Source organism: Triticum urartu, chromosome 2A, assembly GCF_056163025.1.
Source record: "Triticum urartu cultivar PI428250 chromosome 2A, HENAU_Tu73, whole genome shotgun sequence".
Lineage (NCBI taxonomy): Eukaryota > Viridiplantae > Streptophyta > Magnoliopsida > Poales > Poaceae > Triticum > Triticum urartu.
Genome location: NC_141874.1, coordinates 592462959 through 592535047, shown reverse-complemented (window position 1 = coordinate 592535047; position 72089 = coordinate 592462959). Strand labels below are relative to the sequence as shown.

Genomic DNA, 72089 nt, shown 5'->3' with positions numbered 1-72089 from the left:
CTTCGTCACCCAGGAGTATGCCGAAAAGAATGCTATCAAGAGTCCATGGGGGGATATCTTATACAAGAACCTTGTACCCAGGACCAGAGATGAAGCCATTGCTCAAGGCTTCTACCCATGCATGGTCCGAGGGCCACAGCCTGATGATGCACATCCGTCGTCACTTCTTTGGTGTCGTGACGACAATCTCTTCAAACGCAACTTTCAGTTTACTCAACAGTCAGCGAAGCTAAACAAGAAGAAATTTGGGCTTGACTTCAACCCTGGTCCCTCCTCACCAAGGGCAGATGGCACACGCGACACGGAACCCAATATCATCGGTCCATTTGCCAATCTTGAGGGCCTGATCACCCACATCTTAGTCCAAGGGACTGCTGTGAATGACCCTCCAGCTGATTCTGAGTCTGATGAAGCTCCTGTTGTGCCGAAGCCAAAGCAGACAAAGAAACCAAAAGCTTCGAAGCCGGCCCCTGCCTCAAAAATCTCAAGGGCGAAGCCATTGAAAACTGCACCTCCTGAAGTCAGTGTGCAGTCTGAAGACGTATCCCGCGTCTCCAAGCCCCGGAAAGAAAAGGAGCCTCAGCAACAAACCGGCAAAGAGCTCACTACTGCTGCCATTCTGCGCAGCGAAGCCATTGATCTATCAAGCGATGAAGATCTGGGAGATGACGCTCTAGAGCAGCTTATCAAAAGCAAAGAAGAAGCTGAAATCTTTAACAATCTGCCTCTCTTTGATGTCGCCATCATCCACAGCTTCATCGATGAATGGTTTGACTCACCAGACATAAGCTTCAATGATCTGCAGCTGCCTGTTGGACTCAGCGTCGCCTTCCAAGGCGCAATTGCTTCAGAACTGGCCATTGCTCAGCGCATTGTTGAGCTGAAGCAGAAAATTGATCACGAAAAGGCTCAGTTTAAGAAGCACATGGCCAGCCTCAGCGTGCAGGAAGTGAGGAGCTTCAAAATCATGCTGCATGAACTCAAAGAAAACTTTCTGAAAAAGCATGCTGAAGCTCAGGGCTCGCGTGAAAGGATGAAGTCTTTGGCAGATAAATGTGTTCAAGCCTACAACGAGGCTGAAAAGCGCAAGGCACTTGGGTGTCCTGGCATCGACCCCAAGATGGCCGCAAAGAAGAAGAAGCAGTCTGCTGTGAGTGAACCAGAGGCATCAAAACAAGCAGCTACTCGGATTGTCTTCCCAACCGCCACGACCGGCTCGAAGCCAAAGAGCCGGTCAATAGCTTCAGAGCTAAAGAAGACAAGAGCTGCAGAAGCTGAAGCCAGAAAAAGGAAGAGCTCTGAAGCCTCTCCTACTGCCCCCAACAAAAAGAAGCGCAAGACCAAGAAATCTAGGGCTGCTCCCACAGAGCCCTTGATGGTTGAACCCCTTTCTGTCATTCACCCCAATGCAGAAAGAAGACTGACAGTTCATGAGCCTGCTCCCACAGAGGCACCTGACGCTGAAGATATTCCAGCAGCCGATCCAATAGCTGCTGAAGACATTGGTCATCAGGACAATGTGCAAGGTGATGCATCCCTTCCTCAGCTTGAAACAAGCGAACTCATCAGCATTGGACGTCCTCTGACGCCAATGGCCCAAGATGAGTCATGGGCAGATCGCCCTCAGGAGGAAGAAGAAGACATTGAGGCCTAGCCCACTCCAACACCACAAGCGTCGTCTGCGTTCCGTAGGCTTCGCAAAGGTCCACGGCCTCAAGTCCAGTCTGCAGAAATTCCGGCTGCATCAGCCGAAGACAATGAAGAAGCACCTCCAGAACCCACTCCCTTGCTCCATCAAGATGCAGTTCCCCAGGAGAACGTGCCTGAAGTTGTCCCTCAAACTACTAACACTGAAGCCAATGTGGAGCCCGCCCCACCAAATGCTTCAGCGGACAGCGAAGCCACTGAGCCAGACACTTCAGTTCCTGAGTCTGCTGCAGGTCCACAATTTGATTATCACATAGAGCACAGGCCTCATGTCCAGAAGCCAGTCCCAAGGCTTCCAAGGTTCCCAGGTCCTGCATCAGCACCTGGCTCCTTTGATATAAACAGCTTCAAGGCAGACAACACATTTTTCAATAGCTCCAAGAACCCCTATTCAAGGGAAAGGATTGTATCAGACAGGTTCTGGAGCTATTCATAGCGCAGCTATTATTCTTGCATCTTATACAACCAAGGTCGCATCTTCCCTCACAAGCGCCTTGAGGTTGAAGCTATTGCTGGTCTGCCATGTCTTGAGGAAGCTTTGGACTGCTTCAGGCAAGTGGGTCTGCTGCCGTTCATGACTGATGAAGAGCACTGGAACAAAGAGCTTCTGCTTCAGTTTTATGCCACTCTCCATATCAAAGGATACAACAGAGATCCGAAGACTTGGATCCTAGAGTGGATGACCAGAAATGTCCATCATGAAGCCAATGCATTTGATATCACTGAGCTCACCGGCCTGCCCACTCCAGGCGAATTCTTTGAGGAAGGCTGCCAACCACATTCTGAAGCTATTGAGAGTATTTTCCAGAGACCTGAAACAAATATGAGTCAGATGCTCTCAATGATGAAGCCATTGCCTCAGGATGCACCCTATCCAATTGAGTTCTTCGTTGAAGACCTAGAGTACCTGCCCAGGACCATATATCATATTATCCGGCGGACTCTCTGGCCCATTAAGGGACACTCTCCACATGCCAAAATTGAGGGTGCAATGAAGACTCTCATATTCTATATCATGCATGGCAAATGCTTCAACGCACAGGATCTTTTCATACGACAACTTGCTGCATCAGGCTCGGACTTATTTGGTCTAAAGTTCTATGCCCCTTGGGTGATGAGGCTGATCAAACTGCACTCTACAATTTCGTATCAACCCTCAGCCCGAAACCATCGCATCTTCCTGCCAGATGTGGATATCTCTGCTGAAGCAATATACCCTGAGCCTGCCAAGCAACCAATAAGTCTTCAGAATGCCGAACACCAGAGCTTCACGCAGAATGTTGAAGGTGTTGAAGCCATGTCTAGGGTCTATCCGATGGCTGGCACTACACGTGCACCAGCATCAACTGAAGCCACAGATAGCACAAATGCTCCAAGACCCAAGAAGCGTGCTCGTGTCCTCACTGACCGAGAGCTTCTTGTGGCCCTTCACCAAAAGCAAGATAGGCATCACGACTGGCTGAAACGTCAGATGAAGAGCCTCTTGGTGGATGTCAATCATCTTCGAAACCTGGCCACCAAGAATGCCTTCGTTACACATGAGACTTGCCGTCGTACGTGGAAAGGGCTCTCAATGATCTGCACTGAAGCTGAACTTGCAGAGGATGGCTTCACAGAGCGATTCAAATTTGACACCACACCTCCTAGGAGGGCTGTGATGCGCAACACACCGTCACTTGAAGACTCTGAGTATTCCTCATCTGCTGCCACCGTCACTGCGAGGATCATTGATGAAGATGATGATGCTACTTCACCACCACCCGCTTCAGCACCTCAAAGCTCAGCACCGCCAAACAACTCCACCGACCCTGCTGCGCCTGGGAAAGCATAGAAAACTCTATGTCTTCAAACCTTTTTGGTCATTCCTGACAAAAGGGGGAGACGCATATGATGTTTATAGTCTTCAAGCGGGTCAACATGGGCGGGTGCCTTGTTTTGTTATACTTTGCTTCGTGTTTACAACTCTTGTTTTTGCTTCATTTGGTTCTTTTGAGTTGTAAACACTAAAACTCGATGGTCGTCTGCTACTTGTTTACCACTCGGTTTGCGAAGATAAATTCTGCACTCATCTCATTCTGCAGACGTCCATTTTCCATTATGCATGTCATTATCTTCATATACTTTCACATGCATAGTGGATTGTCATCATAAGCTGAAGCTGATCTCCACAAGTACAACCTGCCATGTGCATTTGCATTCCAAAAGCAAATTAACTTATATGCACATCTTCAGGGGGAGCTCTTGCAACTTATGAAGACAATTCCTTTACAAACTTCACACTTTATATTCCCCGTTGAAAACTTCAACTAGTTTGTCATCAATCACCAAAAAGGGGGAGATTGTAAGTGCATCTAGTGCCACCCCTAGTTGGTTTTGGAGTATTGACGACAAACCTAGTTGAGGGACTAATGTGTTTGTGAGAATTGCAGGAAAACACAGGTAGAAGTCCCTCATTGATTCGGTTTTACTACCAGAGATGACCCCTAAAAATGTATGAAGACATTGAAGACAAAGGTGGTATATGAAGATATTCACATTGAAGACTATGACAAAACAAGACACGTTATGAAGCCTATGGAACTCGAAGACTTAGATCTTTCATAGTTCTTTTTATTTTGTGTTGAGTCATAGGAACCACCGTACTGTTAAGTGGGGTCCAGGAGAACCAGTCAGAATGACTGAAGTGATGCCTAAATCAAAAACCTATGTCCTCGAGTGAAGACAATGAGAGCGAATCTTGTCCAGAGCCGGACAAGTCAGCTTTGCTTGTAGCCCAAGTAAAGTCGCCACGAGAGTTCAAAATCTGACCGTTGAGACACGTGTCAGTTCCTTAGTGACCCAGGGTCATTTCGGACAAATCAGGTCGGGTTGCCAAGTGGCTATAAATAGCCCACCCCCACAACCATAAACGGTTGGTGGCTCAGATTTCAGTGCACGGCTTTTGTCGTTTGAGAGCAACCCACCTCGAAGCCTTTGAGAGAAAATTCCTAGTGAGGAGAAAAGCCCTAACCACCCAGAGCCAGAGTAAATTGGGCATCACTTAAGTCTTCTTGTCTATGTGATCTGAAGACTTATTACACTTGAGGACTGTGAATCCTCCAGACGGTTAGGCGTCGCGTTCAGAGCATCCAAGAGACGTTGTGGATTGACAGTGAACGAAGTCTGTGAAGGTTTGGGAGTCTACCTTGAAGACTTACCAGAGTGATTGGGCGAGGACTAAGTGACCTTAGCTCAAGGAGAATACGGTGAGGACTTGGTGTCCTGAACTGTGTGTTCAGGACTGGGTGTCCGGGACTGTGTGTCCTAAGGTTTAAATACCTAGCCGCTCCAACCAGACGTACAGTTGTCACAGCAACTGGAACTGGTCCAACATATCATTGTCTTCAACGAGTCACTGGTTTCATCTTCACTTCCTTCTCTTGCTGTTACTCATTGTGAAGTCATTGCATGTTTGCTTTATCATTTGTCTTCACAACGTGAATGCATGATCTGTTTGGCTTCATAACTTCTTCCTACTTGATCCTTATTACACTGAAGCTGTTTGTCACTGTGCTCTCACTCTATTGAGTACATGACCATGGCTGGCCTAGTGTAATCTAACTTCCGCTGCATAGTAATAGGCATAATCTTCACTGTTTGTCTTCATAACTCCCAAGTTTTGAAGACTTCCATAAAAATCGCCTATTCACCCCCCTCTAGTCGATATAACGCACTTTCAGTCTCCAAGGTACATGTTGGGTTGGCGTATTTCGAGATTAGGATTTGTCACTCCGATTGTCGGAGAGGTATCTCTGGGCCCTCTCGGTAATGCACATCACATAAGCCTTGCAAGCATTGCAACTAGTGAGTTAGTTGTGAGATGATGTATTACGGAACGAGTAAAGAGACTTGCCGGTAACGAGATTGAACTAGGTATTGAGATACCGACGATCGAATCTCGGGCAAGTAACATACCGATGACAAAGGGAACAACGTATGTTGTTATGCGGTCCGACCGATAAAAGATCTTCGTAGAATATGTAGGAGCCAATATGAGCATCCAGGTTCCGCTATTGGTTATTGACCAGAGACATATCTCGGTCATGTCTACATTGTTCTCGAACCCGTAGGGTCCGCACGCTTAAGGTTTCGATGACAGTTATATTATGAGTTTATGCATTTTGATGTACCGAAGTTTGTTCGGAGTCCCGGATGTGATCATGGACATGACGAGGAGTCTTGAAATGGTCGAGACATAAAGATTGATATATTGGAAGCCTATATTTGGATATCGGAAGTGTTCCGGGTGAAATCGGGATTTTACCGGAGTACCGGGAGGTTACCGGAACCCCCCGGGAGGTATATGGGCCTTAGTGGGCTTTAGTGGAAGAGAGGAGAGGTGGCCAGGGCTGGGTCGCGCGCCCCTCCCCCTTAGTCCGAATAGGACAAGGAGAGGGGGCCGGCGCCCCCCTTCCTTCTCTCTCTCCTCTTTCCCCTCTTCCCGAATCCTATTCCAACTAGGAAAGGGGGGGAATCCTACTCCCAGAGGGAGTAGGACTCCTCCTGGTGCCCTCCTCCTGGCCGGCCGCACCCCCCCTTGATCCTTTATATACGGAGGCAGAGGGCACCCCTAGACACACAAGTTGATCCACGTGATCATATTCTTAGCCGTGTGCGGTGCCCCCTTCCACCATAGTCCTCAATAATATTGTAGCGGTGCTTAGGCGAAGCCCTGCGACGGTAGTACATCAAGATCGTCACCATGCCGTCGTGCTGACGGAACTCTTCCCCGACACTTTGCTGGATCGGAGTCCGGGGATCGTCATCGAGCTGAATGTGTGCTAGAACTCGAAGGTGCCGTAGTTTCGGTGCTTGATCGGTCGGGCCGTGAAGACGTACGACTACATCAACCACATTGCGCTAACGCTTCCGTTGTCGATCTACAAGGGTACGTAGATCACACTCTCCCCTCCCGTTGCTATGCGTCACCATAATCTTGCGTGTGCGTAGGAATTTTTTTGAAATTACTACGATACCCAACACAGGGTGCATAGTGCAACAAATTTAATTAAACGTGTGAAAAGAAACAACAAGTGGCAACAAGTAGCATGGGACCTAATCATACACATAGTTACAACACTACAGATTTGTATATATGAATAGATTGTAGAAATAAGAGACTTAGAACAAACATAAAAAGATTAATTACATGTCAAAAATTCTTAAATCTTGCAATGCCTATAAAAGAGAATAACGATGTACTATAAAACAAGAATAAACATTGGGTTGCTTAAAATTAATCCAAAGGAATGTGTGTGAACTGAAATGTAATCAAGTTGACCTATAAGTGACAAAGCAACAAAATACACATCACGGAACTCCCAAGTACTGCAGCAGTAGAGGACATAAATCAGCCAAAAAAAATGGCATGACTATGAAACAATATCCACCACGCAGACACATGAAACTGAGTGTTTATAGTTCATCTCAAAGCACTGACAATAGTAAACAACACTTGCTTGCAGATGATACGCTTATTTTGTATTTTAGTGTTTGATACACTTATTTTATATTTTTCTAGTCGATCATACGAAAAAAAGAAATCAATGGAATAAAAGTCCTATGTTTTTTGTTTCCATAAAAAAAGCTTAGAACCACCATGATTTGCTATTGGGACAGTGGGAGCCAGTCATGTGGCCTTCATAACTCCTCTTTGGCGAATTTTAAGGTACAAATTGTACTATCATGTGTATTTTATTTTGTTCTCCAGTTCTGACTTCTATTTTTGACATAAATATTGCTGTGTAGACTGTCAAGTACCATATCAAGTTACCCATATCTTTCCTGGTTCTTGTAGCAGACAATAAGTACGTTAGTTACAGTAAAATCTTATCAGTCAATGTTCTTGACAGGATTTCTGTAGTCCTGAAAACGGTACAATACAATATTTGTAGAGGAAAAAGTGTTACTCCCACCGATCTAAATTAATTCTTGCACTCGAACTATATAACAGTCCACATTGAAACTAATCCTTAAAGAACTATGTCACCCCAAGCATCTTAATTTACTAACTGAATTTAAAAGAAAATGATCCAAATGCATACAAACAGAACTCAGAAGGAACAAGGTACAGTGGGTGGTGGCGCATTACCTTCCTTTCCTTCATGATGGACTTGACAGGATGGACCTTAAGCAAATTTCACAAACTTCACGCTCAGCTAAAATGAAAAAAGAATCACATATGCACAACACTCACATTCACTTTAAATTCATGACCCATTGATATATGCATAACACAAGTACTATTCAACATATAATTATAAACACAATATTTTCTTAGTAAGAGAAAGAGAAAATATGCTCTGAGCTTATCATTTTGAGTATGAATTGAATTATAGCCAAAGACAGCGCAACAACAAAAAAACAATCATACACAACTGAACATAGAACTCTCAAACGTGTTCGTTGTTTCTAGAGCAAAATGATTTGTTCACTAATGATGTCGATGAACATGTATGGCATATATAATTAACAAAGCCCATGTATGATAGATTGCAAGAACAAAAGTCTGTACGAAAAATCACATATTTGTACAAAATAACAGAGAAGGGGTGGCTTGCATGATGACCAACCACCATCAGTTGACAATAAATCAAAGACACCTCTATCATGTAATTTTTGGCATAATCAAGTAAAATCACCAGTACACCACAGCTAGTTGACATTAACATGCAAACATGAGAAGCTTCTGTATATGCAGATATATCCGGCAACTTAAGTTTGTGGTCTAGATCATTACTCAAACACAGATCTATCACGTACGGACACTCAACCAACCACCAGTACATCAACTGAATGCATGTTACCAGAGAAACATCAAAAAGTGTTGTGTTAAGCTAGCAGTAACCATGCGTGCAAAAAATCAAGGAATATAAAAGTAGCAGGTTCTAAATTTAGAGCCAGCGTCTGCATAGACACATCGGCCATGAAAGAACAAAATCACAAGTTGGTGTGGAAGGGGATAAGCTCACCATGCATATCTGCCGATGTGCACACTCACCGCAGCTGCCCTGGTACTTACCTTGTTGACAGTATTGCTCTGCCTCCAGTCGAACGCGTTGAGCCGGTGACAAGTGGCCAGTGGCGACTAGAGTTCACTGCCGCCTCCAGCGAGTCGTCGCGGTAGACCGGCCATCGCACAGCTGCTCTGCTCCGACAAGGCTACTGTCGGTGTTGAGATCGATGCCGGATCCAGCGCACCCAAGACGCTGTTGTCATCGCTCCTTGTTTCCGCCATCGAACTCGCTTAATCTACAGCACAAGCTGCGGATCAGAGGATGGGGCAGAGTAAGGGTCATCGGGAATGGTAGAGCATAGGGTGGAGCCGTGGAGGACGCAGAGGTGCCACTGGGAATGGGAATGGAGGAGGTACGAGAGAGGCCGGGGAAGAGAAAGGGCTCAGCAGGGAGGTGGGGGAAGGGGTGGTGAAAGGAGCGACCACCAGATGGAGAGGGTGCGGAGGAGGGAGAGGAGATTGGGGATGGGGGCGGCGGCAGAGGGAGAAAGACGGAGCTTAGGGTTAGGTCTTATACTGTGAATGGCTCACATGGGCTTTAGTGGGCTTGAAATTTTTACCACCGCGCGCGCTAATGGAATTCTAGGCGCACTCCCTCCTTTCCTCGCGCGCGCCTTCCTCGCGCCACCCAAATTCAAGCGCGCCCTTCCTTTCCTTGCTTTCCTTTTATTTTTTATATACAAATCATCCAACTAACATGTGAGCCAAATAAAGAACATGTATGACACATCAACAAGAGCCACCCGTGACCGAGTGGATTGTGTATAAACAAAGAAAAAACGAGGCCGAGCTAGTCGATCAATGACAGTTTTCGTGACGGCTCCTTGATGTCCGTCATGAAGGGGTTACCGCTTTGGCGGCTGTTCGCCTCTTGCTGATCCATGACGGTTTTCGTGATGGTTTTAAGGAACGTCATCAGAAATCCGTCATGGATTAATAGATTTCTTGTAGTGGGATTTAGACGGTGCCCTATTTAAAGTGAATGTGGTTGTCTCTAAAGCGTATCCCCATAATGATAGCGGCAAATCGGTAAGAGACATCATAGATCGCACCATATCCAATAGAGTGCGATTACGACGTTCGGACACACCATTACACTAAGGTGTTCCAGGCGGAGAGAGTTGTGAAACAATTCCACATTTCCTTAAGTGCGGACCAAATTTGTGACTCAAATATTCTCCCCCATGATCTGATCGTAAGAACTTTATTTTTCTGTCATGTTGATTCTCTACCTCACTCTGAAATTCCTTGAACTTTTCAAAGGTCTCATACTTGTGTTTGATCAAGTAGACATATCCATATCTACTTAAGTCATCAGTGAGGGTGAGAACATAACGATAGCCACCGCGAGCCTCAACGCTCATTGGACCGCACACATCAGTATGTATGATTTCCAATAAGTTGGTTGCTCGCTCCATTGTTCCGGAGAACGAAGTCTTGGTCATTTTTCCCATGAGGCATGGTTCACACGTGTCAAATGATTCGTAATCAAGAGACTCCAAAAGTCCATCTGCATGGAGCTTCTTCATGCGTTTGACACCAATGTGACCAAGGCGGCAGTGCCACAAGTATGTGGGACTATCATTATTAACCTTACATCTTTTGGTATTGACACTATGAATATGTGTAACATCACGTTCGAGATTCATTAAGAATAAACCATTGACCAGCGGGGCATGACCATAAAACATATCTCTCATATAAATAGAACAACCATTATTCTCGGATTTACATGAGTAGCCATCTCGCATTAAACGAGATCCAGATACAATGTTCGTGCTCAAAGCTGGCACTAAATAACAATTATTGAGGTTTAAAACTAATCCCCTAGGTAAATGTAGAGGTAGCGTGCCGACGGCGATCACATCGACCTTGGAACCATTCCCGACGTGCATTGCCACCTCGTCCTTCGCCAGTCTCCGCTTATTCCGCAGCTCCTGTTTTGAGTTACAAATATGAGCAACCGCACCGGTATCAAATACCCAAGAGCTACTACGAGTACTGGTAAGGTACACATCAATAACATGTATATCACATATACCTTTGGTGTTGCTGGCCTTCTTGTCCGCTAAGTACTTGGGACAGTTCCGCTTCCAGTGACCGTTTCCCTTGCAATAAAAGCACTCAGTCTCAGGTTTGGGTCCGTGCTTTGGCTTCTTCCCGGCAACTGGCTTACCGGGCGCGGCAACTCCCTTGCCGTCCTTCTTGAAGTTCTTCTTACCCTTGCCTTTCTTGAAACTAGTGGTTTTATTGACCATCAACACTTGATGTTCCTTTTTGATCTCCACCTCCGTTGATTTCAGCATTGAATATACCTCAGGAATGGTTTTCGCCATCCCCTGCATATTGAAATTCATCACAAAGCTCTTGTAGCTAGGTGGAAGCGACTGGAGGATTCTGTCAACGACCCCATCATCCGGGAGATTAACTCCCAGCTGAGATAAGCGGTTGTGCAACCCAGACATTTTGAGTATGTTCTCGCTGACAGAACCATTCTCCTCCATCTTACAACTGTAGAACTTGTCGAAGACTTCACATCTCTCGACCCAGGCATGAGCTTGGAAAACCATTTTCAGCTCTTGGAACATCTCATATGCTCCATGCTGCTCAAAACACTTTTGGAGCCCCGGTTCTAAGCTGTAAAGCATGCCGCACTAAACCAGGGAGTAATCATCACTACGCGACTGCCAAATGTTCATAACGTCTTGAGTTGCTAGGAAAACGGGTGCTTCACCTAGCGGTGCTTCTAGAACATACGCTTTCTTGGCAGCTATGAGGATGATCCTCAAGTTCTGGACCCAGTCCGTATAGTTGCTACCATCGTCTTTCATCTTGGTTTTCTCTAGGAACGCGTTGAAGTTGAGGGCAACATTAGCATGGGCCATTTGATCTACAAGACATATTGCAAAGATTTTAGACTAAGTTCATGATAATTAAGTTCATCTAATCAAATTATTTAATGAACTCCCACTCAGATAGACATCCCTCTAGTCATCTAAGTGATACATGTTCTGAGTCAACTAGGCCGTGTCCGATCATCACGTGAGACGGACTAGTCATCATCGGTGAACATCTTCATGTTGATCGTATCTACTATACGACTCATGTTTGACCTTTCGGTCTCTTGTGTCCCGAGGCCATGTTTGTACATGCTAGGCTCGTCGAGTCAACCTAAGTGTTTTGCATGTGTAAATCTGGCTTACACCCATTGTATGCGAACTTTAGAATCTATCACACCCGATCATCACGTGGTGCTTCAAAACAACGAACTTTCGCAACGGTGCACAGTTAGGGGGAACACTTTCTTGAAATTTTATGAGGGATCATCTTATTTATGCTATCGTCGTTCTAAGCAAATAAGATGTAAAACATGATAAACATCACATGCAATCAAATAGTGACATGATATGGCCAATATCATTTTGCTCCTTTTGATCTCCATCTTCGGGGCGCCATGATCATCATCGTCACCGGCATGACAGCATGATCTCCATCATCGTGTCTTCATTAAGTTGTCTCGCCAACTATTACTTCTACTACTATGGCTAACGGTTTAGCAATAAAGTAAAGTAATTACATGGCATTATTCAATGACACGCAGGTCATACAATAAATTAAGACAACTCCTATGGCTCCTGCCGGTTGTCATACTCATCGACATGCAAGTCATGATTCCTATTACAAGAACATGATCAATCTCATACATCACATATATATCATTCATCACATCCTTTTGGCCATATCACATCACACGGCATATGCTGCAAGAACAAGTTAGACGCCCTCTAATTGTTGTTGCAAGTTTTTTACGTGGCTGCTATAGGTTTCTAGCAAGAACGTTTCTTACTTACGCCAAAACCACAACGTGATATGCCAATTGCTATTTACCCTTCATAAGGACCCTTTTCATAGAATCTCATCCGATTAAAGTGAGAGAGACAGACACCCGCTAGCCACCTTATGCAACTAGTGCATGTCAGTCGGTGGAACCTGTCTCACGTAAGTGTACGTGTAAGGTCGGTCCGGGCCGCTTCATCCCACGATGCCGCCGAATCAAGATAAGACTAGTAATGGCAAGTAAATTGACAAAATCGATGCCCACAACAACTTGTGTTCTACTCGTGCATAGAAACTACGCATAGACCTAGCTCATGATGCCACTGTTGGGGATCGTTGTAGAAATTAAATTTTCTACGCATCACCAAGATCAATCTATGGACAGACTAGCAACGAGAGAGAGAGAGAGGGGGGGGAGTGCATCTTCATACCCTTGAAGATCGCGAAACGGAAGCGTTGCAAGAACACGGATGAAGGAGTCGTACTCGAAGCGATTCAGATCGCGGTTGATTCTGATCTAAGCGTCGAACAACGGCACCTCCGCGTTCAACACACGTGCAGCCCGGTGACGTCTCCCGCGCCTTGATCTAGCAAGGAGGAGGGAGAGCTTGAGGAAGACAACTCCAGCAGCAGCACGACAACGTGGTGGTGGTGGAGCAGCGGTTCTCCGGCAGGGCTTCGCCAAGCTCAAACGGAGGAGGGGTGTTGGAGAGGGGGAGGGCTGCTCCTTGGATGTGGTGCGGCTGCCCTCCCTCCTCCCCTCTATTTATAGGGTGAAGGGGGAAGGGGCCGACCCCTCTAGATGAGATCTAGAGGGGGGCGGCGGCCAAGGGGAGGGGGCTTGCCCCCCAAGCCAAGGGGGTGCCCCCTTTAGGGTTCCCCCCCAACCCTAGGCGCATGGGCCCTAGGGGGGTGGCGCCCAGCCCACTTAGGGGCTGGTTCCCTTCCACATACAGCCCATAGGCCCTCTGGGGTAGGTGGACCCCCGGAACCCCTTCGGTGGTTCCGTTACAATACCGGCAAACCCCCGAATACTTCCAGTGACTGTATGATGACTTCCCATATATAAATCTTCACCTCCGGACCATTCCGGAACTCATCGTGATGTCCGGGATCTCATTCGGGACTCCGAACAACATTCAGTAACCACATACAAACCTTCCCTATAACCCTAGCGTCATCGAACCTTAAGTGTGTAGACCCTACGGGTTCGAGAATCATGCATACATGACCGAGACAACTCTGTGGCCAATAACCAACAGCGGGATCTGGATACCCATGTTGGCTCCCACATGTTCCACGATGATCTCATCGGATGAACCACGATGTCGAGGATTCAAGCAATCCTATATACAATTCCCTTTGTCAATCGGTACATTACTTGCCCGAGATTCGATCGTCGGTATCCCAATACCTCGTTCAATCTCATTACCGGCAAGTCACTTTACTCGTTCCGTAATGCATGATCCCGTGACCAACTACTTAGTCACATTGAGCTCATTATGATGATCCATTAGCGAGTGGGCCCAGAGATACCTCTCCGTCATACGGAATGACAAATACCAGTCTCGATTCGTGCCAACCCAATAGACACTTTCGGAGATACCTGTAGTGCACCTTTATAGCCACCCAGTTACGTTGTGACGTTTGGTACACCCAAAGCATTCTTGCAGTATCCGGGAGTTACACAATCTCATGGTATAAGGAAATGATACTTGGCATTAGAAAAGCTTTAGCAAACAAACTACACGATCTTGTGCTATGCTTAGGATTGGGTCTTGTCCATCACATCATTCTTCTAATGATGTGATCCCGTTATCAATGACATCCAATGTCCATAGTCAGGAAACCATGACCATCTGTTGATCAACGAGCTAGTCAACTAGAGGCTCACTAGGGACATGTTGTGGTCTATGTATTCACACATGTATTACGGTTTCCGGTCAATAAAATTATAGCATGAACAATAGACAATTATCATGAACAAGGAAATATAATAACAACTATTTTATTATTGCCTCTAGGGCATATTTCCAACAAACTACACATGTCAGGAAAGATAGAAATTGAGTTAACAAAAATGGCTTGATAACAAAAATGCCCTTGGTTAACTACACTGACACAAATTCAATCAAATTAAGTTACAAATAAGAGGAAACGAGATACAAATCCAGGAGGAGGTTCATGTTCATTTGACAGACAATACACATTCTAGGAAAGATACAAAGTCATTTTTTACAATGACACAAATTGAATCAAATTCATTAAGTATGCCCTTCAACTTCCTTATCTTCTGCTTGGTGGCCTCTTTGTGTTTGAATAGGTCACCAATCATGTACTCAAGCTTCCTTTTCTCATGCTTCAAATCATCCCTCTCTTGAATCACTTGGTCCCTCTCCTGCACTGCTTGGTCCCTCTCTTTCTCTGCTTTACCCGTGAAGACCTGATGAATGTTGGTTACTGACTTGTTTGTCATCTTCTTCTTCTCAAGTTCGTCCTTTAGATCGGTCAGAGCAAGTTGTGTGTTGCCTAATTGGCTCATTGCCTGCTCCTTCTCAGCCACCATCTTAGCAAAATCGAGCTTGAAATGCCTCAACTCATTCTCCATCTTCTTCTTCTCTTCAAGAACCTTCAAGTTTTCTTCTACACTCACAACATTTTCTCCGAGCCTCTGTTTTTTCTCCTCTTCATACATGGTCCATATACTATCTAGGCTCATCTTCAGAGCATCAGGCCACTCAGGGTCAACCCACTCAACATATCTGCATTTAGGTACTTCCTAACAATTTAGACCAAACGAAAAATTCAGTTAACTGCCAGTATTCAGTTCTGTGCATGATGATGAAACTTAAAACATACTTCAAATGACTTCATGTTTAACAATGCCAAATGCAAAAAATTTACTGACCTTCTATGCACAAGCTAGAAACCTTCTGCCACTATCAACAGATTCAAATGCCACATGCTTCTCACACAAAGATCCATGCCCACATCTAAAGCTAGGCAGATCTGTAGCCAAGCCACTCCATTCCTCATAGGAAATTATGGCAGGTGGCTAAACAAAAGAGATACATTTGGAATCAATTGACAGAGAAACCCTAGCTGAGAAACCCTAGACTGGGTGGGGAGCACACTAACCTTGCTGGTCACATAGTCATCTTGAGAAGAACTGGGAAGATCATCCCATGACACCATGGTTACTGCTGGATGAAGATGAGAAGGGGATCTGGTGGTGCTATTGGACAGAGGAGAGAAGGGATCTGGTGGTGCACAAAATTGAAGATGAAAGATGAGGAAGAAGGAGGGGATCTGGTGGTGGTGGTGGTTGTGATGGTGGATCAAAGCTACATGTAGAGTGCAAGTTGCTGGGTGGGTGTTTGCAGCAGGTGCAAGTACATGCTTGCTTTGGAGTTCAGTTGTGTTGAGAAAGGGGACCGCGCTGACATGAGTTACAGTTATGACAACAATTAGTTAACATAAGTTAGTTCAATTATGACAGGTTAAGTGCATTTCTATCAGCAATTAGTTATGACAACAGTTCTATCAGTAATTTCAAAGCAATGAGGATAAGTACAATTCTGACAGAATTAGGAGAAAATACACTTCTGTCAGAATTAGTTTAACTACACTTCTGACATCAAATACAGTTCAAACATTAGGACAAAGTCTTCAGATTACTGATATATTATCCATTACAACAAGCATTACAACCAAGACTTCATACTGAGCAAACAACCGTGCCACTACAATGGCTTTTAGTATGCTCAATTTATAACTAGAGATCTCTTAGAACACCTACACCTACTCATTTAACAACACTTCACTTCTTCATAATTAAGGTGCAACACATCACACAAAGCACTATAACAACAGCCATCAGCAACTTTAACATCAGCAAAATCTCTCTACCTAATCCTAACAGCATAGCAACTTGCTGCTTGGTAGCATACTTATTCTCACTAGAGCTGGCATAATTAGTTTTGCCTACAGTGCCTCTTCTAGCCATGCCTCTTCCAGCCATGCCCCTTCCAACTATGCTTCTGCCTGTCATTGATTCAGTCCTCTGCCTCTCAAGCTCTTCCCTCCTGTCCTCAGCTGCACCAGTTGCATCTACAGTAGCATCACCAACCAGATGCACCACATATTCAAGCTCCCAGCACCAGAAATCACAAGTGACCTGAGAATTTTTTTACAGAGTGACAGTAAAGTTCAGAGTGCATGAATCAATGGCAGACTAGTTAACCAACAAGTTCTGTGAGTAATTTTGCAACCAAGGACAGTCTAAACTACTGTATTAATCAGAGTAATGACTAGTTAACCAACTAATGTGCCTAATTTAATCAGTGCTCTGCTTCAATACTACTGTTGCTAAGAATTGACACGACATGAATCAACAAGTAGCTAGGAACTGGCACTTACAGCGTGGTTGACGCACTTGTAGAAGATCCATCCATCATGCTCATCGGTGCTAGACCGGTAGAACCTCACCTGCTCGCCGCAATCCGGGCACCCGATCAATGATACAACAACGGAGCGGCAACGTAATGCATTGCAGACGGAGCTGGAAGACGACATGACGATGGGGACGGAGGCGGTGGAGGAGGGCGTCGGCAATGGCTGCGGCGGCGGGGACGGGAGTTGAGCTAGGGTTGGGAGGAGAAGAAGAGGATACGCGAGCGGCTGACCAGGTGCACGGTCGGTCCGACCAAGTGCGACCAGGTCATGGCGTTTTTGCAACCCCCCCCCCCCCCCCCGATCGACTAGTATTCACCCTAGGATCGACCAGGTGGCGGTCAAAGCGAGCTGGAGGCCACTGACTCGGCCAAGTCAACAAAAACGTACGCGAAATCGTACAAATGGATCAAAGTGAACCCCTTGCGCAAGTACTTGGACCATAGTTAGAGTATTTTGAAGTAGTGGTACAAAACTGTCACCCGGCTCAAGTTTAGTGACATACATTGAATTTTTCTCTTACATGATTTCTTTTTTTGTCCTTTTAGCTTGCAAAAGGGTTAGATAGAGTTTACAGGTAGTTCACGAAGTTCAGTTCTGTGATTAGAGGTGGATAAACTTGGAGGAATCCCTGCATTCAGTTAGTTAGACCCGGTTAGCAGCTAATAATCATCACAAGGCGGCGGCATTTTAGATATGTTCTTCCCCGGCAGTTCATGTAAATAGGAGGCCGCAATAACTGATGCAACATGTGAAGCTGGATACCAGAAGTTGAGAGCTCGTATCTTAGTATATTATGTGCATGGATTTGATTGTTACTCACTCCGTCCCATAATATAAGAGCGTTTTTGACACTACAGTAGCTCGTTAAATACACAACAGGAGAATCTCGTTAAGGAACAAATGAAGATCATCATTGGCTTGCACCATGGCTGAATTTTTTTTTCAGTGTACCAATCAGGACTTGTGAAAGAGAGGGTGGGGTAGACCGAATTTGACATGGGAGGAGTCCGTTAAGAAAGACCTGAAGGATTGGAGTATCACCAAAGAGCTAGCTATGGACAGGGGTGCGTGGAAGCTTGCTATCCATGTGCCAGAGCCATGAGTTGGTTGCGAGATCTTATGGGTTTCACCTCTAGCCTACCCCAACTTGTTTGGGACTAAAGGCTTTGTTGTTGTTGTTGTTGTTGTTGTTGTTGTACCAATCAGGACTTGTCCACAAGATATGCTAAAGTCCCAGACAGCCAGAAGGGGGAAACCTTTTCATCACTTGTTCCCCTTCTCTTTTCAGTTTTAGATCTTATTGCCATCTTTCATATAGATGTTTTTTAGCTCATAAAAAATTCCGGAAAATGTCTGCCTTGGAGTACATCATGTAAATATTATGTTTATAGCAGCACAGATCGCTGTAGGGTCAACGTATTTAAAAGAGCCATAGAGTTCAAAATATGCAGTGTATTCTGCACAGACAGCATACACCAATCTGTTTCGAAGCAGCATATATAACAAGTTAACTGGTAAAGACGACACAAGAGAATCAAACAAGACACCATAAAGTGGTTTTGCTAGATGAACATCAGCCATTTATAGTAGTGTTTCCAGAGTACACATAATAAAGGAAGAGAAAAACAAAACATGGACTTGAAGCATCCATTGATTCATCACACACAGAGACTTCCGATTATTCGACTTCCACCTGATACAACTGAATGGAGAGAAAAGGATAAAAGGGGGGTGGACTCCTGCCGGAGTTCACCATTGCCGTTTTGTGACTTGCCGATTCTTGCGTACCTCAGGCGACCACCTGGGAGGTCAGGAGAGGCACCGCAAAGCTGAAGCGCTCAGCTTTGCGGTTCATCCCGACCCTGCTTCCGCTCTCAAGAGCCATGTAGATGCTCGAGCCATGCGCCTTCCATAGTCGGTAGGGGCTGTGGACAAGAGGAGAGGGAAGGGTTGCCTTATATGCTCGTGAGGATGCTGATGTCTGCAGGTGCTTTGCCAGGTAAATCATAGTGCAAGGACCTAGAATCTGCAAGGTGGCATTTTAAATTGGCCAGCGTACAATGCATTATTGGAGAAAGGACAATGAGAGTAAACTAAACTTTACTGTGTCGAGTGCTCAATTGCTGGGATTCACAATGATGTCGTTGTTGCCTCGCTACATGTCAATTTCATCTACATTCTCTCTCTAGAGAAACTCCCATTCCACTCCCAGGCCCACTGTTATCAAAAGCAGTTATTTACTCACGAGAACAATGTTAAAACCTACATTGTAAAAAGGAGGGCATTTACAAAAGGCACTGCAGAAGCTATGATCAACATCCAATTCCAGGGCATCTATACTCGTAAACTTCATATCTCTTTTCACTAGATGCAGATTCTACCTCATTATCTCTTTGATTTGTCATTCGATTTTCACTAGCTGTCCCATAATTCCATTGACATTAGACCTTTCAGTTTTATCCAATAGCGCGTATAATAGGTCCTTCCTCGCCGAGCAGTGCTTTCAGCAAGAGATATTTACCAACAAATATAAAACTCAGGAACTGATCATGTGGGCTGAATCTACCATAAAATATAAAGGTAGCCTAAGCCTTTACAAAAAGCTGAAGAAGCACACTCCACCTCTAAAGCTATGCCTTTAAGAATATGGAGCTAGAGCAATGTGGCCTTCCTATTCAGCCACTACTTCATGCTTATCCGAAGTGTTGCATTTCCCAACCCTGGAGTGTAGATTAGAAAGTCCTCTATCTAATTAAATCATCTCCCATCTCGATGCTATTAAAGTTGACATGATCACCAGATCTCAGTTCCAACTTCCAAGTAGGATTACTAGATTAGCACTCTCGAGTCCTAGCTGGACCATCCCTGGATATACATTAAAATCTTCCAAAAAATCAACTAGTACGTATAATCAGTGGACAGGTGCTCCCAGTACGACAGCAAGGAAATCACTACCACCAATCGTGGGGCTCCACTGCTCCACCAAAGTGGGATTTAATCGTTGGCCGCAATCAAGTGGAGCAATCCAACGAACTTTCTGAATGTTAGCTCTTTTAATAGATGGCTGAGGGATGCACATAGTGAGTGCCCTCACAGAAATGCACCAATCAGTGACGTCAGAGACAAGAACCAAGGTTTGTGGTTCCCACCATAGTGATTGATTGGTTACCACTGGCGATGGCCATGGAACATGCTGTGCCTGGTTGATTCTATCAAATCCAGGCAGGCAGGCAGGCAGGCAGGCAGACAGGGAATAGATACTAGATTTATGTTTTAAACCAAGTTAGTTACTTCTTACCAATGGTTATGTGAGTAATTCATATAGCTGCTGTAGAGCTGACTAATTGGGGAATGGCTATTATGCCACCAAATATACAGCATCTTCTCGTGGATGTGGAAATCCAAATGCTCAGCCGAACTCAAAGCTTTTGCCTGTTTGCTCTTTAATGACACAGACTAAATACTCAAGACATGCTTGAAAGACGACCCCATCAACATGGCCATTCCCTTCTCCTGGTAGCAAAAACCCATTAGAGGTTTGATTCTCAAAAGAAAATAGACCAGAAACTCGAAACTGTTCCTATTCGCCAGGTAGCTTTATCAAATTGAGTTTAATAACTTTCATACGAATGGCGGTTCCAGCTACGATTTGCGTACCTCGAGGACCCTTGAAACTCGTGATCATATTTTCTGGAACTGCTCCTTCAGCAGGGGCTGCTGGGCCTCAATTAATCTTTACCTTGCTCCTTCCTCTCAGCAAACCTCTCTCCAGAGAAGCCTTTCTTGTAGCAGCTTGGAACATTTGGAAACAAAGAAATGCTAGAATTTTTTCATAATATTCCTCCTAGTTTAGCCTCCTGGCCTTTTCTCATTAAAAGAGACCCTTTCCTTCTCTCTTACAGAATGAAGGATGAGCAGGCTTACCAGATTAGCAGTTCTTCTCCCCCTCCCCCTGTACAGCCCTCTCTTGTAAATATTACTACTCCCTCCGATCCATATTACTTGTCTCTGGTTTAGTACAAAGTTGGGTACTTGTTTTACTAAATTTGTACTGTCGAGCCTCCCCTATAATTTTCCGTTCAAAAAATATATATCATGTTCAGGGTTGGAAATTAGGTTTGTCGTGCTTAAGGAGAGTAAAACAGATGTATAACGTCCCGTGTTTACTTAGAAAGATAAACTCTGGAACATAGATACAATATTCTTACCAGACTAATCCATAAATTAGGTTTAGCCATGTAGGGGTGACCCCCTTCACGTCAAAGAATCCCCTGAGTAGCCATTCATGATGAAACCAAAGGAGGTCATGACATCAGCAGATAAGGTCTGGAAAGTCAACTATATTGTCAATTCAATACAACAGAGCTGAAAGATGAGTAGGATCAAATTAGAGATTTTATGTCAGACAGTAAATCAGATTCTCTACAATGAAAATTCAAGCAATAAATTGTCACATACTAGCCTCTTAGGTCTTGGGTCTAGATGCTTCGTGCAAATCAGTGGGATGAATCCAATACAACACTATAAGGCTCAGCTAAAGGGTAGATTAACATACCTACTGCATGTCAGCCATCAGGGGAAGGCCTAAGAGCACAACTAAACCAGCTAGTGTAAGCCATTCTAGCATAATAAAATTCAAGTCCCCTCGGTAGCTAACCTAAACAAACAGTTGATATTGAATCCTTTTTAAGGAAAAAGGTCAGAAAACATCAAAGGTTACTTAGCTACATATAAGACTAAATACATCACTATCTTTATTGTTCATGTTCGGAATACAGCTATTCTTGGTGACCTGATGTAGAAACAGATAATTCTGATTAGTGCACAGTTAGTACTTAGTGGTGTCAGATAGAAGGATGCAGGAAGGGAAACCTTAGAGCTTTTTTCGCTTATCATCCCAAGCAAACCATATTATTCTCATTATTCTATTTCTCTGACATGCCAACCAGCATTCCCGCTTATTCAAAGTGACACAGATCTCATCTTGTCCATTATTACCAAGGTATCTCATTCTACTGTAGATGATTTGCCTCTAATGAATTCAGAACAAGTCACAAACAAATTGAAGCATCCTTTGAGGTTATCTTCAAATATTACCCATAGTTATTTATACCACAGTCAAGTACATGTCAAAATTGATTCATGTCTTCATTATTTTCACCGATAGGAGCAGAACAGTTCTGTAAACTGGACCAGTTGATCTGTTCTGCGTTCTGCCTTCTGAGCCATGTGTGATTAGCACAAAGACAAGACTCAGAACTTTCTGGGAAAATGCAAACGATAAAGAATAAAGTAGCTCTACTGAAGTGTGGTATGAGTATTGCTTCATGAGTCACTAGTAACTTAGTAAGATCCACTAGACCGCAATATATTTTTAACTTATCAAAAAAGCAACTAACAAAACTTATCAGAAAAGTAACTAAGAACTTTTTTGCCCTTGTTTTGGCCCGCTGAGGCTGTGGCAACTACCCAACACCTCAAATTTCATCCAAGAAAAACAATGATCCAACACTTTTAAGAATCGTGATTAGCATGTTGACCATACTGCGCAGTAGGTTAATATAAGCAACAGTGCATGCACTGGAAAAGTAAAATCGGTAACCATTCCAGCCGTTATCAGAATGTGATGAAAAAGAAAAATAAGAAAGCACTGCGTACAGCATACTGTAAGTTTTCAGACAGAATTATTAGTTTATGACCAGCGAAAAGCTCAGTCAGAGGCTCTTCCAGGTAGATGTCTAGATTGGTGCTGAATCATCACTTCTATGCACCAGTCACCAGATGAACTTCAAAACAGTTTGTGCTCAAATAACATGAACAGATAGCTTCAAAGTTTTGTGGAAGCTTACAACGAATACTGATTACTGTGAATGCCTAGCTATAAATTAGACATCATACTACTATAAGCTCATCATTTGAAATAAAATTAACATAAATTCACAGAGCTACCTGAATGAAATCAATTTGGTTCATTCAGGGAATAGGTTGGTCCATGCCATATTGATACTTCAACTGGGCATAATGATGTTTTACGCCTTAGAGGTTGGGTGGTTGACTAGGTTCTCTGGTTGCCACACACGGAGAAGGCGGTCATAAAATGAACAAGTAGCGATAACTGAAGAATTCGTGTTATATTCCGCTGCTTCACTTGTCTGCCAATCTGCACCATATGCTAAGGACTCATGCTTGCAATATGTTTCCATTATGGTAGCACTCCAGCCCCTGCTTTAACAATGGCAAAACCGTTGTGCATGCATGCAGCCAATACGACATCTGCAATATTAGGATGATATTTCAACCTCCATACACCACCTCCTAAATTCAGGGACTTCTCGTTCACAGGTTTCATCATTGATCTCATGCAGTGGCGGAGCTAGCTCCCGGCGACCTGGGGCAGCTGCCCGGGCTGCTCCGGCCATTTTTCACTAAACAATGCAAAGAAACCATGATTTGCAGTACTAATTACTTGGGCAAATGCCGGGCAACATCGCCGTGTAAAGACTTTGCCCCGGCTCCTTCAGCTGGCTGGCTCCGCCACTGATCTCATGTCCCAAACTCTGAGAAATTCGTCATAGCTTCCAGTGAGTAGCATATTCCCCTCCAATGGGTTCTAAGCAATGCAACACACACCCATAGTATGAGTCTTCTTATTCCGAAACACAGCATTCGATGGGCTTTCCCGCAAATCCCAGCAACCGAAAGAGCAGTCGTCCGATCCACTGTACAACAAGTGTGGTCTTGCACGATCGAAATAACATGTCCAAACTTCATACTGATGAGCAGTCCATTGTTCTGATACCTCCAGGCGGTCCTCTCTCATGGGAACCACAGACAGTGAACCATCTGATAATGCAACGGCCAGGGAATCGGCATTTTGGTTCCAGTCCACATACAAGCACATTGATGAAGAAATGTTTCCAGCAACCACATCTGTTAGAACAACACCTGTGTAATTTGGTCATACAAAGCACCTGTATCAGCCCTCAGGATGTACATGTACTTTTAGACATGATCAAGATATTACATATATGAAGTGTTTATTATACTTTACAGCTACATCAGTTCCCGGCATCAGTATGGAATTCACTAGGCTAACTCTTTAATCGAACAACGATATTATGAAAAATATGAGCAATGCATTTCGAGAAGACTAGCAGACGAACCCAACTTTACTTTGATCATCAATCAGCAGCAATTTACCCTAGTTGTCAACAAGGTAATGGCAATCTTCCCAGAATATCGCAGCCTACAAACAGCTTGTTCTGAATCCAGAGTAAACTATGCCTTCCGTATGGACATTGGCAACCAAAAATGGTCATGCTAGTTCTAATGAAACGTAGCCTGCCAGCAGATGCTACCAGTTACACTTAACAGTTAACACATGGCCCTGTTTTAACATAACAACAGTTTTGTACCAAAATTTACTTGTGAGATAGTAACAGCAGTAGCAAGCAGCACCTTCGTCCGAGCCGTCTTCATGCTGGAGGCGCCGGAGCACGAGGCGTCCGTGGGCGTCGGCCTGCGCGAGCAGCGGCGCCGTGGGGCTCCACTTCATGTCGAAGACGCCGGCGGTCTCCACCGTGTTGAGCAGCCGGAGCCGTCGGGACTTGTCCTCCGCGCCGGCGTCCACGGAGAAGAGCGATACGGTGCCCGCGCGGTCCTGCTGCTGCTGCTCCTCTCCCGCCTGCTCCTGCAGCGTGTACGTGGCTGCCGCCAGGATGTGGCGGAAGGGGCGGTGCGGGCAGAACTCCACCGCGTCGGCGTTGCCGCCGAGGTGGCAGGACCCCACGTCCATTCCCAGACCCTCGCTTTCCCCCGGGATGCAGGCGGCGGGGCGGCGGCGAGGGTGGAGGGCTCCCAAATCGTTGAGCTTCAGAGGCAGGGGCAAAAGAGTCAATGGTTACCAGTCAAACCTAGTCATACTAACCTATCCTAATCATGTGGCGGGGGCGAGCAAACGGACACCGATGGGTACCTTAGCCGCGGCGATTCCCGTGACCGCCGGGGCGACGGCGCCGTCCAGGCACGCCGGCGGAAGACGACACCGCCCCCGCGGCTCCGTCGCCGTGCGCTGCTCGTCCGCGGCCGACGAGCGGCAGGCCCTCTTCAACCGCATCGCCCCCGTCTACGACCATGTCCGTGCCTCCCACTCCCCTCCCCCTTTCCGCTGCATTGGCAAATACGTACTGTACTGACGACAGCGCTGCGGTGCCGCGTTCCTTGTAGCTCAACGACGTGCTCAGCCTGGGGCAGCACTGGACGTGGAAGCGCATCTGCGTCTCTTGGTCAATGTACATCCCCAGTGCTAGTCGCAGTAATGTGAATTCAGAAGACAACTGGTTGATGGGAAAATTTTGTTTTCTGAACATCAGGGCGAAGAGAGGGGATCGGGTTCTTGATCTCTGCTGCGGGAGCGGGGATTTGGCGTTCCTTCTGTCTCAGAAGGTCGGCCTAGACGGAGAGGTTGGTACTCTACTGAAATGTCGGATTGGCTTCAGGGTTCAGAACTTCAGAATATCCAAGCGATTTTTGGCTCTCAAATGTCACAGGTGATGGGTGTGGATTTCTCATGGCAGCAACTGCAAACTGCTGCTAGCCGTCAGGACCAACGCTGGAAGGCTTGCTACAAGAACATCAAGTGAGCACCCCCAATGTGAGAGCTTGGGAATTCTGAAGTTCCTGTCATGCGCAGTTTTTTGGAGCTTTTCTGAGGATATGCAGACGTGTTTTTTTTTCGGGTCTAGATGTGCAATACTTAGGGCACATCTAGATGTGCTTTAGCAAAACTGTTTTCTTTTGATCAGCTTAACAACCTAGCTAAGACATGCTTTTTCGCAGATGGATCGAGGGCGATGCACTTGATTTACCTTTCACGGACCGTTACTTTGATGCTGTTACGGTTGGTTATGGATTGCGCAATGTGGTGGACAAACCCAAAGCAATGCGAGAGATCCTTAGAGTCCTAAAACCAGGTTGGGTGCACGGTTCAAGTTTCGTTCCAGTTCAGCGTGAATTCTCATGATTTGGTTTTCCTGGGCTGCAGGATCACGAGCATCTGTTCTAGATTTCAACAAGAGTTCGTCATTTTTCACGGCATCGTTACAGGTAAAATTTCAGCCCATCTTGGACGCATGATACAGATGAATTGGTTTGTTCAACTTCCCTAACAAAGACCAATCATCTACTCTTGTACCATGACATTCTAGCAAAGTCACATGTAGTCACATGTTTGGAACTGATCCTACAATCCTGACTAACTAAAGTGATATTTTTCTTTGACAGAGTTGGGCGATCAATAATGTCGTGGTTCCTCTGGCTAGTAGCTATGGACTTACTGAAGAGTACAAGTACTTGAAAAGTTCGATTGCACAGTATCTTACAGGTTTGAACTTGATGTTTCGTTCCTGTGAAAACTTCCATGACACAGAAAATATATCACGTCATCAAGTAAAACATATATAAGAACTAAACTAGAGTTACCCGCAAAAAAAAAACTAGAGTGTACCTAGTAAAAGGAATAAAACAAGGAAGGTGCATCTCAAAACTTACATAGCCCACTCTGATAGCACAAGTACACCATCTATTTCCTTCACGCGCAAAGCTGTGGCATTATATAAATGTACATATCATTCTGCTTTTTTTAAGAAAATAGTGAATTATTTTGTTCCAAACGATGGAGTGGTATGTGCCATTTCACCGACGACCATGTACTGATTCACGATTTTATCACCTTCCTTTATTTACATCAAGCTTTTCTTTGTTCATCTGTTCTCCAGGAGAGGAGTTGGAGAAGTTAGCCAAAGAAGCGGTTTTTTCCTCCGCCAAGCACTATGAACTTGGTGGCGGGCTCATGGGGAACCTAGTAGCAACTCGCTGATTAGAATTGTAGCGACGAACGGGATCTGTATGAATTATCTGAATTTTAATTTAAATAATTAATTTTCCTCTGCATTACCGAATATGCAGTTTGGCTGATCCCATATGGAACCAATGCTTCAAACTTCCCAGCTGTGCATTTCTCCTGCTTGAACAAGAAAACTAACATACCTACGGCATGGAAACATTCAGGTCAGCATGAAATCACACCTACGGCATGGTAATCAAAACCACAGTTCTGAAATGCAGGCCGTTCAATCAAAGTCATGGTTCTGAAGTGCAGGCGCCACTGCGCATACCGGGTGTGCTGTTCTGCAACTTCTGAGCAATAAGACTATAAATCGGACATAAGAAACAAGCACCTCCTCGTCTTATTGGCGAAACTGGCAAGGCATGGGAATGATCAGTGAGAATTTCAGGCTCCGTACATTTTCCGGTGAAGCGCACTGCTCTATTCTGAATCCTGTATCCTCTGCCCTCCTCTGTTTATTCAGTCCCCATTTCGGCAGTTCAGATCTACACTGGAGTATTTATGTTCAGTGATTTTACCAATGACCATGGTGAAGCTTCTTCGGTTCAACTCGATGAACGACCCAGCAAAATATTCGCAGTAAAACATAAGTAACCCCCTACCAGGAGTCTAGCACCCAAAGGGTGATATGTATGAATTATCTGAATTTTAAGTTTGTTAATCCATTTTCCTCTGCATTCAAACTTCCCAGCTGTGCATTTCCCTGCTTGAACAAGAAAACAACACACCTACAGCATGTAAATCAAAACCACAGTTCTGAAGTACGTACAATCATGGTCACAGTTCTGAAGTGCAAGTGCAGGCGACACTGTGCATGCCGGGTGTGCTGTTCGGCAGCTTCTGAGTAATATGACCGGAAATCGGACATAAAAAACAAGCACCTCCTCGTCTGATTGGCAACTGGAACTGGGAAGGCGTGGAATGATCAGGTGAGAATTTCAGGCCCTGATTTTTTTTTCTGGTGAAGTGCGCACTGCTCTGAATTCTGAATCATGTATCATCTGCCCTCCCCTGTTTATTCGGTCCCCATGTCGACAGTTCAGATCTACACTGGAGTATTTATGTTCAGTGTTTTTTTACCAGTGATTATGGTGAATTTTTTTTGAGGGGTACTATGGTGAAACTTGTTCGGTTAAACTCGATGAATGAACCAGCAAAGTAAAACATGAATAACTCCCTACTATCACCCAAATTCACAAGCTACTGACAAAACAAAAGGTTCACAAGCTACAACGAATTCTTGGATCAATCATTCCAGCATAAACCACTGTCTTGCAAGTTCCTAGCCACTAGCTCTGCTAAACAATCTGGAGTAGCAAACAGAAAATAAACAATCTTAATTAACACCCAAATTACCCCTTTTTGGGACTCACCGTGGCTTTATGGGCGCAAGCCAAAAGACATTGCCCCGCTCATTTACAAAGCGTCAAAGAGAAAGAATTGGAAGGTTCGGGAGCCCTCTCACACAATGCATGGATCCTCAAGATCAAACCGCCCACCATCATCTCCGCTGAGCTCATCACGCAGTTCTTCACTCTTTGGGCACTTTTGCATGAGGTCCAACTTGATGATCTTACCGAGGATGACATTGTGTGGAAGCATACGGCTAGTGGAATCTACTCGGCGGCATCCGCATACAAGGCACAATTCTTAGGGATGGTTCTTACACCCTTGGACAAAATGGTTTGGAAGGCTTGGCCCCCCCAAAAGTCAAGTTCTTCACTTGGTTGGCGCTACAAGACAGAATTTGGACTGCCGATCGTTTGGCAAAACGTGGGTGGCCCAGCTGTGGTCTCTGCCCTCTCTGCATGAGAGTGCAGGAATGTGGGCCTCACCTCTTCTACGAATGCCGCTACACACGAAGGCTTTGGTCTTTGATCATTGACAAATACCATATTCTCGGTCTTCACACCAACGGTTGGCCCCTGTTCGACTCAGTTGAGGCTTGGTGGGCAAGTACCTGCGACAACGCCACTCCAAACCGCCAAGCTAAGACGTCCCTCACCATGCTTGTTTCGTGGACTATCTGGAATGAGCGAAACGCAAGGGTCTTCAAGCACAAGAGCGCTCCTCCAACTATTTTGCTTGCCTCCATAGAGACCGAGGCCAACTTTTGGGTCATCGACGGTGCCAAAAAATTAGGGTCCATTATTTCGCGAGAGTGATGTCATGCCGTATATTGAGTGACTTGTAACAAACTCTATTCTCTCTTATTTAATGGATAAGGCAAAGCTTTTGCCCCCGTTTCAAATTACCCTCAAGTCTCGACTAAACCAAGGAATGACCCATCAAAAACTTGACCACCAGCTCCAGGTACATACGGAGACACCAATAACAAATTAAGCACCATATATATGTAGCTATATATGTAGGTCGGCACACACACAGATGAACTAGTCCTACTGGCTGGCTAGCTACGTATGTAGAGGTAGACGTAGTGGCTAGCTAGTTCCTGGCATTGTCCATGGCGAGGATGGTGCTGAGGTTCATGCACTACCAGAAAAACTTGGGTTGCCGACGGCCCCCGTCGGCATAGATGGACCTATGCCGACGGCCAAGGACAGGTCGTCGGCGTAGAAAAGCCGTCGGCATAAATCCATATATACCGACGGGGCCGTCAGCATAGACGAGGCCGTCGGGACCGCTCGAGATACGCCTATGGGGCCCTTCGGCATAGGAGTGGCCGTCGGCATAGCCCGGGCCCACCTACCAGGTCAGCGCTGACCGTTTGACGGCGTTGAGTCTACGCCGACGGGTGGTAACGGCGGCCGTCGGCATATCTATGCCAGAGATCCGTGTGCGCAGCTAGGCATATGTTTATTTAGTTTTATTTTTAATTTTTCTTTATACTACCTATGGCAAAGGTATGCCTACGGCATAGCCGTCGGCATAGGCCCCTCTGCCACGTCATCGATCCGTGTGCCATGCCACGTCATCGATCCGTGGGACTGCACCTCCGTGTGTGCACAGATATGCCGACGGCCTTGTCGTCGGCATACTTTTATTTTACTTTATTTTTTATTTTTTATTTTTTACTTTATTTTCATATTTTTACTTTATTTTAGTTTTTGTTTTTGCATAAGATAATTATGCCTTATCTAAAAAAACATACCCTGATGGTATATCGATTGCCCCCCGTTACGAACGTCGCTATCGTCGTGTCACGGAGGGGGGGGGGTCGACACGGAGGGAATTCTGGTTGGTGGGGGGATTCGAGGTGTAGCTATGTCAGCGAAACATTGCACGGGTCTCGATGCATATGTGAAAGTGTTCAGGCATGCGTAGACGCCCGTCTTGGGGCTCCGAGGTGTGCCCCCCTGCACGCAAGGCAGTGCCGTCGTCACTTGGAGGGGGCCAAATGTTGGGGAACGTAGCATAAATTCAAAATTTTCTTACGTGTCACCAAGATCTATCTATGGAGAGACTAGCAACGAGGGGAAGGAGAGTGCATCTACATACCCTTGTAGATCGCTATGCGGAAGCGTTCAAGAGAACGGGGTTGATGGAGTCGTACTCGTCGTGATCCAAATCACCGATGATCCTAGTGCCGAACGGACGGCACCTCCGTGTTTAACACACGTACGGAGCAGCGACGTCTCCTCCTTCTTGATCCAGCATGGGGGAAGGAGAGGTTGATGGAGATCCAACAACACGACGGCGTGGTGGTGGAAGTAGCGGGATTCCAACAGGGCTTCGCTAAGCGCTGCGGGAGGAGGGAGATGTGTCACGGGAGGGAGAGGGAGGCGCCAGGCCTTAAGTATGGTTGCCCTCCCTTCCCCCCACTATATATAGGGCCAAGGGAGAGGGGGAGGGCGCAGCCTTGCCCCTTCCTCCAAGGAAGGGTGCGGCCAAGGGGGGGAGGAGTCCATCCTCCCCAAGGCACCTCGGAGGTGCCTTCCCCCTTTAGGACTCTCCCCTCCTCTTGTCCCTTTGGCGCATGGGCCTCTAGGGGCTGGTGCCCTTGGCCCATGTAGGCCAAGGCGCACCCCCTACAGCCCATGTGGCCCCCGGGGCAGGTGGCCCCATCCGGTGGACCCCCGGGACCCTTCCACTGGTAGAAAAAGGGCCTATAGTCCCGGTTCGTAAGGGCCTTTAGTCCCGGTTCCGGAACCGGGACTAAAGTGTCGGTACTAATACCTCCCCCTTTAGTCCCGGTTCAATCCAGAACCGGGACTAAAGGCCCTCCACGTGGGCAGTGCGCAGAGCCCAGTCAGGAGACCCTTTGGTCCCGGTTGGTGGCACCAACCGGGACCAATAGGCATCCACGCGTCAGCACTTCTGTGGCTGGGGTTAAGGGGGGGGGGGTTGGGGGTTTTGGGGGGTTAATTTAGGTGTTTCATATATTGTGTTAGCTAGTTATAATTACTAGAGAGAAGTGTCCTCTGTTATGTCCGTGCTTGGTCGACGCTACGTACTATACATACGTATATAGAGAGGACTAGACACGCTAGCTAGGTAGTAAGCAAACGAAGGAAACAGAAGATCGTCATGAACATATATGCATATATACAGAGAGAAGTGATATCGACCACCTCTCCTTCTCCGAGAGATTGGTCGAACAACAAGTTCTCGTATATCTATCTGACACTACCGGCTACATATATACAATAATTATCTCTTACAAATATAATCATACGGACTCAGGGTCCACATAGAATTCTCCGTCTTCAGGGATCACGTGGTCAAGAAAGAATGCTGCCAATTCCTCTTGAATTTCTCGCATGCGAGCTGGTGCTAGGAGTTCATCCCGCTTCCGAAACATCTAATTTGAAGAAGGGGGTCAATACATATATATATAAATGAATGAAACTCAACACAAATGATGGTAATAAAATAAAATTGTGAATGTTGTTATTTACGTACTTCATATTGTTCGTTAGAGTACCCGCCCCGCTCACAGGTCGTGTGGCGGATGGACTCGCAGATGTAGTATCCACAGAAATCATTCCCTTGTTCCTGCCACAACCACTTTACAAGAAATAGAGGTCAATCAAACTGATAAGCAAGAATGCTAAATGGTATTGATGAAACTAGCGCTTGAATCACTAGGAGATGCGGGGAACATGCTACTATAGTACTTACTTTCGGGTGTCTAAATTCCAGCTCCTTCGGCAGTCCCGGAACTGTTTTGGTGAATTTTCTCCAAACCCTGCCAGACAAAGAAAACAATTACTTGATATCAGGAAATGAACAAAGTTGCTGATATGGTGGATAATGATCGATTTAACTTACTTCTTGAGGATTTCAGTCATGTCCGCATACTCCTTGGGATCTTTTCGTTTAGAGTCCAAGACGGTTACTACTCCCTGTTCAAGCTTAATCTCTAGGATAATAAAGTGGAAACTACACACACATGCATAACTCATGAATTACATTACTATAACCTTGACTAATATATAAGGGAAACCGAATACGCACAAGACAGTAACACTCACCTAAAGTTGTAAGGAAAGAGTATTATATCTTTGTTTTGATTTATTACGAACGATCGTAGCAAGCTGGCCTCGGTAGCTGCGGCATGAAGTTTAACCTGAGTTGCATCTATGAGATATGTGTTAATGAACCCAATATCACCGACTTGTCTTTTCTTCAATTCGGCGATCTTCAATCTGCATAATATAGTGAGAATGATTATAAATACATGCAATGAAAGAGCTAAGCTATATAGAGAAACTTAATGACAGAAGTAGTACTACTTACAGACAGTAGCAGGCGACCGTTGTTTTATCGAGGGCCAATTGATTGAAAAACTGATAGAACTCAAATGGAACAAGCAACAGATCAATTCCAACGAGTTCATGCTCCTTTTTAACTTTCACATACAAAGTACTCCTCCCCCCAGAGTCTCTGCAGATTTTCAAGTACCAATCATGCAATCTTCGCATCATCGTTGATAGAGATCTTTCATCTTTGACGAGAGGCTTCCCGTACTCGTATCTTTGTATCTGCACCTCCATGGGTTCATAATGTACTTCGTCGGGAAGGTAATCTGCAAGATTGCTATAACCGGGCACCATCCTCGGATCATTATCGACGTTGTGGCTAGGCACCTTGAGCGGGGGGCACGATTGCTTCGCTTGTTCGCCGAGCTGGGCAATTTGTTTCCCAGCTCGTTGTTCTTTCAGCCTTTGATCACTGACAGTACTTCCCGACCGCTCCGCCTCGGCAAATTCCTTTCCAATAATGCGGTCATAGTTTCCTTTCGGCGGATCATACTTTGGTGGTTTTGTCAGGGCAGCCAGAGTGCGCTTCACTTTCACCCGATCTACCTTCTCCTCCGGAGGTGGATGTTTCTTTGCTTTCACCCCTTCAAAGAATTTCTTCACTTCTTCTTGCGCGATCTCGGCGTTCTCCTCCTAGGTCCTCTCGTATGGTAACTTCTCTGGAGTCTTCAGAGAAGGACCGAATCTGTATGTCCTCCCGCCTCTGGTTGTACTGCTAGACGCCGACCGAGCAGACGTAGCGGTTGTCTTCTTTACTTGCTTAAGAGGCAGAGGAGAAGGACTACGACGCGCCGGAGCAGCTGGAGCGGCGGCAGGTCTCTTCCGCCCTTGCTGACGAGGCGGAGAAGGAGGAGGCTGGCTGCTCGGGCGCGTCGGCGCAGGCGGAGAAGGAGGCGGAGTGCCGCCACGCGCCGGAGAAGGAGCCGGCCGAGGGCCCTGATCGTCACTCACCGGAGGAGGAGGCGGTAGAGGCGGAGTGCCCTGACTCGCCGGAGGAGGAGGAGGAGGCGGTGGCGTCCAGTTCGGAAGGTTGATGAGCTCCTTCCGCCATAGGCATGGAGTCTTCAGAGCAGACCCCAGCCGAGTCTCCCCTTCACCGGTAGGGTGGTCAAGCTGGAGGTCCTCAAATCCCTCCGTTATCTCATCCACCATCACCCTAGCATATCCTTCTGGAATCGGCCGGCAGTGAAAAGTTGCGCCGGGTTCAGTAGGAAAAACAGAGCCAACAACCGCCTTGACCTTCAAATTCATCCATTGTGTCATAAGGTGGCAATTTTGAGACTCCGTTATAGCATCCACGGGATAGCTGGCAGGAGCCGTCAAGGCATGCTCCGGCTGAAGCAGCTCGGTGGAAGCCACGCTGCTTCTGCGCTGAGATGGCGGGGTAGCTTCGGGGGAGGCTTCGGCAGTACGTTTGCTGCGATTTGCTTCTCGTTCCTCTATCGCGTCTACCCTTGCTTTCAGCGCCTGCATTTGGGTCTGCTGCACTTTTTTCCTCCTCTCATGGGATTTGTAACCGCCTGCGTCCGGAAACCCAACCTTCCACGGAATGGAGCCTGGCGTGCCTCGTGTCCGTCCAGGGTGCTCAGGATTCCCGAGGGCCATTGTGAGCTCGTCGTTCTCTCTATCTGGAAAGAACGTCCCTTCCTGCGCTGCTTCGATATACTTCTTAAGCTTACTGACTGGTATGTCCATTTGATCGTTCGTCCAAATGCACTTCCCTGTTACAGGGTCCAGTGTTCCGCCAGCCCCGAAGAACCAAGTCCGGCAACGGTCTGGCCAGTTAATTGTCTCTGGTTCGATCCCTTTATGAACCAGATCATTCTCAGTCTTGGACCACTTAGGCCGGGCTACGAGGTAGCCACCTGACCCCGTGCGATGGTGAAGCTTCTTCTTCGCAGCATTTTGCTTGTTTGTCGCCGACATCTTCTTACTCTTTTCCGATGTCTTGTGGGCCACAAATGCGGGCCAGTGATCTCTGATCTTCTCATATCTGCCCTTGAATTCTGGTGTCTCATTATTTTCGACAAACTTATTCAGCTCTTTCTTCCACCTCCTGAATAGTTCTGCCATCCTCTTCAGAGCAAAAGACTTGATTAATTTCTCTTTAACTGGGTTCTCTGGATTATCCTCAGGCGGTAGGGTGAAATTTGACTTCAGCTCAGTCCAAAGATCATTTTTCTGCATATCATTGACATAAGAGACCTCAGGGTCTTCTGTAGCCGGCTTAAACCATTGCTGGATGCTTATCGGGATCTTGTCCCTAACCAGAACCCCGCACTGAGTAACAAATGCGCTCTTTGTCTGGAGGGGTTCAATAGGTTGGCCGTCGGGCGCGATTGCTATGATCTCAAACTTTTCATCCGAGCTCAACTTTTTCTTCGGGCCTCGTCTCTTTACCGAAGTTGTGCTCGATCTGGAGGGCTAGAAAAAAGAACAAAGACTTAATTAATATGTGTACATACCAAAACAATGAATGCATCAATCAACTAGTCAGCATAGGCTTAACTAATATATATACCTGGTCGGACTCGGTTCGGTCACCGGAGCCGTCATCACGGTCTCCTTCTTGCACCGGCATTGGGTCACCGGAGCCGTCCTCATGTTCTTCTTCTTGCACCGGCATTAGGTCACCGTAGCCAGCTTGTTCACCCTCTCCTTCCAGACCATCGGTTTCGTTGAGAAACAACGAGATGGCATCACTTCCTTCTGCGATTATGTCCCTCAACAACGCTTCTTTTGTTACTTCGTCTAGGGCGGTGTCCATAGTTTCTACAAATATTTACAACATGGCAATTATTATTCAAACATGACAGATGGATATATTAGTGCCAAACGTAGAACTAGCTACCTAATCATAGTAAGCTATCGGGAGGGGGTATATATCGACAACGACGACACTACATCTATGTCCCTCGACGACCCTCGTTCCCGATAAAAAAAGAGGAGGAAGAAGAAAAATAAGAGGAGAAGAAAGAATAGACGAGAAGATCTCATCTATTCTTTCTTCTCCTCTTTTTTTTCTTCTTCCTCTTCTTTTTTTATCCTCTTCTTCCTCTCATGTTCGATAGGATCGCCGAGGGGTCGGGAGGTTTTGCCTAGTGTCAAGGGATTCAACAAAACCATGTCTTCATCATTAGGCGAAAGTAACATGTGCATGATGGTATGAAGCTCTTCAAAGTTGTTCTGGAACGGAGTCCCAGATAGGATAATTCGCTTTTTGGTACAAAGTTCAGCAAGAGCCTTCCGAATATCACTATTTGGAAGGCCTTTGCTGAATTGGTACCAAAAGGCGGATTATTCTATCCGGGACTCCATTCCAAAACAACTTTGCAGAACTTCGTACCAACATGCCCTGGTTACTTCCGGCTAATGATGAAGGCATGGATTTCTTCAATACTTTGACACTATGAGACCTCTCTCGACCCCTCGGCGATCCTCGACCCCTCGACGACCCTGGAACCCTCGACCCCTCGACGATCCTCTTCTTCCTCTCATGTTCGAGAGGATCGCCGAGGGGTCGGGAGGTTGTGTAGTGTCAAAGGATTCAACAAAACCATGTCTTCATCATTAGGCGAAAGTAACATGTGCATGATGGTACGAAGCTCTTCAAAGTTGTTCTGGAACGGACTCCCAGATAGGATAATCCGCCTTTTGGTACAAAGTTCAGCAAGAGCCTTCCGAATATCACTATTTGGAAGGCCTTTGCTGAATTGGTACCAAAAGGCGGATTATTCTATCCGGGACTCCATTCCAAAACAACTTTGCAGAACTTCGTACCAACATGCCCTGGTTACTTCCGGCTAATGATGAAGGCATGGATTTCTTCAATACTTTGACACTAGGAAACCTCTCTCGACCCCTCGGCGATCCTCGACCCCTCGACGACCCTGGAACCCTCGACCCCTCGACGATCCTCTTCTTCCTCTCATGTTCGAGAGGATCGCCGAGGGGTCGGGAGGTTGCGTAGTGTCAAAGGATTCAACAAAACCATGTCTTCATCATTAGGCGAAAGTAACATGTGCATGATGGTACGAAGCTCTTCAAAGTTGTTCTGGAACGGACTCCCAAATAGGATAATCTGCCTTTTGGTACAAAGTTCAGCAAGAGCCTTCCGAATATCGCTATTTGGAAGGCCTTTGCTGAATTCGTACCAAAAGGCGGATTATTCTATCCGGGACTCCATTCCAGAACAACTTTGCAGAACTTCGTACCAACATGCCCTGGTTACTTCCGGCTAATGATGAAGGCATGGATTTCTTCAATACTTTGACACTAGGAAACCTCTCTCTACTTTCGGCTAATAAGAATAAGAAGAAGAAGAAGAAGAAGAAAGAAGAAAAAAAAGAGGAGAAGAAGAAAGGAATAGTGGAGAAGAAGAGAAAATAGAATATAGAATATATTCTATTTTCTCTTCTTCTCCACTATTCCTTTCTTCTTCTCCTCTTCTTTTTCTTCTTTTTTCTTCTTCTTATTTATTTCTCCTCTTCTTTTCGGTACAGGAAACCCTAAATAGCTAGCAAGTATCGTGGGTGTGAGATACATGTGGCCTTCAGTGTCGGACACTACATCCATGTCCCACAAGTGACGTGGGCGTTGAAGCCCGCGCCACTTGTGGGATGTGGATGTAGTGTCCGACACCGACGGTACATGTATCTCACACCGACGATACTTTCTATTTAGGGTTTCTCCTCTACCGCTCGGCGACCCTCTCGACGACCCTCGTTCCCGATAAAATAAAGAGGAAGAAGAAGAAGAAAAAAGAAGAGAAGAAAGAATAGAGGAGAAGACTTCCTCTTCTTCCTCTCCTCTTCTTCCCCTTCTTCCCCTTCTTCCTCGCCTCTCTCATGAATGTCCGGCGTTCCCGATAAAATAAGAAGAAGAAAAAAGAAGAAAAAAAAGAGGAGAAGAAGAAAGGAATAGAGGAGAAAAGAGAAAATAGAATATATATTCTATTTTCTCTTCTTCTCCTCTTCTTTTTCTTCTTTTTTCTTCTTCTTCTTTATTTCTCCTCGTCTTCCTCTCCCCTCTCGGCGACCCTAGACCCCCTCTAGACCCTCGACCCCTAGGCGACCGTCGACCCCTCTCTTTTTTTTCTTCCTCTTCTATTTTATCCTCTTCTTCCTCTACCGCTCGGCGACCCTCGACGACCCTCGTTCCCAATAAAAAAAAGAGGAAGAAGAAGAAAAAAAGAGGAGAAGAAAGAATAGAGGAGAAGATCTCCTCTATTCTTTCTTCTCCTCTTTTTTCTTTTCTTATTCCTCTTCTTTTTTATCCTCTTCCTCCTCTCATGTTCGACGACCCTCGACCCCTCGGCGACCCTAGACCCCCTCTCGACCCCCTCTTCTTCTCCCTCTTCTAATTCATTTGTTCATATGAATATACAAAAATTTTCATATTTACAATAATTAATATCACCAAAAAAATCTATGAACAGAAAAAAATCCTAATTTTTCTAAAAAACTATCTTTTGCATATATATACATGAACATAGATATATACACAGAGAACATATATATACATATATATAAAAAACAAGCATATATATGAAAAAAGCATATATATATATGAAAAAAATGCTAGCTAGGGCGCCGGCCGGACCAGAGGAGGACCGCGGAGTCGGCGGCGAGGATGGCGACGGGGCAGTGGGCGCGCGCTTGGGGGTAGGAGACGCGGGCGACGGCGACGGCGGGCCGGGGCGGCGGGCGTCGGGCAAGGGGCCGGCGCGGGCGAGGGCGAGGGCGGGACGGGGCGGTGCACGTCGGGGCAGGGACGAGGGCGACGGCGACGGGGGCGGGCCGGGGCTGCGCGCGTCGCGGGCGACGGCGACGATGGGCACGGGCGACGGCGACGATGGGCGCGGGCGACGGCGACGATGGGGGCGGGCGGCGTCGGGGCAGCCTGGCGGCGTCAGGGGCGGCAACTACAAGATGAGAATGAAAAATTCCAAAGTGTGGCCTTATATAGCAGAGGCTTTAGTCTCGGTTCGTGGCAGCAACCGGGACTAAAGGTGGGCATTAGTCCCGGTTGGTGCCACGAACCGAGACCAATGGCCTCTTTTCGGCAGCCCAAAGGGCGGGAAGCGAAGCCCATTGGTCCCGGTTGGTGGCACCAACCGGGACTAAAGGGGGCAATGGTCACGGCTGGTGCCACCAACCGGGACCAATGCCACCTTTAGTCCCGGTTGGTGCCACCAACCGGGACCAATACCCTTGTGCTGCCCCGCGCCCAAAAGTTTAGTCCCACATCGCTAGTTGACAGCGCCCAACACCAGTTTATAAGCTCTGCTGCCTCCTCCCTCTCGAACTCCTCTGAACCGCAGGCCTATGGGCCTAATTTGACACTGCTTTGCCTGTGGGCCTATTGGGCCGTCTGCGGGCCTGAATCCTGGCCCATGTAGGGTTTCTAGTCGTATTCAGGCCGTGGAGGCCCAGTAGGTGGCATTTTTTTTTGGTTTTTTCTTTTTTATTTCTAAATTTTTTGGTTTTTTATTTTTTTATTTCTACTTAAAACTAAATACTTACAGTTTTTTAGTGATTTCTTTTTTGCTTTTAGGTCACAAAAATTATAAACTTTCTGTTAGTGCCATTAGTTTTAAATTTTAAATAGTTTAAATTTGAATTTTTAAAAATTTGTGTGAATCACTAGTTTATGAATAACTTTACTATAAAATTAGAATTTTTTTCTATTTATTTTTTATTTCTACTTAAAACTAAATACTTACAGTTTTTTAGTGATTTCTTTTTGCTTTTGGGTCACAAAAATTATAAACTTTCTGTTAGTGCCATTAGTTTTAAATTTTAAATAGTTTAAATTTGAATTTTTAAAAATTTGTGTGAATCACTAGTTTATGAATAACTTTACTATAAAATTAGAATTTTTTTCTTCTTTGCTATTTATTTTTTATTTATACTTACAATTAAATACTTATAGTTTGATTTTAGGTCACACAAATTATATTCTTTTTGCTATTGAAGAATATTATAGTTTTATTTTAGTTGATCATAACATAATATTTTAGTTGATTGTTTTTATTTTCATAAAAGTTTTGTAGTTCATTCTGTTTGCTATTAATTCATTCTTTGAGCTAAATGACTCTGAAATTGGAAAGCATTTCAAAATGAACTCTGAAAAGGTTGAAAGTTGGCATGGTATCATCATTTCACCCACATAGCATGTTCCAAAAAGTAGAGAGGGTTACGACAAAAACTTGATGCACTTCGTGTACAAAATGGACAATCACTTTCGAAGTATCAAAGTTTCCAACCATAAGACATGAAAGCATTTCAAATAAACTCTGAAAAAGTTGAAAGTTGGGATGGTATCATAATTTCACCCACATAGCATTTGCTTATTGCGGGAGAAAGTCTTCACTTTTTCTTCGCTTGTGTCATTTGCTTATTGCGCCGTAACCATGGATAATATTCATTGTTTATCAGGATGCTTGGGTCAGCCTTGACATTGAAGGGAGGAATTTCATGAGACTTTTCATAATCTTCAGACATGTCTGTCTTGCCGTCCACTCCCAGGATGTCCCTTTTTCCTGAAAGAACTATGTGGCGCTTTGGCTCATCGTATGATGTATTCGCTTCCTTATCTTTTCTTTTTCTCGGTTTGGTAGACATGTCCTTCACATAGATAACCTGTGCCACATCATTGGCTAGGACGAACGGTTCGTCAGTGTACCCAAGATTTTTCAGATCCACTGTTGTCATTCCGTACTGTGGGTCTACCTGTACCCCGCCGCCTAACAGATTGACCCATTTGCACTTAAACAAAGGGACCTTAAAATCAGGTCCGTAGTCAAGTTCCCATATGTCCACTATGTAACCATAATATGTGTCCTTTCCGCTCTCGGTTGCTGCATCAAAGCGGACACCGCTGTTTTGGTTGGTGCTCTTTTGATCTTGGGCGATCGTGTAAAATGTATTCCCATTTATCTCGTATCCTTTGTAAGTCAATACAGTCAAAGATTGTCCCCTGGACAACAAGTACAACTCATCACAAACAGTGTTGTCACCTCTGAGACGTGTTTCCAACCAACTGCTGAAAGTCCTGATGTGTTCACATGTAATCCAGTCGTCGCACTGCTCCGGGTGTTTGGAGCGCAGACTGTTCTTGTGTTCATCGACATAAGGGGTCACCAAGGTAGAGTTCTGTAGAACTGTGTAGTGTGCTTGAGACCAAGAATATCCGTCCCTGCATATTATTGAGTCTCTTCCCAGAGTGCCTTTTCCAGTCAGTCTCCCCTCATACCGCGATTTAGGGAGACCTATCTTGTTAAGGCCAGGAATGAAGTCAACACAAAACTCGATAACATCCTCTATTTGATGGCCCATGGAGATGCTTCCTTCTGGCCTAGCGCGGTTACGGACATATTTCTTTAGGACTCCCATGAACCTCTCAAAGGGGAACATATTGTGTAGAAATACGGGCCCCAGGATGACAATCTCGTCGACTAGATGAACTAGGACGTGCGTCATGATATTGAAGAAGGATGGTGGGAACACCAGCTCAAAATTGACAAGACATTGCGCCACATCACTCCTTAGCCTTGGTATGATTTCTGGATCGATCACCTTCTGAGAGATTGCATTGAGGAATGCACATAGCTTCACAATGGCTAATCGGACGTTTTTCGGTAGAAGCCCCCTCAATGCAACCGGAAGCAGTTGCGTCATAATCACGTGGCAGTCATGAGACTTTAGGTTCTGAAACTTTTTCTCTGGCATATTTATTATTCCCTTTATATTCGACGAGAAGCCAGTTGTGACCTTCATACTGAGCAGGCATTCAAAGAAGATTTCTTTCTCTTCTTTTGTAAGAGCGTAGCTGGCAGGACCTTTATACTGCTTCGGAGGCATGCCGTCTTTTTCGTGCAAATGTTGCAGGTCCTCTCGTGCCTCAGGTGTATATTTTGTCTTCCCATACACGCCCAAGAAGCCTAGCAGGTTCACGCAAAGGTTCTTCGTCACGTGCATCACGTCGATTGAGGAGCGGACCTCTAGGTCTTTCCAGTAGGGTAGGTCCCAAAATATAGATTTCTTCTTCCACATGGGTGCGTGTCCCTCAGCGTCATTCGGAACAGCTAGTCCACCGGGACCCTTTCCAAAGATTACGTAGTGTAAATCATTGACCATAGCAAGCACGTGATCACCGGTGCTCATGGCGGGCTTCTTCCGATGATCTGCCTCGCCTTTGAAATGCTTGCCTTTCTTTCGACATTGATGGTTGGTCGGAAGAAATCGACGATGGCCCAGGTACACATTCTTCCTGCATTTGTCCAGGTATATACTTTCAGTGTCATCTAAACAGTGCGTGCATGCGTGGTATCCTTTGTTTGTCTGTCCTGAAAGGTTACTGAGAGCGGGCCAATCGTTGATGGTCACGAACAGCAACGCCTTAAGGTTAAATTCCTCCTGTCTGTGCTCATCCCACGTACGTACACCGTTTCCATTCCACAGCTGTAAAAGTTCTTCAACTAATGGCCTTAGGTACACATCAATTTCGTTGCCGGGTTGCTTAGGGCCTTGGATGAGAACTGGCATCATAATGAACTTCCGCTTCATGCACATCCAAGGAGGAAGGTTATACATACATAGAGTCACGGGCCAGGTGCTGTGATTGCTGCTCTGCTCCCCGAAAGGATTAATGCCATCCGTGCTTAAAGCAAACCATACATTCCTTGGGTCCTTTGCAAACTCATCCCAGTACTTTCTCTCGATTTTTCTCCACTGCGACCCGTCAGCGGGTGCTCTCAACTTCCCATCTTTCTTTCGGTTCTCACTGTGCCATCACATCAACTTGGCATGCTCTTCGTTTCTGAACAGACGTTTCAACCGTGGTATTATAGGAGCATACCACATCACCTTCGCAGGAACCCTCTTCCTGGGGGGCTCGCCGTCAACATCACCAGGGTCATCTCGTCTGATCTTATACCGCAACGCACCGCATACCGGGCATGCGTTCAGATCCTTGTATGCACCACGGTAGAGGATGCAGTCATTAGGGCATGCATGTATCTTCTCCACCTCCAATCCTAGAGGGCATACGACCTTCTTTGCTGCGTATGTACTGTCGGGCAATTCGTTATCGTTTGGAAGCTTCTTCTTCAATATTTTCAGTAGCTTCTCAAATCCTTTGTCAGCCACAACATTCTCTGCCTTCCACTGCAGCAATTCCAGTACGGTACCGAGCTTTGTGTTGCCATCTTCGCAATTGGGGTATAACCCTTTTTTGTGATCCTCTAACATGCGATCGAACTTCAGCTTCTCCTTTTGACTAATGCATTGCGTCCTTGCATCGACAATGACCCGGCGGAGATCATCATCATCGGGCACATCGTCTGGTTCCTCTTGATCTTCAGCAGCTTCACCCGTGGCAGCATCATTGGGCACATCGTCTGGTTCCTCTTGATCTTCACCAGCTCCCCCCGTTGCAGCATCACCGTATTCAGGGGGCACATAGTTGTCATCGTACTCTTCTTCTTCGCCGTCTTCCATCATAACCCCTATTTCTCCGTGCCTCGTCCAAACATTATAGTGTGGCATGAAACCCTTGTAAAGCAGGTGGGAGTGAAGGATTTTCTGGTTAGAGTAAGACCTCGTATTCCCACATTCAGTGCATGGACAACACATAAAACCATTCTGCTTGTTTGCCTCAGCCGCATCGAGAAACTCATGCACGCCCTTAATGTACTCGCGGGTGTGTCTGTCACCGTACATCCATTGCCGGTTCATCTGCGTGCATTATATATAATTAAGTGTCCAAATTAATAGAAGTTCATCATCACATTAAAACCAAAGTGCATACATAGTTCTCATCTAACAACATATAGCTCTCCAGAGCATCTAATTAATTAAACCATACATTGAAACTATGTAAAACATTTCAATGCGAAAACAAATGCGATCATAATCGCAACCAAGGTAACAATTGATCCAACGGCATAATGATACCAAGCCTCGGTATGAATGGCATATTTTCTAATCTTTCTAATCTTCAAGCGCATTGCATCCATCTTGATCTTGTGATCATCGACGACATCCGCAACATGCAACTCCAATATCATCTTCTCCTCCTCAATTTTTTTTATTTTTTCCTTCAACAAATTGTTTTCTTCTTCAACTAAATTTAACCTCTCGACAATAGGGTCGGTTGGCATTTCCGATTCACATACATCCTAGATAAATAAAATCTATGTCACGTTGGTCGGCATAATTTTCATAAACAATAAATGAACCAATAGTTATGAAGATAATATACATACCAAATCCGAATCATAGACAGGACGAGGGCCGACGGGGGCGGATACCAAAACCATCGCACTATATAAGATGCAATAATAAATGTAAGAAAATGATACAAGTATCTATCTAAACAGACAAGTAAGAATATTTTTCCTTTCAGAAAGAAGATAAGAACAAGAGGCTCACCACGGTGGTGTCGGTGATGAGATCAGCGTGGGTGATCGACGGCTGTGAAGACGGGGACGGGGCGTGACGGACCGCTAAATCTAGACAAATCTCGAGGAAAATGGAGCTTGGAGGTCGAGCTTCGAGAGGAGAAAGTTTAAGTAGTGTGGCTCGGGCATTCCATCGAACACCTCATGTGCATAGGAGGTGAGCTAGAGCACCACAAACCCCTCCCCTCGCCGGCCAGAGAAAAACAGAGCACTGGAGTGCTCTGCTCGCGTGCGAGGGTATATATAGGCACCTCATTGGTCCCGGTTTGTGGCAAGAACCGGGACTAAAGGGGAGCCTTTGGTCCCGGTTCAGGCCACCAACCGGGACCAATGGTGGTGGGCCAGGAGCGAGGCCCATTGGTCCCGGTTCGTCCCACCAACCGGGAACAAAAGGTCCAGACGAACCAGGACCAATGGCCCACGTGGCCCGGCCGGCCCCCTGGGCTCACGAACCGGGACCAATGCCCACATTAGTCCCGGTTCTACACTGAACTGGGACTAATGGGCTGAGCCGGCCTGGACCATATCCTTGTTTTCTACTAGTGATCGAACGCCTCCTCACGGGCCTTAAAGCTCGCCTATTCCCAAGGGATCATGCAAATGACACGGTTGGATAACCCACGCCCAAAATAAGAATCCCGTGATAAGCGGGCACGATCTCCACTTTGACAAGATGTGCCAATAAAGACCGTCTCTCGTAACATGGAGCGAGAGGTTGAAAGACGGTTCAAAATAATGACAAAGCAGAGATCAAACCATCTCTCAACCTCTCGCTCCACGTTATGAGACACGGTCTTTATTGGCACATCTTGTCAATGCAGAGATCATGCCCGCTTATCACGTGATTCTTATTATGGGCGTGGGTAATCCAAACGTGTCATTTGCACGATCCCTTGGGAATAGGTGAGCTTTAAGGCCCGTGAGGAGGCGTTCGATATCCATCGCCTTTATAAAGGGGTACAGACCCATCTTTCTCCCCCATTCCTACCTCTTCCTCAGCCTTTCCAGCCCCGAGCTCCAGCGCCCAGTGATGAAGTCACGTACCTAGGGTAGGGTCATGGATCTGATCAAGATACCCTCCCCAACGACATCCCTTAAATAACCAGAAGCAGTCGAAGAAAAATCATTGTTCACTCGACCATAAAGCCATGTTCCAGTCGACAGTCTTGAAGACACTCGACCATACAAACAACCACTCGACTACCAGAAGACTAAGATCCACTCACTCTGCGACGGTCGGGACTTAATTTGTAGCTTTAATGGTCATTTATGTACTTTTATTACAGGCGTTACCAGTAATGTCTCTGCCTTTATGTACCTTAAACCCTTTGTAACTGAGGGCGGGAGGGGTCTGGCGAACTCTATATAAGCCACCCCCCTCCTCAGGGACAAGGGTTCGCACCCCCTGTAACTCACACGCATATAATCCAGTCGACCGCCTCCGGGCTCCGAGACGTAGGGCTGTTACTTCCTCCGAGAAGGGCCTGAACTCGTAAAACTCGCGTGTACAACTCCTCCATAGCTAGGATCTTGCCTCTACATTCCAACCCCCCATTCTACTGTCATACTTAGAACCACGACAGTTGGCGCCCACCGTGGGGCAGGTGTCTTAGCAACTTTTTGGAGAAGTTGCAATTTTTCCGATCCCCTTCATCATGGTTTCAGGCGGAGGTTTGGTTGAGGGCCGCGAGATCCGTCTCGGCGCGCTCGTGTTTGTCGCCGACGACTCCGCTTGGCTTCAGGAGGCTCCACTCGACATCGACGCGCTCCCCGTCCGCGGGGCAACGCACTTTCACGCGTGCGTCCATGGCGTCCTCCTGCGGCAGCCGTCGACCCAGTATCAGTCGGCTCCTGTAGCTTTTCCCCTCCCTGCGGCCCACCGGAGCAAACGTTCTGGTCGATCGAGGCTTCAGCGGTGGGTGAAGCATGCGGTGGCTCGCCAGTCGGCCACCCCTCAAGTCACGGCAATCGAGCCCGACGAAACCCTCTACGACATGTTTGATCTGTCGACTGGCTCCGTAGAGACTGCATCCGAGTGTGATAGCAGCGACCCTGCGGCAGAAGTTTTGATGGTCGATGGACCGCGCAGTCCTCCTGGCTTCACCCGTGAAGACGGAGGCGATGGGGCGGCGATCCGTCGCGTATTCATGAAGAGTACCGCCCCGAACCCCTCTCCTCGCAGCGGAGAGAAGAACTTCGCCGCTGGAACATGGATGCACTTCACACTCCTATCGTTGGAGAAACCCCTGAGGCCCAGGCCTTGGAGGAGGCGCACCTGGCCAACTTGGTTGAGCGCACTCGACTGGAAAATTTCCAGCGCGCACTCGACGAGCGTGCTCGACAGCGTGCTCCTGAATCCAGTCGATGTCAACTTTTTCCGCCTCCGACTCAGGTATATCGAACTCCGATCCAGAATCTCGCAGCTGCAGCCCGGATAGCGGAGTCGATCCAACCCTCCCAATCAAAAGCTGGTCGGGGTCTGGTGCAGATCCGAGCCTTTCTCCGTGCGGCCGGAGAGCAGAATACCGCAATATCTCAGTCGCGGAATAAGATCCATAGCAGATCCGTGGTTGCAGACACAGTTCAGTCGGCTCACAGCCCAAGATCGCCCCCGAGGCGTGAAGGACGTGGAGATCGACGAGATCAGTACAGAAACCGTGAGCAGTATGACCATCGAGTCGATCGCGATGATCGTCGTCGAGTGCCTACGCCTCCCCCAAGGAGTGGGTCATACGTGCCTCGGCAACATGATGACAGGCGCCCTCATAGTATGGGGCGAGGGATTATAGTCGACCCCAGAGAACCGGGCTTTGATGCGAGATCTATTCTCGTTCAGGGCTTGGTTGACAGGAACAGAGCTCACCGAGAGGGTCATGGCAGAGATCTACCAACCAGCAGCAGGGTGCGTGTCTCAGGTCCGGAGTGCTTCAGCAGAGCCATCAGGGTTGCAGTGATTCCCCCCAACTTCAGGTTGGCGACTGGAGTCAGTAAGTTCACTGGTGAGTCCAAGCCTGATACTTGGCTTGAAGACTACCGAGTGGCTGTCCAGATTGGTGGCGGTAATGATCAGGTGGCCATGAAACACCTTCCTCTGTTGTTGGAGGGCTCGGCTAGAGCATGGCTGAATCAGTTAGCACCAAGCAGTGTTTATACTTGGGAAGATGTAGCGACCAGACCTCAAACAGTCTGATCTCTGTGCTCCGGTGTCATCCCTGGATCAGTAATGCTGACACCACACAGTACTCGGAGGATTTATAGCAGAGTAGAAATCACACACTTATTACATCGAGTGTCTCAAAAGAGAACTTATTACAATAAATATGGCTTAAGGCCATCTAATAACGATAACAGCGGAAGGCTTGGAAGATAAGTGAGTCCATCAACTCCAACGGCATCACTGAGTATAGGACCACGACCTAAAAACTCCTTAATCGTCGTCTGAAAAGTCTGCAACATTAACGTTGCAGCCCGAAAACGGGTCAGCACATGGAATATGCTGGCAAGGTAACACATAGAGAGTAATGGAATGCAACAACTATACTATATGCATATTTGGCTGGTGGAAAGCTCTATGGTTACTGTTTTTGCGTAAATCCAATTTTTCCCTACTTCAAAGGAATAAATTTAATTACTATCATGGTGGTTGTGAAACATTGAGAATGGTTGACAGCATTCTCAATCCCAATTAAAGTAGCATCATTAAAACCCCTCAAAATTAATTTAGAGTAACATGTCGAGATTCACATGATAATCTAGGAACTAGATACTCAAGATTTGTCCATAATCGGGGACACGGCTAACCATGATTAGTTTATACACTCTGCAGAGGTTTGCGCACTTTTCCCCACAAGACTCGATCGCCTCCGTTTGGTTTCTCGCACTACAGGGTGTTTGAGAAGACGGATGACCGAGACATAGTCTTTCAGAAGCGCTAGCACCTTACGATCGGGTAAACCGTACCACCTACATCCCCTACATCTGCTAGTCTACCACTGTAAGAGTTCGCACAACCTAGTCAACTATGCCAGAGCCCATAATGGCTTGTGGCTGCACACGGAAGTTTCTAGTATGAATAATCTCATGATCCCTTTGGGCCTGGGTGGCGGCCCAAATAAAACAGGCAAGTCCTGGTAACCCCAGGTGCCTCAATCCACCCAGATGTGTGTTAGGTTGCCACCTTAGATAAACCCTTAATTTTCAACCTCACATCTGTCATGGATATCACTCACCCAATCCACGTCTACTAGCATAGCATGGCATAATAAGCAAACGTAGAAGTAACTCCCAAAGGTTTGATAATAAACAGGTAATAGGTACTACCTCAACTACTTCCCATCCCACAATTTAATTAGATCCTATTCATGCAATGTGTGAGGATTGATCTAATGCAATAAAACTGGGTTGAAGAAAAGGTATGATCAAAGTGTTACTTGCCTTGCTGATGATCCGCGAAACCTAGAGATTCAACGTAACAGGCGTCGCACTCCGGGTATTCTATCGCAGACAAACAAACAAGCATGCAATAAGTACTCATCTAATGCACAGGTAAAACTCAAATAGAAGATCTAACCAGAAAGTTCAACTTAAGAACCCTGGTTGGCAAAAAGAATCAAATCGAACGAAGCAAAAGAAATCAAACGGCGAAAGAAAACAACTTCGTTCTAGTAATCTGAATCTAAGGCAAATTTTACAGTAGCAAAAACATGTTTAAGTTGATTATTCGGAAATAGGGTTTCGAGACGAAACTCTAGGCGCTTGAATCGCCTGATTCCGATAAACGAGCGAAAAGTTATACTAAAACGAAAATCGGATCAGAAATCGCGATCAGAAAATAACCGCAGAAAAATCCAACGAAAAAGAAAAAACGACGAACATAATTTTTTTTAACAGCACGGAAAACAGGGCGGCGGCGAACCTCGAAAAGCGCGCAACTCCGGCGGGCGGCGGCGGCGGCTAGAGGTGGCGGCGGCTAGGGTTAGGTCAGGCGGCGGCGGCTGGGCTCTCCTCGGGCCGGGGCGGCGGCTTATATAGCCTAGGCCGGCGGAGTCCAGGCCGAATACGGCCCGAAGTCGGTTCCAGTTTTTTTTAATAATTCCGCTCGGAAGAAAAATAAAAAGAAATACTAAACGGACTCCAAAAATCACGAAATAAATTTTGCCGGGTTCGTAAAATCAAGCCCGATAAAGTGAACATTTATCTGGGCCCAAACTACAACTTTGAAAAACGTGCATTTTTCCTAAATTCAAATAAAAATACCGAAAAACTCCGAAATAAAACTTATTTGATTTTTTTATTAAATCCTCAATATTTCTATATTTTGGGAAAGTCATTTTATTCCCTCTCTCATATTTTTGTAATAGAAATAATTGATGATAAAATAAATAAAATCAAATGATCCTGTTTACATAATTTGAGAAAACTCAAATATGTAAATAACAAAATCCCCAACTCTCTCCGTGGGTCCTTGAGTTGCTTAGGATTTTCTAGGATCAAAACCAAAAGCAAAATAAAATATGAGATGCATGATGACCTAATGTATAACATTCCAAATTGAAAATTTGGGATGTTACAAACCTACCCCCCTTAAGATGAATCTCGCCCTCGAGATTCGGGTTGGCTAGAAAATAGGTGAGGGTGGTCCTTGAGAAAATCTTCCTCTCGCTCCCAGGTGGCTTCATCCTCCGTGTGGTGGCTCCACTGAACTTCACAAAACTTGATAACCTTGCTGCGAGTGACTTGACTGGCAAACTCGAGGATCTTGACTGGTTTCTCCTCATAGGTCAAATTGTTATCCAACTGGATTGCTTCTAATGGCACTGTGTCTCTCAAAGGTATGTCAGCCATCTCCGCGTGACACTTCTTCAACTGAGAAACGTGGAACACATCATGCACTCCTGCCAATCCTTCTGGCAATTCCAACTTGTAGGCCACTTCTCCCATACGCTCCAAAACTCGATATGGTCCTACAAATCGTGGCGCTAACTTCCTCTTAACTCCAAAGCGCTTAATCCCTCGAAGTGGGGATACTCGAAGATAAGCTCTATCTCCAACTTCGTAAACTGTCTCCTTGCGTTTAGAATCTGCGTAGCTCTTCTGTCTGGACTGGGCTACCTTGAGCCTATCGCGAATCAACTTCACTTTCTGTTCAAACTCCTTAATCAGATCTGGTCCAAACAACTGACGGTCTCCAACTTCGTCCCATGACAACGGTGTCCTGCACCTCCTTCCGTACAAAGCTTCGAAAGGTGCCATCTTCAAACTGGTCTGATAGCTATTATTGTAAGAAAACTCTGCATATGGTAAATTATCGTCCCAACTAGATCCATAATCTAGCGCACAAGCTCTCAGCATATCCTCCAAAATCTGATTGACTCTCTCGGTCTATCCATCTGTCTGCGGATGAAAAGCTGTATTAAATTCTAGCCTGGTTCCCAAAGTTTCATGCAACTGCTTCCAGAACTTTGAGGTAAACTGGGTTCCTCTATCTGATACGATGCTCCTCGGAACTCCATGCAAACATACGATCCTGGTCATGTATATCTTCGCCAACTTAGCACGGGTGTAAGTGGTCTTTACTGGGATGAAATGAGCTACCTTCGTTAATCGATCAACTACAACCCAAATCGAGTCATAGCCTGAACGAGTCCTTGGTAATCCCGTGATAAAATCCATGCCTAGCTTATCCCACTTCCATTCGGGTATCGGCAATGGTTGCAAGAATCCTGCTGGCTTCTGATGTTCTGCCTTTACTCTCTGACATACGTCACAGACTGCTACATACTCCGCAATATCCTTATTCATTCCGGTCCACCAGAAAATATCCTTCAAATCCAAATACATCTTGGTATTTCCTGGGTGAATCGAATACGGTGAATCATGTGCCTCTTGCAGAATCAACTTTCTGATCTCTGGGTTATTGGGCACATAAACACGGTCTTCAAACCATAGGGTGTCGTGCTCATCCTCGCGAAATCCTTTAGCTTTTCCTTTGCTCAGTTTCTCCTTTATAGCGGCAATCTCTTTGTCAGTTTTCTGAGCTTCTCTGATCCTGTCCATCAAGGTTGACTGAATCTCCAATGCTGCTACATAGCCCCTCGGAACTATTTCTAAACATAGTTCACGGAAATTTTCTGCTAACTCCTTGGGTATTTCTCCCGTCATTAACGTATTGATATGGCTCTTGCGGCTTAATGCGTCAGCTACTACATTAGCTTTTCCGGGATGATAATGCAATTTCATATCATAATCTTTGATAAGCTCCAACCATCTCCTTTGTCTGAGATTCAACTCCTTCTGCGTGAAAATGTACTTCAAACTCTTATGATCCGTGTACACCTCACAATGATTTCCGATGAGGAAATGTCTCCATGTCTTCAATGCATGTACTACGGCTGCTAACTCTAAATCATGCGTGGCATAATTCAATTTGTGAGGCTTCAGTTGCCGTGAAGCATACGAAACAACTCTCCCTTCCTGCATAAGCACTGCTCCAAGTCCTCGACGTGAAGCATCGCAATACACCTCATAATCCTTGGTCTGATCTGGCAAAATCAACATTGGTGAGATAACCAAGCGTTTCTTCAACTCCTGGAAACTTGCCTCACACTCCTCAGTCCATTTGAACTTGGTATCCTTCTTCAGCAACTCTGTCATAGGCTTTGCAATCTTTGAGAAATTCTCAATAAACCTCCGGTAGTATCCTGTGAGTCCAAGAAAACTCTGGATCTCTCCAACTGTTGTTGGGGCTTCCCACTTGGTCACGGTTTCAACTTTAGCGGGATCTACTGATATACCTTCCCCAGATATAACATGCCCGAGGAATCCTACTTCCTTCAACCAAAATTCACATTTGCTGAACTTGGCATATAATTGATGTTCTCTGAGCTTTCCAAGTACCAAACGCAAATGCTCCTTATGCTCCTCTTCATTCTTCGAATATACCAGGATATCATCAATGAACACTATGACTAACTTATCCAAAAACTCCATAAACACTTTGTTCATCATGTTCATAAAATAGGCAGGCGCGTTAGTCAGACCAAATGACATAACGGTATACTCATACAGTCCATATCTTGTGGTGAAAGCTGTCTTCGAGATATCCTGTTCTCGAATCTTCAACTGGTGGTATCCTGATCGCAAATCGATCTTGGAAAACACTTTAGCTCCTTGCAACCGATCAAACAGATCGTTGATCATTGGTAGTGGGTACTTGTTCTTGATCGTTACTTCATTCAATCCTCGATAATCAACAACCATTCTTAACGATCCATCCTTCTTCTCCACTAGAAGTACTGGCGATCCCCAAGGCGAAGAACTTGGGCGAATATATCCCTTATCCAGTAACTCCTTAATCTGGTTCTTAATTTCCACCAAATACTTTGCTAGCATCCTATATGGTCTCTTTGATATTGGCCCAGTGCCTGGCAAAAGCTCAATCAAAAACTCAATGTCTCTATCCGGTGGCATGCCTGGCAACTCTTCTGGAAATACATCAGGAAAATCCTTTACCACTGGTACTTCCTCCTGCACAACTCCTGTTAGGCAATTTACTTGTGTCCTCTTTGGTACATGCCGGGATACATACTTGATTCCTTCTCCCTTCTGGTGTGGTAAGCAAAATTGACTTACTAGCACACTCAATATTCCCTTCATACTTTGATAACCAATCCATGCCTAATATCACATCCAATCCTTGAGATTCCAATACTATTAGGTCTGAGGGAAAAACATAGTTACCAATCCTTAATGGTAACCGATCACACCATAGACTAGCCACATATTCTGCTCCTGGCGAGGTTACTAAGATGGGTGACCTAAGGGCTTGGGTTGGTAGGTTATACTTATCCACAAATCCCCTTGATTTGTATGAATGCGATGCTCCAGTATCAAAAAGAACGAGTGCAGTAAATGACTTAACCAAAAACTTACCTATTACTGCATCGGGCTGAGCTTCAACCTCCTCCACATTAACGTGGTTCACCTGTCCCCTGTTGAAAGGGTTCTGCTTCTTTCCAGAACTTCCATTGCCGTTTTGGCCTTAAGGACATTCATTTGCAAAATGTCCTGGCTTCGAACACTTATAGCAAGTGACGTGGCTCAAGTCCTTCTTGGCTGGGGTCGATGGGGTGCTGCGGTTCTATCCATTACTTCCTCCATTCCCATTACCATTCTTGGTGCCATTGTGATTGTGCGAGCTACCTACTCCATGGGTATGCTGAAAATGTCCTCCTGGCCTAGGGGTAAAATGAGGTTTCTGCTGAGCTCCTGAATTATACTTTCCTTGTCCATACTTCCTCTTGCGGTTCTCAATTTGCTGCTGCTTCCCTTCAATCATAAGAGCACGATCTACAATCTCCTGGTAGTTGTTGAAGGTGGCTACCATCAACTGCATACTCAACTCATCATTCAGTCCTTCCAGGAATTTCTCCTGCTTAGCTGCATCCGTAGCAACGTCATTTGGGGCATAACGTGCTAGCTTACTAAACTCCTCCACATACTGGCCAACTGTCCGTCCTCCTTGGCGCAAGTTACGAAACTCACGCTTCTTCATGGCCATTGCTCCTGCTGAAACATGGGCAGTACGGAAAGCCTGCTGAAACTGGTCCCATGTGACAGTGTCGACTGGGAAGGTGGCTGTGAAATTCTCCCACCAGGATGCTGCGGGTCCTTCTAACTGATGTGCGGCAAACTTAACCTTCTCCGCATCTGTGCATCCTGCTGAGGTCAACTCCCTAGATATCTTACGGAGCCAATCATCTGCTACTATCGGCTCGGTGCTACTGGAAAACACCGGCGGATTTAGCCTAAGAAAACGGGCTAAGTGGTCAACAGGTGGTGGTGGTGGTGGTGGGTTGTTGTTGTTGTTCCCCTGATTCTGATTCTGAACTAGCAACTGCATCAAGGTGTTCTGCTGTTGGATCAACTAGGTGAGCTCCGGCGGAAAGGCAAATCTGGGGTCACGTCTCGGGGGCATCTGAGGGTTTTGAAAAGATGAGATATAAGAATAGAGGGGGTCTAAAGGGAAAACACTACCCATATGCACATGAGGCAAAAGCACACAATTCACTTCAATCAATCAAACAAAGACATACAATCGATCTAGCTATCGCAAGAGTGCTCGGACTACTATATTTACATGGTGGACTACTACTACTGATGAGGTGGTCTACTAGAAATATTCTACGGTTGTAGACTCCATGATATCTGCTCCTGCTTCATCCACATAGTCATCATCGCTACTATCTTGTTCCGAGTCGGTGTCGTCAATGATGATGTAGTCTTCCGGGCTAATCTCCTTGGGTTCTTCGTCTTCATCTACGGGCATAGGGCCTCCCATAAATACTGCTAGCTTCATAGTTAGGTCGGCATTCTTATCCACCAATACTTCAATTTCCTCTTCAAAATCTTCACGTGTAGCCTTGAGTTCTTCCTCCAGTTCCTTGATTCTAGTCTTAGCCTTCTTCAGATCTATCATGTCGGCGCACATCTGATTCTCCCGTCGTCGAATGTGCTGGTTTAACTCCTGAATAAAAGCTGCGATTGATCTATCCTTCCTGGTGCTGATCATCTCCCAGTGTTCATCTCGGTGCCCACAAATCTGGTAGATAGTATCCTTAAGATCCTTGCGGTAGACTTCTCCAATGCGTCCCATGGCGATGTGAGCTGCCATACTCTTTCCTAGACTCCAAGTTGGTGCATCAAAAGAAAACTCTATGGGCTCAATGACTGGCATGAACGTCCTTCCTGGAACTTGAACTTGAATCATCCAGCGCTCTTCTTCAGTTAAAGTGGCGTTGTAGGTTCCCGTGAAGCTTGGTACTCCTATGTTCAGGTATCTAGTGACTTCCTTCAAGTGGCGTCCAAAGGGTGTATCTACATCCGGTTGTGTGAACTTGTTCCTTGCATCCGCCATCCTAAAGAGTAGAAAAGATGAGGAGTCAGAAGAGAAGAGAGTGATCTAGTGATCTAGGTCTTTAGCTTAGTGGCCGTGTCCTACAGTCAGTGTGTGCTCTGATACCATCTCTGTAGCGACCAGACCTCAAACAGTCTGATCTCTGTGCTCCGGTGTCATCCCTGGATCAGTAATGCTGACACCACACAGTACTCGGAGGATTTATAGCAGAGTAGCAATCACACACTTATTACATCGAGTGTCTCAAAAGAGAACTTATTACAATAAATATGGCTTAAGGCCATCTAATAACGATAACAGCGGAAGGCTTGGAAGATAAGTGAGTCCATCAACTCCAACGGCATCACTGAGTATAGGACCACGACCTAAAAACTCCTTAATCGTCGTCTGAAAAGTCTGCAACATTAACGTTGCAGCCTGAAAACGGGTCAGCACATGGAATATGCTGGCAAGGTAACACATAGAGAGTAATGGAATGCAACAACTATACTATATGCATATTTGGCTGGTGGAAAGCTCTATGGTTACTGTTTTTGCGTAAATCCAATTTTTCCCTACTTCAAAGGAATAAATTTAATTACTATCATGGTGGTTGTGAAACATTGAGAATGGTTGACAGCATTCTCAATCCCAATTAAAGTAGCATCATTAAAACCCATCAAAATTAATTTAGAGTAACATGTCGAGATTCACATGATAATCCAGGTACTAGATACTCAAGATTTGTCCATAACCGGGGACACGGCTAACCATGATTAGTTTATACACTCTACAGAGGTTTGCGCACTTTTCCCCACAAGACTCGATCGCCTCCATTTGGTTTCTCGCACTACAGGGTGTTTGAGAAGACGGATGACCGAGACATAGTCTTTCAGAAGCGCTAGCACCTTATGATCGGGTAGACCTTACCACCTACATCCCCTACATCTTCTAGTCTACCACTGTAAGAGTTCGCACAACCTAGTCAACTATGCCAGAGCCCATAATGGCTTGTGGCTGCACACGGAAGTTTCTAGTATGAATAATCTCATGATCCCTTTGGGCCTGGGTGGCGGTCCCAATAAAATAGGCAAGTCCTGGTAACCCCAGGTGCCTCAATCCACCCAGATGTGTGTTAGGTTCCCACCTTAGATAAACCCTTAATTTTCAACCTCACATCTATCATGGATATCACTCACCCAATCCACGTCTACTAGCATAGCATGGCATAATAAGCAAACGTAGAAGTAACCCCCAAAGGTTTGATAATAAACAGGTAATAGGTACTACCTCAACTACTTCCCATCCCACAATTTAATTAGATCCTATTCATGCAATGTGTGAGGATTGATCTAATGCAATAAAACTGGGTTGTAGAAAAGGTATGATTAAAGTGTTACTTGCCTTGCTGATGATCCGCGAAACCTAGAGATTCAACGTAACAGGCGGCGCACTCCGGGTATTCTATCGCAGACAAACAAACAAGCATGCAATAAGTACTCATCTAATGCACAGGTAAAACTCAAATAGAAGATCTAACCAGAAAGTTCAACTTAAGAACCCTGGTTGGCAAAAAGAATCAAATCGAACGAAGCAAAAGAAATCAAACGGCGAAAGAAAACAACTTCGTTCTAGTAATCTGAATCTAAGGCAAATTTTAAAGTAGCAAAAACATGTTTAAGTTGATTATTCGGAAAGAGGGTTTCGAGACGAAACTCTAGGCGCTTGAATCGCCTGATTCCGATAAACGAGCGAAAAGTTATACTAAAACGAAAATCGGATCAGAAATCGCGATCAGAAAATAACCGCGGAAAAATCCGATGAAAAAGAAAAAACGACGAACAAATTTTTTTTAACAGCACGGAAAACGGGGTGGCGGCGAACCTCGAAAAGCGCGCAACTCCGGAGGGCGGTGGCGGCGGCTAGGGTTAGGTCAGGCGGTGGCGGCTGGGCTCTCCTCGGGCCGGGGCGGCGGCTTATATAGCCTAGGCCGGCGGAGTCCAGGCCGAATACGGCCCGAAGTCGGTTCCAGTTTTTTTTTAAATAATTCCTTTCGGAAGAAAAATAAAAAGAAATACTAAACGGACTCCAAAAATCACGAAATAAATTTTGCCGGGTTCCTAAAATCAATCCCGATTAAGTGAACATTTATCTGGGCCCAAACTACAACTTTGAAAAACATGCATTTTTCCTAAATTCAAATAAAAATACCGAAAAACTCCGAAATAAAAATTATTTGATTTTTTTATTAAATCCTCAATATTTCTATATTTTGGGAAAGTCATTTTATTCCCTCTCTCATATTTTTGTAATAGAAATAATTGATGATAAAATAGATAAAATTAAATGATCCTGTTTACATAATTTGAGAAAACTCAAATATGTAAATAACAAAATCCCCAACTCTCTCCGTGGGTCCTTGAGTTGCTTAGGATTTTCTAGGATCAAAACCAAAAGCAAAATAAAATATGAGATGCATGATGACCTAATGTATAACATTCCAAATTGAAAATTTGGGATGTTACAGAAGATCTTGCCCGAGTATTTGTCAAAACATTCGAAGGTACTTGCAAACGGCCGACAGGGCTGACCGAATTACAGTGTTGCATTTAGAAACCGAATGAGTCTTTGAGGGAATATATCCAGAGATGGGTCACATTGCATCACACGGTGGAGAATGTGTCTGATCATCAGGCAATTTGTGCCTTTAAAGAAGGCGTCAAGTATCGGGAGTTGAATATGAAATTTGGTCGGACAGGAGATATGACTCTGACTCGGATGATGGAAATTGCCACCAAATATGCCAACGGTGAAGAAGAAGACCGACTCCGGAGTGGCAAGCACAAAACAGTCGCCCATGAAACCGGAGGAGGAAACTCCAGTCGGAAGTAGAAGCGCAAAGCCGAGCCAGCTGCTCCTGGTGAAGCCTTAGCCGTGACTCAAGGAAAGTTCAAGGGGAAGCCCAATGGACCGTGGAACCCCAAGAAAGTAAAAGATCAAGATGGAAATGATGTGCTGGATTTGCCATGACACATCCACACCAAAAAAGATGAAGAGGGTAATTTCATTTACCCGAAGCATACCACTCGGCAGTGTTGACTCCTAATCCAACAATTCCGAGAGAAACAGCCCAAGGAAAAGGAGAAAGAAGCACACAAGGTTGAGGATGAGGAAGAGGATGACGATGGTTATCCCCATGTGAATTCCACTCTGATGATTTTCGCTGATGTTGAGAATAAAAGTCGATTGAAAGTCATCAACAGAGAAGTGAACATGGTCGCTCCGGTGACACCCAGTTATTTGAAGTGGTCCCAGACTGCCATTACATTCGACCAGTCTGATCACCCAGCGCACATAGCCACCCCTGGGAGGCAAGCGTTGGTGGTCAACCCAGTAGTCGAAGGCACACGACTGACTAAGGTTCTGATGGTTGGTGGCAGTGGCCTGAATATACTGTATGCAGAGACGTTGAAAGGAATGGGCATTCCGATGTCCAGACTCAGTGAAAGTAATATGAGTTTCCATGGGGTCATTCCTGGCAAGAAGGGTGCTGCATCACTCGGCCAGATTGCTCTCGACGTGGTTTTCGGTGATTCCAAGAATTACCGCAGAGAAAAGTTGACATTTGAGGTTGTGGATTTCCAGAGTGCCTATCATGCTATTCTAGGCAGGCCGGCTTATGCATGCTTTATGGCTCGACCATGTTACGTGTATCTCAAATTAAAGATGCCCAGTCCCAAAGGGGTGATCACTATCACTGGTAGTCGGAAGAAGTCAGAAAAGTGCTACCAAAAGGGCTCAAAGATCGCCGATGCACAGATGGCCGTAGTAGAATTGCAAGAATATCAAAAAAATGCAGATCCGAGTGATTTGTTGCGAGCCAAGAAGCCTGCCACGATTCAGCATTCTAGTCGTCTGGCGAAACAAAGTCGATTCACATTCACCCGACGGATCCCAATGCTGCTCCGACTCACATTTCAACGACACTCGACTCCAAATAGGAAGAAGCGCTCACCCAGTTCCTCCATGAGAACTGGGACATCTTTGCATGGAAACCTTCGGACATGCCAGGTGTTCCCAAGGGACTGGCTGAGCACCATTTGAGAGTCAACCCAAAAGTGAAACCAGTCAAAGAACATCTTCGACGGTCCGCCGTATAGAAGAGGAAGGCAATCGGTGAAGAGGTGGCTCGGTTTTTGGCAACTGAGTTTATCCGTGAGATTTACCACTCCGAGTGGTTAGCCAATGTTGTCATGGTCCCAAAGAAGGACGACTCACTTAGCATGTGCATCAACTTCAAACATATCAATCGGTCCTGCCCGAAAGATCACTTTCCTCTCCCTCGCATCGACCAGATAGTCGACTCGACTGCGGGGTGCGAGCGTTTGTCCTTTTTGGACGCCTACTCCGGGTACCACCAGATCCGTCTGTACGGACCCGACGAGATAAAAACAACTTTCATCACCCTATTTGGGTGCTTCTGTTATGTCACTGTGCCATTCGGTTTGAAGAACGCTGGAGCCACATTCATGCAGATGATTCAGAAGTGCCTGCTCACTCAGATCAGTCGGAATGTGGAAGCATACATGGATGACATTGTGATCAAGTCACGTAAAGGTTCTGACCTACTGACTGACCTTGCTGAAACCTTTGCCAACCTCACAAGGTATGATATCAAGCTTAATCCATCAAAGTGCACGTTTGGAGTTCCGGGCGGAAAATTACTCGGTTTTCTCGTTTCCGAACGAGGGATCGATGCTAACCCAGAGAAAGTGGGTGCTATACTCTGGATGAAATGCCCTGTGCGTGTGCATGGTGTCCAGAAGCTTACTGGTTGTCTGGCCGCCCTAAGTCGATTCATTTCTCGCCTCGGTGAAAAGGCACTGCCTCTTTACCGACTGATGAAGAAATCAGATAAGTTTGAGTGGACTCCTGAAGCTGATGCAGCATTTGCAGAGCTAAAAGCCCTGCTTTCCACCCAGCCGGTGCTTGCTGCCCCAATCAGCAAAGAGCCTTTACTGCTTTATATAGCAGCCACTGGACAAGTCGTAAGTACAGTACTTACGGTCGAGCGGGAAGAAGAGGGAAAAGCTTATAAAGTTCAGTGCCCGGTTTATTATATTTCTGAAGTTCTGACTCCGTCAAAACAGAGATATCCACACTATCAGAAGCTTGTTTATGGGATTTACATGACCATGTAGAAGGTTGCACTCTATTTCTCTGATCACTCTGTTACAGTCGTCAGCGACGCTCCATTGTCGGAGATTCTGCACAACAAAGATGCAACTGGTCGAGTGGCAAAGTGGGCGATTGGACTCCTTCCCTTAGATATCAAGTTTGAGGCAAAGAAAGCTATCAAATCCCAAGCAATAGCAGATTTCCTCGCCGAGTGGATCGAACAGCAACTGCCGACTCAAATTCACTCGGAGCACTGGACCATGTTCTTTGATGGGTCCAAAATGCTGAATGGTTCTGGTGCTGGGTGGTACTGGTATCCCCCTAAGGGGACAAGCTCAGATACGTCCTCCAGATTCACTTCGATTCCTCCAATAATGAAGCAGAATATGAAGCACTCCTATATGGGTTACGTATGGCCATTTCACTCGGCGTCCGTCGCCTTATGGTTTGCGGTGACTCAGATTTGGTGGTCAATCAAGTAATGAAAGAATGGGACGTCAAAAGCCCAACCATGACTGGTTACTGCAATGCGGTGAGGAAGTTGGAAAAGAAGTTTGAGGGGTTAGAGCTCCATCACATACCCCGCCTGAAAAATCAAGCAACCGATGATTTGGCAAATATAGGTTCCAAGAGAGAATCCATTCCCAGCAATGTGTTTTTGGAACATATTCACACACCAACAGTTCAGGAAGATCCTTTTACTGAAGAGCCCCCGCAGCCTAAGAGTGCCACAGATCCAACTGAAGTTGAGGTCCCAGCCGTGGTCGACCTAATCATGGAGGTTCTGGTCATTACTCCCGACTGGACAGTGTCGTACATTGCGTACATCCTTAGGAAGGAACTCCCAGAGGACGAAGAAGAGGCTCGGCAGATCGTCTGTCGATCCAAGGCCTTTACTATGATAAGACGACAACTGTTCAGGGAAAGCGTGACCGGAGTCGGTTAGAGATGCATAACGCAGAAGAAGGTCGAATGATCCTCAACGACATCCACTCGGGGACCTGTGGTCACCATGCGTCCTTACGGGCCATCGTGGCTAAAGCATACCAAGCCGGATTCTATTGGCCACGAGCAAATGAAATGGCGAAGGATATAGTCGACAGATGTGAAGGCTGCCAGTTTTACTCGGACATGTCTCACAAGCCAGCGTCAGCCCTGAAAACCATTCCCCTCGTCTGGCCCTTTTGCTGTTTGGGGATTGGATATGGTTGGACCACTGAGAACTGGTAGGAGTGGCTTCACTCATGTGCTCGTGGCAGTCGACAAGTTTACCAAATGGATCGAAGCTAAACCTATCAAGAGTCTTGAAGCCAGCACCGCTGGCAGTTTTATCAGAGAATTGACATTCAGATATGGAGTTCCACACAACATCATCACTGACAACGGGTTGAACTTCGACTCTGATGAGTTTAGAGCTTTCTGTGCTTCTCAAGGCACACGAGTCGACTATGCTTCAGTCGCTCACCCGCAACCGAACGGACAAGCAGAAAGAGCGAATGGCTAATTCTCAAAGGACTGAAACCCCGACTGATGCGTGATCTCAAACACGCAGTAGGAGCTTGGGTTGACGAACTTCCATCAGGTCTTTGGGGGTTGAGGACAACTCCCAATCGGTCGAGTGGACGAACTCCTTTCTTTTTGGTCTATGGAGTCGAAGCTGTTCTGCCAAGTGACCTGCTCCACAAAGCACCCCGAGTCGAGCTCTTTTTCGAAGAAGAAGCAGAGCAGGCCCGGCAAGATTCAGTCGACCTCTTAGAGGAGGAAAGAGAGATGGCCTTGATCCGGTCGACCATTTATCAGCAAGACTTGCGTCGATTCCATGCCAGAAACGTGAGGGGTCGAACCTTTCAAGAGGGAGACTTGGTTCTTCGAGTGGATCAACAGAAACCACACAAGCTCGCCCCGGCTTGGGAAGGCCCCTTCATCATCACCAAAGTTCTCCACAATGGAGCATACCATCTTTACAGCGTTGAGCATCAGAAGGACGATCCACGGGCTTGGAACGCGGAGCTGCTTCGCCCCTTTTATACTTAAGCACTCGTTCGAATAAAATGCAATAAGAAGTACCTTTGTAATTTGTTTGTCAAAGACAAGAGCTCTTCAGTCTTCTCGCATGATTGTTGTTGTTTTTATTTACCTCCAAAATCCCCCGGTGGGTGGGCTTAGCCGCGAATCCGTTTCGCCTAAGTTCGAAAGAAAATCCTACCGAGTGATGAGCAAGCCTCTCACTCGGGAAGCTTAGCCGCGAATCCGTTTCGCCTAAGCTCGAAATAAAATCCTACCAAGTGGTGAGCAATCCTCCCACTCGGGGGCTTAGCTGCAGTCCAGTACTCGCCTAAGTTTGTAAAATCCTACCGAGTGGTGAGCAATCCTCCCACTCGGGGGCTTAGCTGCAGTTCAGTACTCGCCTAAGTTTGTAAAATCCTACCGAGTGGAGAGCAATCCTCCCACTCGGGGGCTTAGCTACAGTCCAGTACTCGCCTAAGTTTGTAAAATCTTACCGAGTGGTGAGCAATCCTCCCACTCGGAGGCTTAGCTGCAGTCCAGTACTCGCCTAAGTTTGTAAAATCCTACCGAGTGGTGAGAAATCCTCCCACTCGGGGGGCTTAGCCGCAGTCCAGTGCCCACCTAAGTTTATAAAATCCGCAAGGACAACGAGGCGCAGGTCGACCGTGGCCCTCTTCTCCAAGCTACACCACAAATACAATGTATGCTCCATCCTTGTCTGCGAGGATGACGAGGCGCAGGTCGACCGCGGCCCTCTTCCGCAAGCTACGCCACAAATACAACGTACGCTCCATCCTTGTCCGCAAGGACGATGAAGCGCGGATCAACTGCAACCTTCTCCTCCGAGCGACGCCACAAACACAACGGAGCAGATCCCAAAAGCAATCGCAAGTATAATCAAAAGCAATTCGGATAAATCCTAAAGTTCCGAGCAGAAAATCAAAAGTATTCGAGCATCAAGTCCGAAGGATTTTAATGGTTACAACAATCACTCGGCATTCTGAGGCAAATTTAAGACGGATTCAAATCTCATAAGTATGTTTACTCGGCAGGAGGAGGGCTGGCGGGTTCAACGAATTCGTCCAAGTTGATCCCATCCGCGATCCGAGTGGCAGCAGCGATGAAAGTCTCCATGAAGGACTGGAAGTCATGCCTTTTGGTGTTGGGAACCTTGATCGCCGCCAGCTTGTCTTCGCGGGCTTCCTTGCAGTGGACTCATACCAAGGACAGCGCCACGTCAGCACTGCACCGGGCGGAGGACTTCTTCCATTCTTGCACTCGATCAGGGATCTTGTCGAGTTGAGCCATCAGAGATTCCAGGTCATTTTGAAGCATCGGCCTTGGCCAGAGCAGTGAGTCGACTCGTGAGACTGCCACCTTCAGATGCGCGAGGTAACTTGTGATGCCGGTGACACGAGACTCCAGTCGGAGCACGTTCATGGCAGTTTCGTCGCAAACTGGAGAAGCGATAGGGTCTAGACCCGTCTCGACCCTTACGGTTTCCTCGTCAAAGTCTTGACAGAATTCTGCAGTCAAAAAAATTAGTGAGTCGACTGGACAGGATTCATTTGCAAGCATCAACGCAGTCGGTTTAAAAGGAGTGCCTTCCAGCATAAGATAGAGCTTCTTGGCAAGAGTTCTCAGATAAGCTTCCGTATCATTCCTCTTGTGGACCGCAGACTCCAGCTTTTCATTCAAGACAAATTTATCCTTCTTTAGATGACTCACTTCTCGGTTAGACTCGTTGAGACAAGACTTCAGCTTGTTCACCTCCCCTTCCAATGCTCTGACTGAAGCCAGCTTCTGGTCTGCAAGGGCAGTCTTATCCTGGGCTTCCTTCTGTGCAGCTGCAAGGTCCGAGTCCTTTTTCTCCAGAGCCAACTTCATTTTCTCTGCAAAAGAAGCAATCGGATCAAATGAGAGATCGAAAGAGATATTTTAAAAGACGATCGACATGAACAGTCGACAAGCATTTACCTTCCATACCAGCAGCTTCATCTTGAGCTTTCTTCAAATTCTGTTGGGCCAGCTCCAAGTCGAGGTTGAGTTGCCTCTGCTTCTCCTCAAGTTCAGCAAACTTGGAAATGAGAGTACAAGATTTTTGCAGGAGGCAAAAGACGTGTCAATCGACAAGATCAAGAGTTCACTTAGACCCCAGCCAACTGCATGCAGTCAACTGCAGTCTCGGGGACTACACCCAGCGGGTGCACTTGGCGTGCCCCCGCTGATTCAGACCCAACTCGACCGGTCCGCCCGGATCAAGTCATAAAAAATCTATTCAGACCCCAGTCGACTGCCAGCAGTCGACTGCGGTCTCGGGGACTACACCCAGTGGGTGCACTTAGCATGCCCCCAACGGTTCAGATCTCATTCGACCGGTCCACCCAGGTCGAGTGGAAGAAAAGAAAGAAAAAAAACTATTCAGACCCCAGTCAACTGCCAGCAGTCGACTATGGTCTCAGGGACTACACCCAGCGGGTGCACTTAGCGTGCCCCCACCGGTTCAGATCCTACTCGCCCAGACCGAGTGGAAGAGCGCAAATACCAAAGACAACAAAACACCCAGTGGGTGTGCAGATTCGACGCAAACAACAGGAGATTGTATGGAATAAAATATTTCGGGTAGCATATCCTAATAGAACAAGCTCAGTCGAAAGTCTACTTACTTGGACATTGGCCCGGAGAGCAGCACTGGCCTCGTAAGCAGCCTGGCTATTCTCGTGCACCGTCTTCATCCGCTCCATCATCACGTCAGCCTGACGGATGGCTTCCGCAGCCGCATCCAACTGGTTTTCCGGAATAGGGTAGCTGGTGAAGAAGGGGGCAGATGACCCAGGTGCAGCAGCTTGGAGCTCCGGGGCGGGAGATTGGACGACTGAAGGAAACGCCGGTGCAGTCGACGATGTGGGGCGCTCACTCGACAAGGGTACAACGAAAGTTACAGAGGCCCCGCCCGCGTCTTCAGATTGACGGACGGTTGGTGTTGTCGTTGGTCCTTGTTGAGACGTCTTGCCAGCCGCTACCTTTTTGTTCTTTCTGGGCCTAGGAGCCACATCTTCATCGTCGTCTAGGAGATCAATGACGTTGGGTGGAGCTGCAGAGAAGTTCAGTCGACCCCAAGTGAACCACTAGAATTCAATCGGCCAAGTAATCAAGAACAAGATCATAAGAGTTTTTACCTGGGTTGGAGGTAACTGCATCTTCCATCTCCTTGTCTCGGTACTGGTAGGAAGAGGTTCCTGATGTAGCAGCACTGCAAATGTCCACACTCAGTCGGTTATGTTCTGTTGCTCGAGTCGACGAAAAGAACAGATCAGATGATTACCTAGAGATGGTGGGGACGGTCACTTTGATACTAGGCAGAGCCTTCGGTAGTTTGGAGGTGGCCTTTGATGTTTTTGGCGCAGGAGGCGGTACAACCTTGAGTTGCTTCGGGGCCTTCTCAATCGGCGCTGGGGAAGACGTCCGAGGGTGCTTCGAAGATTGCCCAGTCGATGCGGTCGCCTAGACCGGGGTGCTCGCCGGGTCGTGAGCGTGCTTGGATCTCCTCTCTCTGCAGGAGGCAAGTCGACCTCCTTGTCCTCACTCGAGTCGTCGCTCTCCTTGTCCTCCTCAGCATCCGAGTGCCACTCGCCACTCTCGCCCCCGCTCGCTCCTTCCTCGACGCCTTGCTCCTGCACTCCATTGGGCATTGAGTACATATCAATGAGGGCCTGAAAGGACAACGAGCAAAGGAAATACAGTCGACCATCAACAAGGTGTCACACAGTGAATCAAGAAGATACTTGGCAAAGCAGAATCATACCTGTTCCGGCTGGCGCGAGTGGTTGAATGGAATCACCTTCCTAGACCCCCCCGGGGGTTGTCTTTGTTGCTGGTGATTCCCCTCAGCCACTTCTCCACCGTGTCTTCACTGACGTCCTCCGGGTGGATCCGAGTGGAGTCCTCGAGTCCCGAGTACATCCACATCGGATGGTCACGGGCCTAAAGTGGTTGGATGTGTCGACTGAGAAAGGCCTCCAGCAGGTCCATCCCAGTCACTCCATCGCGGACAAGTTGGACGACCCGCTCGACCAACGCCTTGACCTACGCCTTCTCTTATGGGATCACCCCTAAGGAGGAGGGCTTCTCCACTCGAGCCAGGGAAAAGGGGGGAAGTCCAGTCGACTGACCCAGGGTCGGCTGGTCCTTACAGTAAAACCATGTCGACTGCCAGCCCCGGACCGAGCCGGGAAGGATTATCGCTGGGAAGGTACTCTTGTTCCTCATCTGGATCCCAAGGCCCCTGCACATCTGGATCACGTGCGTCCTCTCATCACTCGGATTGTCCTTCTTGACCGGCTGGGAGCGATAGGTGAATATGTGTTTGAAGAGACCCCAGTGCGGTCGACAACCCAGGATTTTTTTGCACATTGACACAAAGGCAGCCAGATAAACTATGGTGTTTGGAGTGAAGTGGTGGAGTTGAGCCCCGAAGAAGTTCAAAAAGCCACAAAAGAAAGGATGGGGAGGCAAATAAAACCCGCGGTCGACGTGAATGGCAAGGAGAACGCACTCACCCTCCCGCGGCTGCGGCTCAGTCTCATTCCCCAGGAGCCGTGACGATTCGTGGGGGATCAGTCCCCCCTCCACTAGGTCATCGAGGTCGTCCTGGCTGATCGTCGAGCAGATCCAATCGCCTTGGATCCAGCCCGGCGGTAGGCCGGATCTGGACGAGGATCCGCCCCGGCTGGTCCTCTTGCCCTTCGCCTTCGCGGTCGCCTTCTTCGCGCGCTCCAACGCCATCGTCTTCTCTTTTCCCATGGCGGTGGATCGAGTCTGAGCAAGGTTACGACGCCGAGAACGGAAGCGGGCGCGGCGGAGAAGTCTGAGGAAGAAGGAAGAGAATGAGAGCGCACAGTTCAAAGGCCCGACCCGGTGTCTTTTATAAGGTCATTCCCGAGTGACTGACTTGTAGGCCCAGACAATCTAAACAAATCCCGCAACAGTCGCACGTGCGACACGTGGCGAAAAAGGTGGAGCGGGGATCAAGGCGACCTGCCTAATCCGTCCCGATTACCACGGCCTCACCCGTCCGGCGCGCTTCCCAAAATTCAAACCCCGTGAAATCCGTGGAGAGCAGAGCAACTTGTCATACGGAAAACATCCTCCACATCATCATTTGGAACTCTACCGTGAAAGTTTACTCGACAAAAACTAAGAATGGACCAAGGCGACTAAAAAATAAGTTGATGTTATTCCCTCAGTTCATTGATCCAGAGCAAGATATACTCATAGCACGAAGAATGAGTCGGAGGTGTTCTCAACTCCTTCCTCACTCAAACCCTGATCCAGTTGGGGGCTAATGTTGAAGTCACTTACCTAGGGTAGGGTCATGGATCTTATCAAGATACCCTCCCCAAGGACATCCCTTAAAGAACCAGAAGCAGTCGAAGAAAAATCATCGTTCACTTGACCATAAAGCCATGTTCCACTCGACAGTCTTGAAGACACTCGACCATACAAACAACCACTCGACTACCAGAAGACTAAGAGCCACTCGCTCTGCGATGGTCGGGACTTAAATCATAGCTTCAATGGTCATTTATGTACTTTTACTACAGGCATTACCAGTAACATCTCTGCCTTTATGTACCTTAAACCCTTTGTAACTGAGGGCGGGAGGGGTCTGGCGAACTCTATATAAGCCACCCCCCTCCTCAGGGACAAGGGTTCGCACCCCCTGTAACTCACATGCATATAATCCAGTCGACCGCCTACGGGCTCCGAGACATAGGGCTGTTACTTCCTCCGAGAAGGGCCAGAACTTGTAAAACTCGCGTGTACAGCTCCTCCATAGCTAGGATCTTGCCTCTACATTCCTACCCCCATTCTACTGTCATACTTAGAACCACGACACCCAGGTCTCGATTTCTTTCATTGCTACCAAGCCTTCTAGTCATGTCCGAATCTAGCTCCCAAGGCATGTGGACGGCCTCCTCGGTCACCGAGGAAGATATCGCAAAGCTCCGGGAGGCGAGGTACCTGACTGCGGAAATCCCCCACAGGCTCCCTGCAAAGGGGCAGGTTATCCCCACACCAAAATCTGGCGAGAGCGTTGTATTCATCTCTCACTTCCTCCGCGGGCTAGGGTTCGCTCTCCACCCCTTCGTTTGTGGCCTTATGTTCTATTATGGGCTAGATTTTCACGACCTAGCCCCGGACTCCTTCCTCCACATCTCGGCGTTCATCATTATGTGTGAAGCCTTTCTCCGCATACCCCCACACTTTGGCCTATGGCTCAAGACCTTCAGTGTGAAGCCGAAGATAGTCGGCAGGGAGCAGGAGGAGTGCAGCAGCGCTATGGTGAGCAAGCTCGCCAATACTATCTGGCCAAAGGGCACCTTCTCGGAAACCTCCAACTTATGGCAGCGGGAGTGGTTTTACATCACCGAACCTCGCAGTACCAAATGGGCAGCCATGCCTGCGTTCCGGTCTGACCCTCCATTGCGACTCGCATCGTGGATTAATAAGGGGCTTGACTGGGGATCAACTGATGAAGTGCAGACGCTGCAAAGTCGTATCCAGAGCATCCTCAAAAAGGACACCGGCCTCATTAACGTGATCCAAGTGATTCTAGTCTGTCGGGTTCTCCCGTGTCAGCGATGACCTCTCCGCATGTGGGAGTTCAATCCGGAAGGGCCGCGGACCCTTTAGCAATTCTTCAACACAACGCATAGAGGGATGTGGAAACTATTCTTCAAGACTCAAAAGCAATGGCTGGACACATCCGAGGACATCGGCCTCGACTGCAACCATCCGGATACCCTGGTAAGTACCCAACTCCTGAATGCAATTCGGTTAATTATCCCATAGCGATCTACCGCGAAACCTATTTTCAACCAGGGCTGGATAAAGAAGGCGGAGCGAATCAGGTGTTCGGCTCCACTTCCTGAAGACTCAGCTGATCCTGTGTTAATGAGGATGATGGCCCCGGCGCCGTGTCAAATGCTAGCGAGGGAGGACAAGAAGAAGAACAAGAGGGCTAAAGGTGGCCTCCACTCTAAAGGTGTACTGGATGCTACGTCCGAGGAGACTGAAGCTCCCTTTTCTGAAGACAAAGACAAAGGGGGAGAAGAATAAAGGGATATCCCTTCCCCCCATGGGAAGAAAAGGACTACCCCCAAAAACTTGGAGGTGGAGGCACCCAATAGAGGGAAGATATCCCTGTCAGATGGTTCGGGTTCGGAGGACGATGTTGACGCAGAGCTCCTTTCTAGGGACAAGCCCTTTGCCAAATGGTAAGTGAACAAGAATTCTCTAGACATACCTCATTTTTTTGTTTTGCAAGGGTAACATTTAATACACTAGATGAATATTGGATAGCGGTCGATGTGTGGAGTAATAGTAGTAGATGCAGGCAGGAGTCGGTCTACTAATCTTGGACGCGATGCCTATCTAATGATCATTGCCTGGATATCATCATGATTATTTGAAGTTCTGTTAATTTCCCAACAGTAATTTGTTCATCCACCGTTTGCTATTTTCTCGAGAGAAGCCACTAGTGAAACCTACGGCCCTCGGGTCTCTTTCTCATATATTTGCCTTTGCGATCTACTTTTCTTTTGCATTTATTTTCAGATCTATTAAACAAAAAATACAAAATACCTTGCTGCGTTTTATTTCTATTTATTTTGTTTGGCGTTCGATCTATCAATCTACTACAATTTATCTCACGTTTGTTTGCCTATCTTGAGGCGCCGTATCCCGGAAGGGATTGACAACCCCTTTAACACGTCGGGTTGCAAGGATTTGTTATGTGTGTGCAGGGTCTATTTATGTTGTGTTGCTTAGTTCTCCTACTGGTTTGATAACCTTGGTTTCATATCTGAGGGAAATACCTACCGCCGTTGTGCTGCATCATCCCTTCCTCTTTGGGGAAATACTGACGTAGCTTCTAGCGACATGAAAAGGAATTTCTGGCGCCGTTGCCGGGGAGGATCTTCAACATATACCCGGTTCCTAATCGCAAATCTCATCTCCTTGCAATTTACATTATTTGCCGTTTGCCTCTTGTTTTCGTCTCCCCCACTTCACAAAAATTTGTCGTTCTCTTGCTTTCCAGCCTTGATGGCTAGCGTTCCTACTCCTCCTTTGTCACCAGATTTTGAAGTTCTTTACTTTAAGCAAAGACAAGGAGAAAATTTGAAAGATGTCTGGTATAGGATTATGGAATCGTATTTTCAATTTAAAGGGGGACGCTAAGGTTTTTCTTCGTAATTTCTACACAGGATTGGATTTGCATCACAGACAACTTCTAGATTTTGCCGCTAAAGGAAATTTTATTGAGCTTGATGTCAATGCTGCCTATGAACTTTTAGAAGGAATTTTGGGGATTCCACCTCAAAAGAAGGGGTTTTCTTTTACTACTGATGGAGTTCAAATGTTGGATAAACTTGGTAATTTGCATAAACATATGGTTGAAATACTGAAATATAATGAACCCCTCAAAGACCTCAGTGGTAGTATCAATCGCATGAATACCCTGATTACTCTTTGCAATAAGCGATTGGATATTTTGGATCTTAATACCCTGAGGTAGCATTAATCACATGAATACCCTGATTACCCCGCCAACAGCCGTTTTCTATGAGTTCTGGTCCAGTCTCAACATCGTCGAGGACCCTGTTGCGACTGTGGGGGGCGTTGGAAAACGGCTAGTACTGACTCAGCATGCCTAGCTCGCCCACTCCCCATGCAGTGTTCCTGGCCTTTCCCGAGCTTCGCGGCATGTAGCTTACCGCTCGCTTCTCCTGGAGACTAGCTCCTTCTATTGTAACAACCCGCTGCACCCTCGTGTATAAAAGGCACTGCTTTCCAACGAATGAATGCAATAGTGATTCTTACCATTCTTCTGCCCCTCCCGCCATGTGCCGTGCCTCGGCGACGGCCCCTGCCCCCTCCTCTGCCCACGGCCAACCGCCCTTGACATCTCGCGCCTCCCCCTCGAGGATTGCTTCCTTCCGGGATGCGCTTGTGGCCCCCGCTTCTGGCTGCGGTGCGTCCGCTACTGCTGATGGGGCGTGCGCCTATGTTGTGGCTGTGGAGCCTCCGCGCCCGCGCCTGAAGTCCACCATCATCATGCCTCGCGAATCCTCCTTCATGAATGCTATGCCAGGCATTGATGGTGGTGGGTGGACGCTGGTTGTCGAGGGCGGTCACCCTGCGAGGGGGGCGCGGTCTCCTCGCCGCCCTCCCCCGCCCCGCCTTCTTGCTTTAAAGAGTTGTTGATGCGCAAATGCTGGGGCAAGTGCTTCAACTGTCGAGATCCATGCCACCGCATAGCTGAGTGCCGCAACCTCACCTGTTGCCTCATGTGTGACGCCGTCGGCCATCGCGCCCATTGGTGCCCTTCCACCCTCCCACGCCCCTCCAGTCAGCTTCGACCCGCTCTCGTGCCCCATCCCCATCCACCCTCACCCCCCTGTTGCCTACCCCTCCTCCTCCCGTGCCGCTGCCTCGGTCATCGCCTTCGTGTCCTATGCCGCCGCCCCTGCCTGCTGGGTGTCCCTCCCCTGCGGCACGCCCGCCTGCCATGGAGGCCCCTGCTGCTCACGTTTTCGCTCGCCCCGGCACGGTTGTCGCAGCAGTGAGGCGTACGACCGCTATGGCAGACGCTGAGAGGGTCTAGTGCGCCGCGGTGTGGTGGCCATCGTGGTCGGGAATCATCCCTCCCTACTCCTGTCAGAGGTCAAGTTTGCGATGACCAGATACTTCCACATTCTGGAGGAGGCCATTGAGGTGTTCGTGCATGTGCCCGGGGAGTACCTCCTCATCTTCGCCGACCACCAAGTGCGGAACGCCGCCATCCAGCTCGAAGGGGC

At 46.7% G+C, this 72089-nt stretch overlaps 1 protein-coding gene, 1 long non-coding RNA gene and 1 pseudogene across 3 annotated transcripts; 1 reads left to right on the top strand and 2 right to left on the bottom strand.

The window, feature by feature from the left end:
• Nucleotides 1-16253: 16253 nt before the first annotated feature.
• Nucleotides 16254-18426, bottom strand: LOC147986111 (uncharacterized). The gene is made up of 2 exons (XR_015617009.1): nt 17018-18426; nt 16254-16775 (listed from the first exon to the last, which is right to left on the bottom strand). It is a non-coding gene; the product is annotated as an uncharacterized LOC147986111 (long non-coding RNA).
• Nucleotides 18427-18686: 260 nt separating this feature from the next.
• LOC125529070 (uncharacterized) lies at nt 18687-24959 on the bottom strand (annotated as a pseudogene). The gene is made up of 3 exons (XR_015617008.1): nt 24512-24959; nt 23592-23998; nt 18687-23426 (listed from the first exon to the last, which is right to left on the bottom strand). The product of XR_015617008.1 is annotated as an uncharacterized LOC125529070 (transcript).
• Nucleotides 24960-24974: 15 nt separating this feature from the next.
• Nucleotides 24975-27035, top strand: LOC125529072 (2-phytyl-1,4-beta-naphthoquinone methyltransferase, chloroplastic). The gene is made up of 8 exons (XM_048693479.2): nt 24975-25188; nt 25280-25344; nt 25426-25516; nt 25603-25691; nt 25892-26025; nt 26097-26158; nt 26336-26435; nt 26830-27035. The coding sequence occupies exons 1-8, from the start codon at nt 25021-25023 to the stop codon at nt 26928-26930; spliced, it is 810 nt and encodes a 269-aa protein (XP_048549436.2). The 5' UTR covers nt 24975-25020; the 3' UTR covers nt 26931-27035.
• Nucleotides 27036-72089: the final 45054 nt, after the last annotated feature.

Coding starts and splice junctions, on each gene's coding strand:
- LOC125529072 (XM_048693479.2), top strand. CDS start 25,021: ATGGGTACCTTAGCCGCGGCGATTCCCGTGACCGCCGGGGCGACGGCG. Junction 25,345..25,425: donor ATCTGCGTCTCTTGGTCAAT/GTACATCCCCAG, acceptor TCTGAACATCAG/GGCGAAGAGAGGGGATCGGG. Junction 25,517..25,602: donor AGGTCGGCCTAGACGGAGAG/GTTGGTACTCTA, acceptor CAAATGTCACAG/GTGATGGGTGTGGATTTCTC.